Genomic DNA, 72089 nt, shown 5'->3' with positions numbered 1-72089 from the left:
TTCCTCCTTCTTCCTCCTTCTCCTTCTCTTTCTTATTTTCTTCTTCTTCTCCTCTTCATTCTCCTTCTCCACCTCCTCCTCCTCCTCCTCGTCCTTCTTTTACTTCTTCTTCTCTTTCTCTTCTTCTACATAGCTTAGACTCATCCAAGAAAGGCTAAATTGGCTAATTATCCTACAAAATGACAAAATTAGCTTAGTTAGCTCCAAACTGACCTATTTAATAAAAAATGACCTATAGTTAGCTAAGTTCTCTCCTAAATGACATAATAAGGCTTAGTAGCTGCGAGATGACCTATTCCCCCTAACTTAGGTATTAAATGGCCTATAATTAGCCTAGCTAGATCCAAAATGGCTTAATAAGCATAGTTTGCTCCGGAATGAACTATTTTACCCAAGTTAGCTCCGAAACGACCTATAGTTAGCTAGGGTTCCACCTAAATGACATAATTAGCTTAGTTAGCTCCAAAATGGTCTATTTAATAAAACATGACCTATACTTAGCTAATTATCCTCGAAATGACATAATTAGCTCCAAAAAGGCATTCTTAGCTAATTTAGCCTGAAGAAGGGGACAAGAGGAGAAGAAAGAGGAAAAATGAAAGGAAGGAAGAAGAAGAGGAAGAGAAGAAGAAGAAGAGAAGGAGGAGGATAAGAAGAAGGAGAAGAAGGAGGAGAAGAAGGAGGAGAAGAAGGAGAAGGAGCTCCTCCTTCTCCTTCTTCTTCCTCCTTCTTCCTCCTTCGCCTTCTCTTTCTTATTTTCTTCTTCTTCTCCTCTTCATTCTCCTTCTCCACCTCCTCATCCTCCTCGTCGTCCTTCTTTTACTTCTTCTTCTCTTTCCCTTCTTCTACGTAGCTTAGACTCATCCAAGAAAGGCTATATTGGCTAATTATCCTACAAAATGACATAATTAGCTTAGTTAGCTCCAAAATGACCTATTTAATAAAAAATGACCTATAGTTAGCTAAGTTCCCTCCTAAATGATATAATAAGGCTTATGTAGCTGCAACATGACCAATTCCCCATAACGTAGGTATTAAATGCCCTATAATTAGCCTACCTAGATCCAAAATGGCTTAATAAGCATAGTTTGCTCCGGAATGACCTATTTTACCCAAGTTAGCTCAGAAATGACCTATTGTTAGGTAGGGTTCCACCTAAATGACATAATTAGCTTAGTTAGCTCCAAAAAGGTCTATTTAATAAAACATGACCTATACTTAGCTAATTATCCTCGAAATGACATAATTAGCTCCAAAAAGGCATTCTTAGCTAATTTAGCCCGAAGAAGGGGGCAAGAGGAGAAGAAAGAGGAAAAATGAAAGGAAGGAAGAAGAAGAAGAAGAGAAGAAGAAGAAGAGAAGAAGAAGAAGAGAAGGACGAGGATAAGATGAAGGAGAAGAAGAAGAGAAGGAGGAGGATAAGAAGAGGAAGAGAAGAAGATGAAGAGAAGGAGCTCCTCCTTCTCCTTCTTCTTCGTCCTTCTTCCTCCTTCTCCTTCTCTTTCTTATTTTCTTCTTCTTCTCCTCTTCATTCTCCTTCTCCACCTCCTCCTCCTCCTCCTCGTCCTTCTTTTACTTCTTCTTCTCTTTCTCTTCTTCTACCTAGCTTAGACTCATGCAAGAAAGGCTAAATTGGCTAATTATCCTACAAAATGACAAAATTAGCTTAGTTAGCTCCAAACTGACCTATTTAATAAAAAAATGACCTATAGTTAGCTAAGTTCTCTCCTAAATGACATAATAAGGCTTACGTAGCTGCGAGATGACCTATTCCCCCTAACTTAGGTATTAAATGGCCTATAATTAGCCTAGCTAGATCAAAAATGGCTTAATAAGCATAGTTTGCTCCGGAATGAACTATTTTACCCAAGTTAGCTCCGAAACGACCTATAGTTAGCTAGGGTTCCACCTAAATGACATAATTAGCTTAGTTAGCTCCAAAATGGTCTATTTAATAAAACATGACCTATACTTAGCTAATTATCCTCGAAATGACATAATTAGCTCCAAAAAGGCATTCTTAGCTAATTTAGCCTAAAGAAGGGGACAAGAGGAGAAGAAAGAGGAAAAATGAAAGGAAGGAAGAAGAAGAGGAAGAGAAGAAGAAGAAGAGAAGGAGGAGGATAAGAAGAACGAGAAGAATGAGGAGAAGAAGGAGAAGGAGCTCCTCCTTCTCCTTCTTCTTCCTCCTTCTTCCTCCTTCTCCTTCTCTGTCTTATTTTCTTCTTCTTCTCCTCTTCATTCTCCTTCTCCACCTCCTCATCCTCCTCGTCGTCCTTCTTTTACTTCTTCTTCTCTTTCCCTTCTTCTACGTAGCTTAGACTCATCCAAGAAAGGCTAAATTGGCTAATTATCCTACAAAATGACATAATTAGCTTAGTTAGCTTCAAAATGACCTATTTAATAAAAAATGACCTATAGGTAGCTAAGTTCTCTCCTAAATGACATAATAAGGCTTATGTAGCTGCAGCATGACCAATTCCCCATAACTTAGGTATTAAATGGCCTATAATTAGCCTAGCTAGATCCAAAATGGCTTAATAAGCATAGTTTGCTCCGGAATGACCTATTTTACCCAAGTTAGCTCAGAAATGACCTATAGTTAGCTAGGGTTCCACCTAAATGACATAATTAGCTTAGTTAGCTCCAAAAATGTCTATTTAATAAAACATGACCTATACTTAGGTAATTATCCTCGAAATGACATAATTAGCTCCAAAAAGGCATTCTTAGCTAATTTAGCCCGAAGAAGGGGGCAAGAGGAGAAGAAAGAGGAAAAATGAAAGGAAGGAAGAAGAAGAAGAAGAGAAGAAGAAGAAGAGAAGGAGGAGGATAAGAAGAAGGAGCAGAAGAAGAAGAAGGAGCTCCTCCTTCTCCTTCTTCTTCCTCCTTCTTCCTCCTTCTCCTTCTCCTTCTTCTTTTCTTCTTCTTCTCATCTTCCTTCTCCTCCTCCTCCTCCTCCTCCTCCTTCTTTTACTAATTCTTCTCTTTCTCTTCTTCTACGTAGCTTAGAATCATCCAAGAAAGGCTAAATTGGCTAATTATCCTACAAAATGACATAATTAGCTTAGTTAGCTCCAAAATGACCTATTTAATAAAAAATGACCTATAGTTAGCTAAGTTCTCTCCTAAATGACATAATAAGGCTTACGTAGCTGCTAGATGACCTATTCCCCCTAACTTAGGTATTAAATGGCCTATATTTAGCCTACCTAGATCCAAAATGGCTTAATAAGCATAGTTTGCTCCGGAATGACCTAATTTACCCAAGTTAGCTCCGAAACGACCTATAGTTAGCTAGGGTTCCACCTAAATGACATAATTAGCTTAGTTAGCTCCAAAATGGTCTATTTAATAAAACATGACCTATACTTAGCTAATTATCCTCGAAATGACATAATTAGCTCCGAAAAGGCATTCTTAGCTAATTTAGCCTGAAGAAGGGGACAAGAGGAGAAGAAAGAGGAAAAATGAAAGGAAGGAAGAAGAAGAGGAAGAGAAGAAGAAGAAGAGAAGGAGGAGGATAAGAAGAAGGAGAAGAAGGAGGAGAAGAAGGAGGAGAAGAAGGAGAAGGAGCTCCTCCTTCTCCTTCTTCTTCCTCCTTCTTCCTCCTTCTCCTTCTCTTTCTTATTTTCTTCTTCTTCTCCTCTTCATTCTCCTTCTCCACCTCCTCATCCTCCTCGTCGTCCTTCTTTTACTTCTTCTTCTCTTTCCCTTCTTCTACGTAGCTTAGACTCATCCAAGAAAGGCTAAATTGGCTAATTATCCTACAAAATGACATAATTAGCTTAGTTAGCTCCAAAATGACCTATTTAATAAAAAATGACCTATAGTTAGCTAAGTTCTCTCCTAAATGACATAATAAGGCTTATGTAGCTGCAACATGACCAATTCCCCATAACTTAGGTATTAAATGGCCTATAATTAGTCTAGCTAGATCCAAAATGGCTTAATAAGCATAGTTTGCTCCGGAATGACCTATTTTACCCAAGTTAGCTCAGAAATGACCTATACTTAGTTAGGGTTCCACCTAAATGACATAATTAGCTTAGTTAGCTCCAAAAAGGTCTATTTAATAAAACATGACCTATACTTAGCTAATTATCCTCAAAATGACTTAATTAGCTCCAAAAAGGCATTCCTAGCTAATTAAGCCCGAAGAAGAGGGCAAGAGGAGAAGAAAGAGGAAAAATGAAAGGAAGGAAGAAGAAGAAGAAGAGAAGAAGAAGAAGAGAAGAAGAAGAAGAGAAGGAGGAGGATAAGAAGAAGGAGCAGAAGAAGGAGAAGGAGCTCCTCCTTCTCCTTCTTCTTCCTCCTTCTTCCTCCTTCTCCTTCTCCTTCTTCTTTTCTTCTTCTTCTCATCTTCCTTCTCCTCCTCCTCCTCCTCCTCCTCCTTCTTTAACTAATTCTTCTCTTTCTCTTCTTCTACGTAGCTTAGAATCATCCAAGAAATGCTAAATTGGCTAATTATCCTACAAAATGACATAATTAGCTTAGTTAGCTCCAAAATGACCTATTTAATAAAAAATGACCTATAGTTAGCTAAGTTCTCTCCTAAATGACATAATAAGGCTTACGTAGCTGCTAGATGACCTATTCCCCCAAACTTAGGTATTAAATGGCCTATATTTAGCCTACCTAGATCCAAAATGGCTTAATAAGCATAGTTTGCTCTGGAATGACCTAATTTACCCAAGTTAGCTCCGAAACGACCTATAGTTAGCTAGGGTTCCACCTAAATGACATAATTAGCTTAGTTAGCTCCAAAATGGTCTATTTAATAAAACATGACCTATACTTAGCTAATTATCCTCGAAATGACATAATTAGCTCCAAAAAGGCATTCTTAGCTAATTTAGCCCGAAGAAGGGGACAAGAGGAGAAGAAAGAGGAAAAATGAAAGGAAGGAAGAAGAAGAGGAAGAGAAGAAGAAGGAGATAAGGCGGAGGATAGGAAGAAGAAGAGAAGAAGAAGAAGAGAAGGAGGAGGATAAGAAGAGGAAGAGAAGAAGATGAGGAGAAGGAGCTCCTCCTTCTCCTTCTTCTTCCTCCTTCTTCCTCCTTCTCCTTCTCTTTCTTGTTTTCTTCTTCCCTTCCTCTTCATTCTCCTTCTCCACCTCCTCCTCCTCCTCCTCGTCCTTCTTTTACTTCTTCTTCTCTTTCTCTTCTTCTACCTAGCTTAGACTCATCCAAGAAAGGCTAAATTGGCTAATTATCCTACAAAATGACAAAATTAGCTTAGTTAGCTCCAAACTGACCTATTTAATAAAAAATGACCTATAGTTAGCTAAGTTCTCTCCTAAATGACATAATGAGGCTTACGTAGCTGCGAGATGACCTATTCCCCCTAACTTAGGTATTGAATGTCCTATAAATAGACTAGCTAGATCCAAAATGGCTTAATAAGCATAGTTTGCTCCGGAATGAACTATTTTACCCAAGTTAGCTCCGAAACGACCTATAGTTAGCTAGGGTTCCACCTAAATGAAATAATTAGCTTAGTTAGCTCCAAAATGGTCTATTTAATAAAACATGACCTATACTTAGCTAATTATCCTCGAAATGACATAATTAGCTCCAAAAAGGCATTCTTAGCTAATTTAGCCTGAAGAAGGGGACAAGAGGCGAAGAAAGAGGAAAAATGAAAGGAAGGAAGAAGAAGAGGAAGAGAAGAAGAAGAAGAGAAGGAGGAGGATAAGAAGAAGGAGAAGAAGGAGGAGAAGAAGGAGAAGGAGCTCCTCCTTCTCCTTCTTCTTCCTCCTTCTTCCTCCTTGTCCTTCTCTTTCTTATTTTCTTCTTCTTCTCCTCTTCATTCTCCTTCTCCACCTCCTGATCCTCCTCGTCGTCCTTCTTTTACTTCTTCTTCTCTTTCCCTTCTTCTACGTAGCTTAGACTCATGCAAGAAAGGCTAAATTGGCTAATTATCCTACAAAATGACATAATTAGCTTAGTTAGCTCCAAAATGACCTATTTAATAAAAAATGACCTATAGTTAGCTAAGTTCTCTCCTAAATGACATAATAAGGCTTATGTAGCTGCAACATGACCAATTCCCCATAACTTAGGTATTAAATGGCCTATAATTAGCCTAGCTAGATCCAAAATGGCTTAATAAGCATAGTTTGCTTCGGAATGACCTATTTTACCCAAGTTAGCTCAGAAATGACCTATAGTTAGCTAGGGTTCCACCTAAATGACATAATTAGCTTAGTTAGCTCCAAAAAGGTCTATTTAATAAAACATGACCTATACTTAGCTAATTATCCTCGAAATGACATAATTAGCTCCAAAAAGGCATTCTTAGCTAATTTAGCCCGAAGAAGGGGGCAAGAGGAGAAGTAAGAGGAAAAATAAAAGGAAGGAAGAAGAAGAAGAAGAGAAGAAGAAGAAGAGAAGAAGAAGAAGAGAAGGAGGAGGATAAGAAGAAGGAGCAGAAGAAGGAGAAGGAGCTCCTCCTTCTCCTTCTTCTTCCTCCTTCTTCCTCCTTCTCCTTCTCCTTCTTCTTTTCTTCTTCTTCTCATCTTCCTTCTCCTCCTCCTCCTCCTCCTCCTTCTTTTACTAATTCTTCTCTTTCTCTTCTTCTACGTAGCTTAGAATCATCCAAGAAAGGCTAAATTGGCTAATTATCCTACAAAATGACATAGTTAGCTTAGTTAGCTCCAAAATGACCTATTTAATAAAAAATGACCTATAGTTAGCTAAGTTCTCTCCTAAATGACATAATAAGGCTTACGTAGCTGCTAGATGACCTATTCCCCCTAACTTAGGTATTAAATGGCCTATATTTATCCTACCTAGATCCAAAATGGCTTAATAAGCATAGTTTGCTCCGGAATGACCTAATTTACCCAAGTTAGCTCCGAAACGACCTATAGTTAGCTAGGGTTCCACCTAAATGACATAATTAGCTTAGTTAGCTCCAAAATGGTCTATTTAATAAAACATGACCTATACTTAGCTAATTATCCTCGAAATGACATAATTAGCTCCAAAAAGGCATTCTTAGCTAATTTAGCCCGAAGAAGGGGACAAGAGGAGAAGAAAGAGGAAAAATGAAAGGAAGGAAGAAGAAGAGGAAGAGAAGAAGAAGGAGATAAGGAGGAGGATAAAAAGAAGAAGAGAAGAAGAAGAAGAGAAGGAGGAGGATAAGAAGAGGAAGAGAAGAAGATGAAGAGAAGGAGCTCCTCCTTCTCCTTCTTCTTCCTCCTTCTTCCTCCTTCTCCTTCTCTTTCTTGTTTTCTTCTTCTTCTCCTCTTCATTCTCCTTCTCCACCTCCTCCTCCTCCTCCTCGTCCTTCTTTTACTTCTTCTTCTCTTTCTCTTCTTCTACCTAGCTTAGACTCATCCAAGAAAGGCTAAATTGGCTAATTATCCTACAAAATGACAAAATTAGCTTAGTTAGCTCCAAACTGACCTATTTAATAAAAAATGACCTATAGTTAGCTAAGTTCTCTCCTAAATGACATAATAAGGCTTACGTAGTTGCGAAATGACCTATTCCCCCTAACTTAGGTATTAAATGGCCTATAATTAGCCTAGGTAGATCCAAAATGGCTTAATAAGCATAGTTTGCTCCGGAATGAACTATTTTACCCAAGTTAGCTCCGAAACGACCTATAGTTAGCTAGGGTTCCACCTAAATGACATAATTAGCTTAGTTAGCTCCAAAATGGTCTATTTAATAAAACATGACCTATACTTAGCTAATTATCCTCGAAATGACATAATTAGCTCCAAAAAGGCATTCTTAGCTAATTTAGCCTGAAGAAGGGGACAAGAGGTGAAGAAAGAGGAAAAATGAAAGGAAGGAAGAAGAAGAGGAAGAGAAGAAGAAGAAGAGAAGGAGGAGGATAAGAAGAAGGAGAAGGAGGAGAAGAAGGAGAAGGAGCTCCTTCTCCACCTCCTCCTCCTCCTTCTCGTCCTTCTTTTACTTCTTCTTCTCTTTCTCTTCTTCTACCTAGCTTAGACTTATCCACAAAAGGCTAAATTGGCTAATTATCCTACAAAATGACATAATTAGCTTAGTTAGCTCCAAAATGACTTATTTAATAAAAAATGACCTATAGTTAGCTAAGTTCTCTCCTAAATGACATAATAAGGCTTATGTAGCTGGAACATGACCTATTCGCCCTAACTTAGGTATTAAATGGCCTATAATTAGCCTACCTAGATCCAAAATGGCTTAATAAGCATAGTTTGCTCTGGAATGACCTATTTTACCCAAGTTAGCTGAGAAACGACCTATAGTTAGCTAGGGTTCTACCTAAATGACATAATCAGCTTAGTTAGCTCCAAAAAGGTCTATTTAATAAAACATGACCAATACTTAGCTAATTATCCTCGAAATGACATAATTAGCTCCAAAAAGGCATTCTTAGCTAATTTAGCCCGAAGAAGGGGACAAGAGGAGAAGAAAGAGGAAAAATGAAAGGAAGGAAGAAGAAGAAGAAGAGAAGCAGAAGAAGATAAGAAGAAGAAGAGAAGGAGGAGGATAAGAAGAAGGAGCAGAAGAAGGAGAAGGAGATCCTCCTTCTCCTTCTTCTTTTCTTCTTCTTCTCCTCTTCCTTCTCGTTATCCTCCTCCTCCTCCTCCTCCTCCTCCTTCTTTTACTAATTCTTGTCTTTCTCTTCTTCTACGTAGCTTAGAATCATCCAAGAAAGGGTAAATTGGCTAATTATCCTACAAAATGACATAATAAGCTTAGTTAGCTCCAAAATGACCTATTTAATAAAAAATGACCTATAGTTAGCTAAGTTCTCTCCTAAATGACATAATAAGGCTTACGTAGCTGCTAGATGACCTATTCCCCCTAGCTTAGGTATTAAATGGCCTATATTTAGCCTAGCTAGATCCAAAATGGCTTAATAAGCATAGTTTGCTCCGGAATGACCTAATTTACCCAAGTTAGCTCCGAAACGACCTATAGTTAGCTAGGGTTCCACCTAAATGACATAATTAGCTTAGTTAGCTCCACAATGGCCTATACTTAGCTAATTTCTCTCTGAAATAACCTATATATACTTCTTCATCTAGTATTATTCTTCTAACTTTCTTATTTTTCATTTTGCAGATTACATTCACTTCACGGGAAGCTTGGATTATATTGATGGAATGCTTGAAGATGATTTCTTGTACCATGGCTTCCCGGAAGCTAGTATTGAAACTATTGTAGTATACGGATATATATGAAACTTTGTATGCATGTGGATGAAACTAGTGTAATATGTGGTTTGGTACAGATGCAACTTGCATAATATGTATGCACTATGGATGAAAGTTATTTTAATATGGTTATGAGTACAAAAAGAAATTTATTTATGTCAAATATATATATATATATATATATATCCTGATTATTGTTAAAAATGTTGGATATAATAAGAAATAAATTAAAAAGGGGCTTGTTCCCCCCTTTGCCATCTGCCCCCACATGGCAAAGGGGGGATGGCAGACGGCAAAGAGGGGAGAGAGAGGGGGCTGGTTCCCCCCTTTGCCATCTGCCCCCACATGGCAAAGGGGGGAATCAGCCTCCTCTCTCTCCCCTCTTTGCCATCTGCCCCCGCATGGCAAAGGGGGGATGGAAGACGGCAAAGAGGGGAGAGAGAGGGGGCTGGTTCCCTCCTTTGCCGTCTGCCGCCACATGGCAAAGGGGGGATGGCAGACGGCAAAGAGAGGAGGCATGCCGTTAACACTTAACGGGGCCATTGGAGTATGTGCTGTCACATTTAATTTGCCGTCTGGACCCTCATGGCAAAGATTCTTTGCCGTCTTGTTTGAAAAAGCAAACGGCAAAGAACGTCTTAACCGGATATTTTTTTCCCTTCCGCTAACCGACGGCAAAGCCTTTGCCGTCAGTGGTTGCCCCCTTTGCCGTCTACCATGGCAGACGGCAAATTTCTAAATTTCAGTACTGCCACACCTAGTAGGAACACTAAACTTGTCTATGATCTGACATAGCAGGGATCTAATCAATGTATCCAATGGTATTATTGTTCAGATTTCTCTGAAACTTGACAAACTAGGACAATATGTTTGATGCCTTTGGAGATATGGATAGATATTCTTGAGTCACAACCAATTGGGTTTTGTGGATCCAATGGCATTATGGAACGTTGAGTCCCAATATCGCATTTCCATCGTCTCTTGGCCTAAATAGATCTTTCTCTACATCTAGAGAATTAACTACCATGAAAGCTATGGATGGATAATATTTGTCCACAATGAATTTGTCCAATATATTTTGGATATAGAAAACGTAGTATAACATAATGTATGAATGAAGGTGCTCAAGTTGTAATAACCAGCGGTATTTAGATTTACCCAAATCCTTCATTTTGAACTCTGACATTTAGATGATTAAATGTGTCATCATTGTAGAGACACAAACATGGATAATCGTCATTGTAGGAGTAATCATTATGCATAAGGAACTCACTACGTCGGTTGTACCATATGTACCGACAACAATAAGTCGTATGGTGACTTACTGATTTTTACATAATGTATGTTGCATTTTTCATTTCGATTGAGAAGTGAGATTCCATCGGGAATCAATCATATATGTTTGAATCTAGTGATCCACATTTATATGTGATCACTACATCTATCAACTGAAGAGATAGATGATTTTGTACTGCCAATGATATAAGTTATCAGAAAGAGATTCCACATCTAGAGAATAGTTGGGTATCTGCGTGAACCCTTGTGCTACAATACTTGCTCTCTGTTTCACCACCAGATTATTCTCAACTCGACTTCCAGAAGAAAACAGGTGTAGGTATTGCTTATGAATACCTTTCCATTACTGAGCAAGATCATTTCTACCTAGATTATACACTTTGCTTGAGTTCAGTCCGAGTGTTGTTCACACTTTGCCATGGCCATGGTCTTTGGACCTCTATCATATGAAATGTTTTGAAATCTAGTTGAGAAATGTATATCGACAATTGTAGACTTCCGATTACATAATTCTTTAGAATCTATATATCAATATATAGTTGATGGAAATTGTTGGGAATATTCCCTAGAGGTGATCACAAATTAGTTATTATTATATTTCCTTATTCATGATAATCGTTTATTATCCATGCTAGAATTGTATTGATTGGAAACTCAAATACATGTGTGGATACATAGACAATACTCTGTCCCTAGTGATCCTCTAGTTGACTAGCTCGTTGATCAAAGATAGTCAAGGTTTCCCGGCCATAGACAAGTGTTGTCACTTGATAATGAGATCACATCATTAGGATAATGATGTGATGGACAAGACCCTGACCATAAACGTAGCATATGATCATTTCAGTTTATTGCTACTGTTTTCTGCATGTCAGTGTATCTGTTCCTATGACCATGAGATGATGCAACTCCCAGAGACCGGAGGAATACCTTGTGTGTTTCAAATGTCGCAACGTAACTGGGTGACTATAAAGGTGCTCTACAGGTATCTTCAAAGGTGTCTGTTGGGTTGGCATGGATCCAGACTAGGATTTGTCACTCCATGTGACGGAGAGGTGTCTCGGGGCCCACTCGGTAATACAACATCACAATAAGCCTTGCAAGCAATGTGAATAAAGAGTTAGTCACGTGATCTTGTATTACAAAACGGGTAAAGAGACTTGCCGGTAACAAAATTGAAATAGGTATAGAGATACCGATGATCAAATCTCGGGTAAGTAACATACCGAAGGACAAAGGGAATGGTATACGAGATTATATGAATCCTTGGCATAGAGGTTCAAAAGATAAGATCTTCATAGTCCAATATGGACATCCATGTCCCACTATTGGTTATTGACCGGGGAGTTTCTCTGGTCAAGTCTGCATAGTTCTCTAACCCGCATGGTCTGCACACTTAAGGTTCGGTGATATTTCTGTATGGTTGAGTTATAGGTGCTGGTGACCAAAGTTTTGTTCGGATTCCCAAATGACATCCCAGACGTCACGAGGATTTCTGGAATGGTCCAGAAACAAAGATTGATATATAATGTGGGCTGGTATAACGAAGTTGGTATTTGGATTCCGGAAGGATTTCGGGCATTGGCGGTAGTGTACCAGGAGTGACGAATGGGTACCGGGGGTCCACCATGTGGGCCCACCACTCCCCAAGAGGGCCACGTGGACTTGATGGTGGCGCAATAGCTCTTACTGGGCTGTCTAGTCAACCAAAGTAAGCCCATGTGGAAAAAGGTGGAAAATCAAAAAGAGGTGGACAATTTGCGAAGGAGTCCTAATCCAAGTAGGATTGAAGGAGGACTCCTCCCTCCTTTGGTTCGGCCGACGCCAAGGGGTTTCCCTTGGTGGGCAAGACCGCCTCCTCCCTCCTCCTATATATACTAGTGGTTTGAGGGTTTTTGACACATAATTTCTGCCACGTGCTAGCCTCTCCTCTAGTTTGTAGTTCTTCCTCTAGATCGGATTTCTGCGGTGCTTAGGCGAAGCCTTGCAAGAATAGATCACCACCATCACCGGTGCACCGTTCCGCTACTGGAGAACTCATCTACTTCCTCTTCTCTCTTGCTGCATTGAGAAGGCGGGGTCATCATTGAGCTGTACGTGTGCTGAACGCGGAGGTGTCGTCCGATCGGCAATATATCAAGATGGATCGTGATGGGATCGTGGGATGGATCGTGATAAGATCGCGGGACAGGCTGCGATTTCAATCGCGAAGGTGTTCGACTACATCAACCGAATTATATACGCTTTCGCTTAGCGATCTATAAGGGTATGTAGATTCACTCTCCCCTCTCATAGATGATCATCACCAAGGATAGGTATTGAATGTGTGTAGGAAATTTTTTGTTTCCTATGTGACGTTCCCGAACATTGGTATCAGAGCTGCCCTCCTTAGTCTTTTCCCCGTTCAATGGTATTGTTGGACTGAAGCGGCCCAGACGAACCTTACTCTTACGCTTACAAGAGACTAGTTTCATCGAATGACATGCAACTTGTTGCATAAAGATGACTGGCGGGTGTTTGTTTCTTCAACTTTAGTTGAATCAGATTTGACCGAGGCGTTCCTTGTAGAAGGTTAAATAGCAATACACATATCACCACTGTGGCTTTGTGTAAGTAAGATGGGATCATACTAGATACCCATAGCAACCACGTAAAACATGCAACAAAAAATTAGAGGACCAAAGACATGATATGATATATTGGATGTATGAGATGAACATGTTGTAATAGGTAAATATCGACTTGCACGTCGATGCTACGGCAACCGGCAAGATCCATTGGGTTGTCTTTAAACTAACGTTTGTGCTTGTAGATGCTTTTACTATATCGCTAGGTTGTAGCTTTAGTAGTAATAGCCTAGATAGCGCAACAACCTCGATGGCGGCATGATGATGGAGATCATGGTGCCGCACTGGTGAAAATGGAGATCATGCCGGTGCTTTGCTGAAGGAGAACAAGAAGCACAAGTTCAATGCACTACAAGAAAAATGCTCAATTATGACCGCCAAATGATGGTGGTATTATTGGTCATTGATCCATGACTAAAATTCCGAAATTAGTCATGACAAGTCTAAGAGGGTCCAAATCCCATAATGTTATGACCTTCTGCGTCCATTAGGTCATCATACTATTGCACAAATTGGTCATTAAGTGCTAACGATTGCAAAAAAGAAGAAGAGAAAAAGTGATAGAGGTGTATTGGATGAGGGGAGGGTTTTGAGCATTGGATGTAGGAGGACTGGATGGCCAGGATCTGTTTCTGGGGAGGGATCCGTGGCCTCGCATGTGATAGGTTGACTGCCCAAAGTGAAAAAGAAAAGAGAAAAAAAAGTAAAAGACAGAAATCCCACGACCCCATCTCTCTTGGCGATCCCCATCTCTCTCTCCCCAACAACCTACCCAGGACATATGGCGGCCGATCCTCCCCTCGGCCCGAATACCAAAATCGATGGAACCTCCGCTATCTCTGCCTCCCCATTCCCCACCTCCTGCGCCCGGTCCCCAGACGCGGCGTGGCGGGCATGGAGGTCGACGACGCGGCGCCGCGCGGCGGGGGTGGAGGCGGGGAGTCACCCCACATTCGGCGACTGGAGGAGTCGGTGGTGACCGCATCTCCACACGGGAGGTGATCCAGCGGACCTTGTTGGCGGTGTAGAATCTCGTCGAGAACAACATCGACGCCGACTCCTCCACCATCTCCGTCACCGTCAAGGACGGCAGACTCAAGCTCATCCAGGTCTCCGACGACGGCCACGGCATCCGGGTACGCTTCCCGTCCGCTTCTTAAATAAACCCTAAACCCCGGAACCAATCCTCCATCCCCTCAACTCTTGGTGCTGCCGCGGACGCCTGCCAGCGCAAAAATCCTTCAGATGCAAGCTGTTAGTCGTGATTTCTGTTGATTGCGAGCTGCTAATCCTTAGTTCGTAAAGGGCCATGTGGGCGAACGATTGGGGATTTTGGTCTTGGTGATTTTCTACACTGGATCTGATGTCTGTTTGTTCTGACTCACTCAGCTGTAACAAATGCATTGGAGCTTCCATTCCATGGTCAAATGAGCACACAACCGCAAAAATAAATAAATATTGTTAATGCTAATTTCCTTTAGACAACATGTAGTATCTATCACAGTACGATCTTTTGGAGATTTTTAATGATTATAGTATTATTGTTGGGTATTTGAAGAATTTGGCAAGTTCAGAATATTTGGGTATTATTGTTGGGTATGTGAAGAATTGACTCCTCCGGTCGAGTCTTCCTCGGCTCCGGTCTCGGCGCTCGCAGCTCTGGTCCTACAAGTGCCTAATCTAACCTCCCTTGTCTCTCTTCGCTGATCATCTCCAAGAAGAACCGCCCGAGATATGCAAGTACCTCTTCGAGGGTGAGCTCCTCCCCCGCTCCCTCGCCCATTTTTTTACCCCGGCTGTTGTTATGATTTAGATCTGGTGCATGTACAGAGGTTTGCTATGATTTGTCATTGCTAGACTCGGTAGTAAGCCAGATTTTCTGCCATGTAGTTTTCAACCATACAAGATTCATGTTCCTGCCATTTTCTTAACTTTGTCACCCGTTTTCAGCTAGTGTACAGACAAACAAATTCTAGGCAAGCATGAGTAGTGCAGTTACTCATGCAAGAGTGCATCTTACCAGAGATGGACTAACTCTTGCTTTGCGTTAGTGGATATTGTTCTAGTTAAATATAGAAGCATTGACTAGACACACTATGTTTTACAAGGTGGCACGGTTTCACCATTCCTCATTATTTTCATGTTGCTTCCAGTAGTTCTGGCCCCATTCATATACTCTGTTCATTGGCATCTCCTGTAGATAGCAGGCAGCTACAAGTGTCATGACCATAAGATAACTTGATATTAGTTGTCTTATAACTGCTTATACCTTGCAGGTGCAAGGAGATGATTGCATGGCGCATCTCATGGGATAATATAAGAGGCAACAGTGGAGAAGAAGATGTGAAACAAAAGGTTTTCACCTCTCAACCATTTTCTGTTATTTGTCAAGTATATGTTCATTGTTTTGGCCCACATTACAAATTTGGATGTGTTAATAAGATGCCTTAGCTTATAGGTTTCTACAGGTGGATATATTTTATCTGTTCGAATTCTAGGAGACATGCCTTTTTAAGATGATCTTTTTATGTTTAAGCATTCCAGCTCCTTGATCGATGAGAGTACTTTCTGCAATATAAAGTAGGGTAATAGACATGCGAGGTGTGCCACTTGCAGGCAGCGATGGCGGGAGTTCCGTATTGGGCAGAGGAAGAGGACGAGAAGAAAGAAGGCTTGGGCATGAGTGGGTATTGGGTGGAGGCGGCCTTCAAGTACCTGCCCCATGGCACCTCACTCTATAGTAGTGGCAAGTATGTTTGACTTCCACAACTCCAGCCTCCTCTATGTTCATGTATATACGCCACCGACCACAAACAATATATTTATCTGATAAATAATGCTACCATCTTTGAGAATAATAATCGAAGATACCATAAATGTGGGAACTATTATAAGTTACCATCAGGACGGTATGAAATATATGATGGTCACGAACTTCATCTATTTATATATGTAGACACATTAGTTCATATACAACGATGAGGATAAATTAAGTGTGAGTGAGTGTCAGCCATATCAATGGACACGGTGTCAGTGCCACACTAAATTGTCAAACTTCTGCTTTTGATAAGAGAAGCAGTACTATACTAGTCAAAACCGTCGCTCACCAATGGGGCATGTTGGCGTGATCGGTCGAGAAACAATGTGGCTCGCTTGATCGACCAGGGTGAAGAATAACTTATTCTTCACCCTGATCGATCGACTGAGACAGATTTGATAGTTTGTGCCTTCTCCCTATACCAGTAAAGATAGTAAAGTATTTGAAGCTACGACACTAGTCATTTGTATGACAGAATATTGGCTTAGTATTTCTGCTTTCGCTTAAAATGAAATTTGTAGCGCATGTAAGGTAGCTGTAATCAAGGGTAGAGCTGAGCTACGACCTCTCCCTTCTTTAAAAACAGTAAATTTGGCAGAAAGATGGCTACATTTTCCTTACTACGAACAAGCTGAAAGAGAAACTGCCAAATTCCTAGGAGACAGTCTAGGCCTTTTAATAGGTTAAGGATGCATTCTTTAATTGTATAGTAGGTGTTTTTTATATATCTATTACTCCCTCCGTTCATTTTTATAAACCGGTTTAGACAGCTGGTTTTGAACTGTTTAGAGTACTGTATGAATACGCTAAAACATCTTATATAAGTGAACAGAGGGAGTAGTAATTAGTATAATGGACTAGGTATAGTAGATCTCTAGCTACGCTGACACGATCCATTCTAGCGTTTTTGTATTCGATGCCATTCTCGGTGAAATCAAGGAGATTAATGCTGACTTGCTCCATTTCTTTCTCATCCATAAACACAAGGGACCATACAGCCATATCCAAAAGGTCATGCAGTAATTTTACGGGAAGAATCTCCTTTTCCTTACCGTGCCTATTCGGGGCATAAGAAGAATTCTCGAGGACATAATTTTACTTGACAAGCAACAAATCTTACCTCACCTACTACGCATTGTGGTGTTACAAACGCAAGACTAATTCTGAAACTGTAAGATTACCTCAAAACCATATGTTTTTCTTACGATGGATGCAAGCTGCATGCTTTGGTTTAGGGTGTGGGTTGGCTCGGGTGAAGAATAAGAATTCTTCACCCTGGATGACAAATAATCAATCCCTATATATATTCACATGATATTTTTTATGACCTCATAAGTCATAACTAGATGAATGAGATAACAATTTTCTACTATTTTATCATTGGTTATCGTGCGTGCAATTTTACTAGTTCCCTTGGTCTGCTTTCTAAGCCTTACAATCATTTTCTTCTTGCAGGTGGCAACGGAAAGAGTTGAATATTGTGTAGAGGAAGAGGATGAGAAGAAACTTGTGGTTCTCACCCAATCTTTGTGGAACTCTCTTTATGTGCGATTATGCATTTGTTGGGTCTTTTTTGTGCACTTGCACTTGCAGAAGTATTCTGTTGTGCACATGTAAAATTATTGTGATGTGCACTTGTTAGGCGTTGAACCTTAATGCATGGAGTCGGTGGATGATGTATTTTATTTGATGTGATATGTTACTGAAATGAAATATACATTTTATTTGGAATCTTTTATTCTATTGTACTTGTTTTTACTTGGCAAACAATCTATAAGGGATTGACAACCCCTTCATAGCGTTGGGTGCAAGTTTTTGTGTTTGTGCAGGATCTTGAGCTACTCCTCCACCGGATTGATAACTTGGTTCTCAAACTGAGGGAAATACTTACCTCCGCTGTGCTACATCATCCTCTCCGCTTGGAGGGAACACCAACACACAGGGATTCCTGGTGCCGTCGACAAACCAAATATTCTGGCGCCGTTGCCGGGGAGGAGAAATCAAGATCTATCCAAGTAGGTCTCACAAACTCTTCTCTTGCATTTACTTTTGTTGCCAATTGCCTCTCGTTTTCCTCTCCGCCACTTCACATTTGCCGTTTTCATTTTCCTTCCTCCTTCGCCGTGTTCTTTTGCCGTTTTTCGTTCGCCCTTTTCTCTCGCTTGTTTTCTGTTTTCTTGTGTGCCATGTTCCCTCAATATGCTTACATCTTCGCTTGCTGAAAATCTAGTGATATGGATCCTCATCCACTTGCTAGTCTCTTTAAGAGACCCACTCGTGTGGAACAAATTGCTAGTGAGTTGAGGGCAATTGAACATTTCCTTGGAGTTTTGCGCAAGATGCGTGAATCTGAAAATTGTGAGGAAGAAATTCATGAAGTGATTCACGAGGGCTCCTTGAATGAAAAGCATGATTGCAATGGTTTCACTATAAATCCTATTAGTGACAATCATGCTAAAAATATGCAAAACCCTAAGCTTGGGGATGCTAGTTTTGCTTTGTCCACTACTTGTTGCAATAATCATGATTGGGGTGATGATCTTTCCTATGATCTTGAAAATTTGTTCAAACCTCATGATGAATATGATATTTGCAACAATACTGAAAGTGGAATTGGAGAAGTCATGACTTTATTTGATGATAATCCCACTATTTTTGAAGAGCGTCAACTTTGCATGCATGTGGATCATGAAAAGAATATCCTATGGGATAGCTATATTGTTGAATTTGAATATGATCCCACATGTAATTGCTACGAGAGAGGAAAATATTTTGGTAGAAACTTTCATGTTACCAAATCACCTCTCGTGATGTTGAGATTGCTCTTATCTCTTCCTTCTTCCTTGCATATGGTAACTATTGGTTGTCTTGACAATCTATTTTCCTATAAAATGCCTATGCATAGGAAGTATGTTAGACTTAGATGTGATTTTCACATGCTTTATGATGCTCTCATTGTGCTTCAACTCTTATCTTTTGTGTGAGCATCATTGATGCCTAGCTAAGGGCGTTAAACAAAAGTGCTTGTTGGGAGGCAACCCAACGAATCTATCCTTTTCTTTCTATTTTGTGTTTTCCACACTTTCATAATTCTGTTATGATTGTGTTTTTGTGTTTCTTTTTTGCGTTTGTGCCAAGCAAAACCGTTATGATTAGTCTTGGGGATGATTGTTTGGTCATGCTGGAAAAGACAGAAACTTTCTGCTCAAGAAAAGAATTTTTTTTTCTTTTTCTGTAAGAGCTTTTGAGTTGATTCTTTTTTTCTTCTGATTGCTACACAAATTCTTTAGACTGTCGTAATGTTTCAGAATTTGTGAAGTACCAGAGGTATACGAAATATACAGATTGCTACAGAATGGTCTGCTGTTAACAGATTCTGTTTTTGTTGTGTTGGTTGCTTATTTTGATGAAACTATGGAATATTGAAAGTACAGTAATCCAACATCAACACAAGTAGAATTTAAGTTTAATACAGTACCTAAGGAAGTGGGGGCTTTCTTTCTTTTACTATGTTATCACGAGTTTCTGTTTAAGCTTCGTGTTGTGAAGTTTTCAAGTTTTGGGTGAAGTTCTTATTGAAAAAGAATAAAGAGTGGCAAGAGCTCAAGCTTGGGGATTGCCAAGGCACCCCAAGATATTCAAGGATGCCGTAAAAGCCTAAGCTTGGGGATGCCCCGGGAAGGCATCCCCTCTCTCGTCTTCAATCCATCGGTAACGTTACTTGGGGCTATATTTTTATTCACCACATGTTATGTGTTTTTGCTTGGAGCGTCTTGTATCGTAGGAGTCTTTTATTTTTGTTGTGTCACAATCATCCTTGCTGCACACCTAGAGAGAGAGACATGCACACACCGTGATTTTGTCGAGCTTCACTTATATCTTTTGGTAGACAATTCAGCTCACATGTTCTTCACTTATATCTTTTGAGCTAGATACTTTTGCTCTATGTGCTTCACTTATATCTTTTAGAGCACAGCGGTGCGTGGCTTGGTAGTTGATCCATGCTTTGAAAGTAGTCCCAAAAGGGGTAGTTATCCAAAGCGATACAAAAACTTCCACCTTCATGTGCATTGAATAGTTGGAGAAGTTTGATTCATCTAAATTAGTTTTGAGTTGTGGGTATGGTAATATTGAAGTCATGCTAGTAAGGTGTTGTGGATCTAGAAATACTTGTGTTGAAGTTAGTGATTCCCGTAGCATGCACGTATGGTGAACTGCTATGTGATGAAATCAGAGCATGATTAGTATATTGATTGTCATCCTTTGCGTGGCGGTCGGGATAGCGCGATGGTTTATACCTACCAACCCTTCCCCTAGGAGTATGCGTTGAATGCTTTGTTTCGATTACTAATAAAACTTTTGCAACAAGTATATGAGTTCTTCATGACTAATGTTGAGTCCATGGTTTAGATGCACTTTCACCTTCCAGCATCACTATGTTCTTAGTGTGGTGCAACTTTCGCCGGTGCACAAAACCCACCATTAGCCTCCCTCAAAACAGACACCATACCTACCTACTATGTCTTTTCAAAGTCATTCCGAGATATGTTGCCATGCAACTACCACCATGACATGTGCCACCATGTCTACTTTGCCTTTGCACGATTGTAAGATAGCTAGCATGATGTTTCCATTAATTTCTATGCCATGCTAGATCATTGCCACGGTACACTACCGAAGGCATTCCATATAGATTCATAGTTGCTCTAATTTTGAGTTGAAAGTGTGATGATCATCATTAGTGGAGCATTGTCCCATGTGAGGACATAAAAGAGGACAAAGAAGCCCACCAAAAAAAGAGAGGCCAAAGAGCCCACCAAATAAAAAAAATGAGAGAAAAAGAGAGAAGGGACAATGCTACCACTTTTTCCAAACTTGTGCATATTAAGCACCATGGTCTTCATGATTGAGAGTCTCTCGTTTTGTCACCACCATATAGTTAGTGGGAAATTTTCATTATATAACTTGGATTGTATATTCCAATGATAGGCTTCCTCAAAATTGCCTTAGGTCTTCGTGAACAAGCAAGTTGGATGCACACCCACTAGTTTTCTTTCAGAGCTTTCACATACTCGTAGCTCTAGTGCATCATTTGTATGGCAATCCCTACTCATTCACATTGATATCTATTGATGAGCATCTCCACAGCTCATTCATATGCCTAGTTAATGTGACTATCTTCTCCTTTTTTGTGTCGCAACCTCCACTACATTCCACACCATCTATAGTGCTATAACCATGGCTCACGCTCATGTATTGCATGAGAGTTGAAAAGGTTCGAGAAAGTAAAGGTGTGAAACAATTACTTGGCCAATACTATATGCTTTTGTAGGGTTGTGCATGATTTAAATTCGTTGTTCAATGATGATAGAGCATAGCCAGACTATATGCTTTTGTAGGGATAACTTTCTTTTGGCCTTGTTATTTTGGAAGTTCATGATTACCTTGCTAGTTTGCTTGAATTATTATTGTTTCCACGTCAATAGCAAACTATTGTTTGAATCTAATGGATCTTAACATTCACGTTACATAAGAGGAATTACAAAGGACACCTATGCTAGGTAGCATCAAAGCAACAAAAATTCATTCTTATCACTTCCCTACTCGAGGACGAGCAGGAGTTAAGCTTGGGGATGCTTGATACGTCTCAAACGTATCTATAATTTTTGATGGTTTCACGCTGTTATCTTGTCTTCTTTGGTTGTTTTATGTACCTTTTATATCTTTTTTGGAACTAACTTATTAATTCAGTGCCAAGTGCCAGTTCCTGTTTTTTTCGTGTTTTTGACTCTTTCAGATCTGATTTTGGAACGGAGTCCAAACGGAAGAAAAACCCCGAAATGATTTTTTCCCGAACGGAAGAAGATCAGGAGGCCTTTGGGCCAGGCCAGGTGGGCTCCAGGAAGCCCACAAGACCGCACTCCGCCACCAGGGGGAGGCGGCGGTGGGCAGGCTTGTGGCCTCCCTGGCCGCCCCTTGACCTAGGTCTTTGGCCTATAATTCCAAAATATTCCGCAAAAAATAAGCGGAGCCTCGAAAATAGTTTTCCTCCGCCGCAAGCTTCCGTTTCCGCGAGATCTCATCTGGAGACTCTTCCTGGTGCCCTTCCGGAAGGGGCTTTCGAGTTGGAAGGCTTCTTCATCATCATCATCGCCCCTCCAATGACTCATGAGTAGTTCACTTCAGACCTACGGGTCCGTAGTTAGTAGCTAGATGGCTTCTTACCTCCCTTGGATCTTCAATACAAAGTTCTCCATGATCTTCTTGGAGATCTATCCGATGTAATCTTCTTTGGCGGTGTGTTTGTCGAGATCCGATGAATTGTGGATTTGTGATTAGATTATCTATGATATATATCTGAGTCTTTGCTGATTTCTTATATGCATGACTTGATATCCTTCTAAGTCTATCCAAGTCTTGGGTTTTGTTTGGCCAACTAGATCTATGATTCTTGCAATGGGAGAACTGCTTGGTTTTGGGTTCTACCATGTGGTGACCTTTCCCAGTGACAGAAGGGGCAGCTAGGCACACATCAAGTAGTTGCCATCAAGGGTAAAAATATGGGGTTTTTTATCATTGGTTTGAGATTATCCCTCTACATCATGTCATCTTGCTTAAGGCGTTACTCTGTTCTTATGGACTTAATACACTAGATGCTTGCTGGATAGCGGTCGACGTGTGGAGTAATAGTGCTAGATGCAGAAAGTATCGGTTTACTTATTTTGGATGTGATACCTATAGATATAATCATTGCATAGATATCGTCACGAATTTGCGCGATTCTATCAATTGCTGGACAGTAATTTGTTCTCCCATCGTCTACTTGCTTTCATGAGAGAAGCCACTAGTAAACACTACGGCCCCCGGGTCTATTCACATCCAACGTTTACACCTCCGCTTTTACATTGCTTTGTTACTTTGTTGCTTTCAGTTCTCACTTGGCAAACAATCTGTAAGGGATTGACAACCCCTTCATAGCGTTGGGTGCAAGTTTTTGTGTTTGTGCAGGATCTTGAGATACTCCTCCACCGGATTGATACATTGGTTCTCTAAGTGAGGGAAATACTTACCTCCGCTGTGCTACATCATCCTCTTTGCTTAGAGGGAATACCAACGCAGAAGGATTCCTGGTGTCGTCGACACACCAAATATTGTCCCGTCAACGTGTCATTTCTGGCGCCATTGGAAGGTCTTTTGTGCAGTAGCATAAGGGACATCAGAGAGACAGGGCTGCGCCGAGAGAGATGGAAAACCGTGTTCTCAAAGGCCACCCCCCCCCGCTATATATAGGGTAAAGGGAGGGTGGCGCCCCCTTTAGGGTTTCCGACCCTAAATGGGGGCGGCAACCCTAGATGGGAGAGGGGGTGGCGGCCAGGAGGGTGAGAGGGGGGTGGCGCACCCCTGGTGGGCCTTAGCCGACCTGACTTAGGGTTTCCCCCCTTTCCCTCTCTAGGACCCTTGGGCTGGGTGTGGGGGATGCACCATCCCACCTAGGGGCTGGTTCCCTCTCACACTTGGCCCATGTATCCTCCTGGGGCTGGTTGCCCTTCCCGGTGGACCTCCGGAACCCTTCCGGTGGTCACGAAACATTGCCGGTGGCGCCCAAAACATTTCCGGCGTCCAAACCCATCCATCCTATATATCAATCTTTACCTTCCGACCATTCTGGAGCTATTCGTGATGTCCGGGATCTCATCCGGGACTCCGAACAACATTCTGTAACCTCGTATACCAATTCCCTATAACCCTAGCATCATCGAACCTTAAGTGTGTAGACCCTACGGGTTCGGGAGGCATGCAGACATGACCGAGACACACTCCGGCCAATAACCGTCAGCAGGATCTGGATACGCATGGTGGCTCCCACATGTTCCACGATGATCTCATCGGATGAACCACGATGTTAAGGATTCAATCAATCCCGTATACAATTCCCTTTGTCTGTCGGTATAGAACTTTCCCGACATTCGATCGTCGGTATACCCATACCTTGTTCAATCTCTTTACCTATAAGTCTCTTTACTCGTTCTGTAGAACGTCATCCTGTGACTAACTCCTTAGTCACATTGAGCTCATGATGATGTTCTACCGAGTGGGCCCAGAGATACCTCTCTGTCACACGGAGCGACAAATCCCGATCACGATTCGTACCAACCCAACAGACACTTTCGGAGATACCCGTAGTGCACCTTTATAGTCACCCAGTTACGTTGTGATGTTTGATAAACCCAAAGCACTCCTACTGTATCCGGGAGTTGCACAATCTCATGGTCGAAGGAAAAGGCACTTGACATTAGAAAGGCTTTACCATACGAACAACACGATCTAGTGCTATGCTTAGGATTGGGTCTTGTCCATCACATCATTCTTCCAATGATGTGATCCCGTTATCAATGTGATCTAATGTCCATGATCAGGAAACCATGATCATCTATTGATCAACGAGCTAGCCAACTAGAGGCTTGCCAGGGACACATTGTGATCTATTTATTCACACATGTATTACTGTTTCCTGTTAATACAATTATATTATGAACAATAGACGATTATCATGAACAAGGAAATATGATAATAACCATTTTATTATTGCCTCTAGGGCATATTTCCAACAGTCTCCCACTTGCACTAGAGTCAATAATCTAGTTCACATCACTATGTGATTGTAATGAATTCAACACCCATATAGTTTTGGGGTTTCATCATGTCTTGCTTGTGAGAGAGGTTTATAGTCAACGGCTCTGAACCTTTCAGATCCATGTGTGCTTTACAAATCTCTATGTCATCCTATCGATGCGACTATGCCCCATCTGAAACCATTCCAAATAATTGCTCCATTGTATGAATCCGGTTTACTACTCATAGACCTCCGGATCAGTGACAAAGCTTGTATTGACGTAACTCCTTTACGACGAACTCTTCAATCACTTCCATAATTGAGAAATATTCCTTAGTTCATTAGTTACTAAGGATAACATTGACCGCTGTCCAGTGATCCATTTCTGGATCACTCTTGTACCCCATGACTGACTGATGGCAAGGCACGCTTTAGGTGCGGTACAAAGCATAACATACTGGTAGAGTCTACCACTGATGCATAGGGGACAACATTCGTCCTTTCTCTTTCTTCTGCGGTGGTCGGGCTTTGAGTCGTACTCAAATTTACACCTTGAAACAGAATCAAGAACTCCTTCTTTGCTGATCTATTTTGAACTCCTTCAAAAACATGTCAAGGCATGCAATTCGCTGAAAGTTCCATTAAGCAATTTGATCTATCTTTACAGATCTTGATGCTCAACTCTCAAGTAGCTACATCTAGGTTTTCTTTGAGAAACTCTTTTCAAACGACCCTTTATGCTTTACAGAAATTCTACATTATTTCTGATCAACAGTATGTCAACCACACATACCATCATAAATTCTATAGTTCTCCCACTCACCTTTTGGAAATACAAGTTTCTCATAAACTTTGTATAGAACCAAAAACTTTTAATCATCTCATCAAACTGTATATTCCAACACCGAGATGCTTGCTCCAGTCCATAGAAGGATCGTTGGAGCTTTGCATACTTGTTAGCACATTTTAGGATCGACAAAATCTTCTAGTTGTATCACGTACAACCTTTCCTCAAGGAAACCGTCGAGGAAACAATATTTTGACATCCTATCTACAATATTTCATAAATGATGCAACAACTGCTAACATAATTTCAATAGACTTTCAGCATCGCTATGAGTGAGAAAGTCTCATCGTATTCAACTCTTTGAACTTTGTCGAAAACACTTTTGCGACAAGTCGAGCTTTCTTAATGTTGACTTTTCACCATCATCGTTTGTCTTCTTTTAAAGATCCATTCACACTTAATAGTCTTATGACCATCAAGTGGTTCTTCCAAAGTCTATATTTTGTTTTTCATACATGGATCCTATCTCAAATTTCATGACCTACAACCATTTGTCGGAATCTGGGCCCACCATCGCTTCTCCATAGCTCGTAGGTTCATTGTTGTCCAATAACATGACCTTCAAGACAGGGTTACTGTACCATTCTGTAGCAGCAGTACGTGACCTTGTCGACCTACGAGGTTTCTAGTAACTTGATCTGAAGTCTCACGATCATTATCATTAGCTTCCACTTCAATTGGTGTAGGTTCCATAGTAACAAATTCTTGCGCCTGCTACACACACACTGGTTGAAGTGATGGTTCACATAACCTCATCAATTTTCCACCAAAACTCCCACTCAATTCTTTCGAGAGAAACTTTTCCTCGAGAAAGGACCCGTCTAAAGAAAGAAACACATTTGCTTCCGGACCTGAGATAGGAGGTATACCCAACTGTTTGGGTGTCCTATGAAGATGCATTTATCCGCTTTGGGTTCGAGCTTATCACGCTGAAAACTTTTTCACATAAGCATCGCAAGACCAAACTTTTAAGAAATGATAGCTTAGGTTTCTCTAAACCATAGTTCATACGGTGTCATCTCCAACGGAATTACGTGGTGCCCTATTTAAAGTGAATGCGGTTGTCTCTAATGCCTAACCCATAAACAATATTGGTAATTTGATAATAAATATCATAGTATGCACTATATCTAATAGGGCACGACTAAGATATACGGACACACCATCAGACTATGGTGTTCCAGGTGGCATGAGTTGTGAAACATTTTTCACGTGAAACTATTTTCACATTGTCTTAAATGTTTACCAAACTCATAACTTAGATATATATATGTTTACCTCCACGATCACATTGTAGACATATTATCCTTTTGTCACGATGATCTTCAACTTCACTCTAAAATTACTTGAACATTTCAATAATTCAGATTTCTGTTTTATCAAGTAAATACACTAGTATCTACTCAAATCATTTGTGAAGTATGAACACAATAATATCCACTGCGTACCTCAGTACTCATCGGAATGCACACATCAAAATGTATTACTTACGAAAAGTTACATTCTTGTTCCATCTCACTGGAAAAAGAGGTCTTCGGTCATCTAGCCCATGTGGTTTGATTTCCATGTCTCAAGTGATTCAAAATCAAGTGAGTCAAATGATCCATCCGCATGGAGTTTCTTCATGCGTTTACACCAACAGACATGGTTTGCATGTTCCAAATGTTTCAAAAATGAGTGAGTACAAAGATCTATCAGCATGGAGGTTCTTCGTGCATTTTATATCAATATGACTCAAGTAGCAGTGCCACAAGTAAGTGGTACTATCATTTCTACTTTGTATCTTTTAGTAACAATATTATGAACATGTAGTATCCCTTCAAGCCCTTTCCCTTCTTTAAACTAGTGGTTTTACAAACCATCAACAATTCATGTTCCCTTTTGACTTCTACTTTCGTGGTGTCAAACATCACGAATGGCTCAAGGATCATCATATCCATCCTTCATACGTTATAGTTCATCACCAAGCTCTAGTAGCTTGGTGTTAGTGACCTTGGAGAACTATCACTGTCTCATGTGGAAGTTCAACTCCCACTCGATTCAAGCGGTTGTAATACTCAGATAATCTGAGCACATGCTCTATGATTGAGCTCTTCTTCTTTATTTTGCAAACAAATAATCTCGTCGGAGGTCTCATACCTCTCAACAAGGGCATGAGCAGGAATTCCCAATTTCATCTCTTGGATCATCACGTATGTCCCACGACGTTCGAAACTTCTTTAATGCCTTAATTCTAAGTTGTTCAAGCAACACACACTGAACTATCATGTAGTTATCAAAAAAACATGTATGTCGGATGTTCGCAACATCTACAGACAATGCATGGGGTTCAGCACACTCAGCGGTGCATTAAAGACATAAGTCTTCTATGTAGCAATGAGGACAATCCTCAGTTAACGGACCCAGTCCGCACTATCGCTACTTCTATCTTTCAACTAAGATTTCTCTATGAACATATCAAATACCACAGAGCTATAGCAAAAGTTACATAATTTGCAAAGACCTATTTGACTATGTTCATGATAATTAAGTTAATATGATGAACTCCCACTTAAATCGACATCCCTCTAGTCATTTAAGTGATACATGATACATGTCGACTAACTTTTGTCCGATCATCACGTTAGACGGACTAGTCGTCATGGTGAGCAACTTCATGCTGATCGTATTCAACCATACGACTCATGTTTGACCTTTCGGTCTCTTGTATTCGAGGTCCTGTCTGTACTTGTTAAGCTCGTCGAGTCAACCTAAGTGTTTCGCGTGTGTAAATCTAGCTTACACCCGTAGTTTGCAATGTTATTATCTATCACACTCGATCATCACGTGGTGCTTCGAGACAACGATCCTTCGCAACGGTGCACACTTAGGGGAATACGTTCTCGAAATTTTTATGAGGACTCATCTTATTATGCTACCGTCGTTCTCGAAAAACAAGATAACATCACATGCAATCATATAGTGACATGATATGGCCATTATTATCTTTGCTCTTTCGATCTCCATCTTCGGGCATCGCACGATCATCATTGTCACCGGCGTAATACCATGATCTCCATCATCATGATCTCCATCATCGTGTCTCTGTGAAGTCATCACGCCAACTACAACTACTACTACTGGCGTTGCATCTCATAAAATAGATTAAGACAACTCCTATGGCTCCTGCCGGTTGTCATACTCCACGACATGCAAGTCGTGATTCCTATTACAATAACTTGATCATATCATACATCACACATGTAACATCACTACTTTGGCCATATCACATCACATGTCAAACCCTGCAAAAACAAGTTAGACGTCCTCTAATTGTTTTTTGCAAGTTTTACATGGCTGATTTGGGTTTCTAGCAAGAATGCCTTCTTACCTACGTGACAGCCAGAACGATGATAATCCAAAGCTATTTACCCTTCATAAGGACCCTTTTCATCAAATCCAATCTGACTAGAGTGGGAGAGACAGACACCCTCTAGCCACCTTTATGCATGTTGTGCATGTCAGCCGGTGGAACCTATCTCACGTAAGCGTATGTGTAAGGTCGGTCCGGGCCGCTTCATCCCACAATACCGCCAGAAAAGAATAAGACTAGTAGCGGCAAGCAATTGAAAAATCAGCGCCCACAACCTTTTGTGTTCTACTCGTCCATGGAATCTACACATACAAAACCTGGCTCTGATGCCACTGTTGGGTAACGTAGCATAAATTCAAAATTTTCCTACGTCATATTCAGATCTTCCTATGGAGAGACCGCCAACGAGAGAGTGGTGAGTGTATCTTTATACCTTTTAAGATCGCTAAGCGGAAGCGTTGCTAGAACGCGGTTGATGGAGTCGTACTCGCGGCGATTCACAGCGCGGTGTGATTCCGATCTAGTGCCGAATCACGGCACCTCCGCATTCAGCACACGTGCAACCCGGTGACGTATCCCGAACCTTGATCCAGCAAGGAGGAGGGAGAGGTTGGGGAAGATCTCCGGCAGCACGACGGCATGGTGTCAATGGAGAGACGAGGTCTCCGGAAGGGCTTCACCAAGCACCATGGGAGAGGAGGAAGAAGAGAGAGAGGGCTGCACCGAGAGAGATGGAAAACCGTGTTCTCAAAGGCCAAAAACGCCCGCTATATATAGGGGGAAGGGAGGGTGGCGCCCCCTTTAGGATTTCCCACCCTAAAGGGGGGCGGTGATAGGTCCATTTTGCATCATGCTTTCATGTTGATATTTATTGCTTTTTGGGCTATTATATTACTTGTGGTACCATATTTATGCCTTTTCTCTCTTATTTTGCAAGGTTTATTTGAAGAGGGAGAATTCAGGCAGTTGGAATTCTGGACTAGAAAAGGTGAAAATCTTAGTCCACTATTCTGCACATCTCCAAATTCCCTGAAAAGTTACTTGGATTTTTTTGGGATTATATAAGAAATACTGGGCGAAAGAACTATCGGAGGGGTGCTGCCAGGGCGCCACAAGCCCAGACACCGCCACCCCCCTGGTGGCGGAGTGGGGGCTTGTGGGCTCCCTGACGGCCCACTAGCCCCCCTCTTTTGCTATATGAAGGTTTTTGGTCTGGAAAAAATCAGACGGGAGCTTTTTCGTGGTTTCGCCGCCGCCACGAGGTGGAACTTGAGCAGATCCAATCTAGAGCTCCGGCAGGACGATCCTGTCGGGGAAACTTCCCTCCCGGAGGGGGAAATCGTCGCCATCGTCATCACGAACACTCCTCTCGTCGGAGGGGAGGCATCTTCATCAACATCTTCATCAACACCATCTCCTCTCCAATCCCTAGTTCATCTCTTGTAACCAATCTTCGTCTCGCAACTCCGATTGGTACTTGTAAGGTTGCTAGTAGTGTTGATTACTCTTTGTAGTTGATGCTAGTTGGATTACTTGGTGGTAGAGTTTATGTTCAGATCCTGGATGCTATTCATTACACCTCTGATCAGGATTATGATTATGTTTTGTGAGTAGTTACTTTTGTTCCTGAGGTCATGGGATAAGTAATGCTGATAATAGTCATGTGAATTTGATATTCGTTCGGTATTTGATATGCTGTATGTTGTTTTTCCTCTAGTGGTGTTATGTGAACGTCGACTACATAACACTTCACCATATTTGGGACTAGAGGAAGGCATTGGGAAGTAGTAAGTAAATGATGGGTTGCTGGAGTGACAGAAGCTTAAACCCCGGTCTATGCGTTGCTTCGTGAGGGGCTGATTTGGATCCACTAGTTTAATGCTAAGGTTAGACTTTGTGTTAATTCTTCTTTTGTAGTTGCGGATGCTTGCGAGAGAGGTTAATCATAAGTGGGATGCTTGTCCAAGTAAGGGCAGTACCCAAGCGCCGGTCCACCCACATATCAAACTATCAAAGTAACGAACGCGAATCATATGAACATGATGAATCTAGCATGTCAGAAATTCCCGTGTGTCCTCGGGAGCGATTTTCCTCCTATAAGACTTTGTTCAGGCTTGTCCCTTGCTGCAAAAGGGATTGGGCCACTTGCTGCACCGTTGCTACTACTTGTTACTTGTTACTTTTTGCTTGCTACGTTTCACCTCGCTACACAATCACTTGTTACCGCTACTTTCAGTGCTTGAAGTTATTACCTTGCTGAAATCCATTTATCACAGCCTTCTGCTCCTCATTGGGTTCGACACTCTTACTTATCGAAAGGATTACGATTGATCCCCTATACTTGTGGGTCATCAAGAATCTTTTCTAGCGCCGTTGCCGGGGAGTGAAGCGCCTTTGGTAAGTGGAAATTGGTAAGGAAACATCTATATACTGTGCTAAAATTTATTGTCACTTGTCACTATGGAAACTGTTCCTTTGAGGAGCTTGTTCGGGGTATCTTCACCATGATAGGAAGCACGAGGAGTTGTTTCTCGACCTGAGGTACCTACTGAAAATATCTTTTATGAAATTCCTTCGGGTATGCTTGAGAAACTGCTGGCTAATCCTTTCACAGGAGATGGATCTTCACATCCACACTTGCATCTGATCTATGTAGATGAAGTTTGTGGTTTATTTAGGCTTGTCGGTTTGCCCGAGGATGAGGTAAAGAAGAAAGTATTTCCTTTATCTTTGAAGGATAAGGTGTTAACATGGTATAGGCTCTATGATGATACTGGATCATGGGGCTACAATCGGTTGAAATTGGAATTTCATCAAAAGTTCTATCCTATGCATTTAGTACTTCGTGATCGGAACTTTATTTATAAATTTTGGCCTCGTGATAGGGAAAGCATAGCTCAAGATTGGGGGAGGCTTAAATCAATGCTATATTCATGCTCCAATCATGAGCTCTCGAGAGAAATCATCACTCAAAACTTTTATGCTCAGCTTTCTCATGAAGATCGTACCATGCTTGACACTTCTTGTACCGATTCTTTTGTGAAGAAGGATATTGATCACAAGTGGAATTTATTTGAGAGGATCAAACGCAACTCGGAAGATTGGGAGCTGGAGGAAGGTAAGGAGTCAGGTATGAATTTCAAGTTTGATTGCGTTAAATCTTTTGTTGAGACAAACACTTTTAGAAATTTTAGCGCTAAGTATGGACTTGACTCTGAGATAGTAGCTTCTCTATGTGAATCTTTTGCTGCTCATGTTGATCTTCCCAAAGAGAAGTGGTTTAAATATCATCCTCCTGTAGAAAGCAACATAGCCAAAACCAATCTAGTTGAGGAGAAAGTAATTGCTTTTAGTGATCCTGTTGTTCCTTGTGCTTACACTCAGAAACCACCATACCCTGCTAGGATATAGGATTATTCTAAAGCTCCAACTATGATACGTAGGGGTTACATTAGACCACTTGCACCCCCTGAGGAGATTAGAGTTGAACCTAGTGTTGCTATTATCAAAGATCTCTTAGCCGAAGACATAGACGGGCTTGTTATTAAATTCTGTGAGGACTCCGCTATAATTGCTAAACCTCACAAGAAAGACAAATACAGACCTGTAGTTGGCCTGCCCGTTGTTTCTCTTAAGATAGGAGATCCCTGTTACCATGGTTTATGTGATATGGGAGCTAGTGTTAGTGCAATACCCCGTTCTCTATATGATGAAATCAAAGATGAGATTGCACCTGCTGAGTTAGAACCCATTGATGTCACTATTACGCTAGCTAATAAAGACACTATCTGCCCTCTGGGAAGTGTGAGAGACGTAGAAGTCATGTGTGGTAAGACGAAGTATCCTACTGATTTCCTCGTCCTTGGTACTCCACAAGATAGCTTTTGTCCCATCATATTTGGTAGACCCTTTCTCAACACTGTCAATGCTCACATTGATTGCATTAAGCAGACCGTCACAGTTAGTTTCGAGGGTGTGTCTCATGAATTTAAATTCTCCAAGTTTGGAAGACAACCCCATGAAAGAGAGTCGTCTGTTAGAGATGAAATCATTGCTCTTGCCTCTATTGCCGTACCTCCTATGGATCCTTTAGAACAATATCTGCTTGAGCATAAAAATGATATGCATATGGAGGAGAGAGATGAGATAGATAAAATTGTCTTAGAACAATATCCTATTCTCAAGAATAATCTGCTTGTTGAACTGCTTGAGGATCCTCCCCTACCAAAGGGTGATCCTGTGTTCGAGCTGAAACAGTTGCCTGATACTCTTAAGTATGCCTATCTTAATGACACGGAGATATATCCTGTCATTATTAGTGCTCTCCTCTCAGAGCACGAAGAGAAGAAGTTACTAAGAACACTGAGGAAGCACCGTGCTGCTATTGCATATACTCTTGATGATCTTAAGCGTATTAGTCCTACTCTATGTCAGCACAAGATTAAAACCGATCCTGACTTTAAACCAGTTGCTGATCATCAAAGAAGATTAAATCCTAAGATGAAAGAGGTCGTTAGAAAAGAAATATTAAAGCTTCTGGAAGCAGGAATCATTTATCCTGTTGCTCATAGTGATTGGGTAAGTCCAGTACATTGCGTACCTAAGAAGGGAGGTATCACCGTCATTCCTAATGATAAGGATGAACTAATCCCACAAAGGATTATTACCGGCTATAGGATGGTGACAGACTTCCGGAAACTAAACAAGGCAACGAGGAAAGATCATTATCCTTTGTCGTTTATCGACCAAATGCTAGAAAGGCTATCAAAACACACACACTTCTGCTTTCTAGATGGTTATTCAGGTTTCTCGCAAATACCTGTTGCACAATCTGATAAGGAGAAAACCACTTTCACCTGTCCCTTCGGTACCTTTGCTTATAGACGTATGCCTTTTAGCTTATGCAATGCACCTGCCACTTTTCAAAGATGTATGATGACTATATTCTATGACTTTTGTGAAAAGATTGTCAAGGTTTTCGTGGATGACTTCTCCGTTTACGGGTCTTTCTTTGATGATTGCCTCAGCAACCTTGATCGAGTCTTACAGAGATGCGAAGAAACCAACCTCGTCTTGAATTGGGAGAAGTGCCACTTTATGGTCAATGAAGGTATCGTCTTAGGACACAAAATCTCTGAAAGAGGCATTGAAGTTGATAAGGCTAAGGTTGATGCAATTGAGAAAATGCCTTGCACCACAGATATCATAGGTATACAAAGTTTCCTAGGTCATGCTGGTTTCTATAGAAGGTTGATTAAAGACTTCTCTAAGATTTCTAGGCCTCTTACCAACCTCTTGCAGAAGGTTGTTCCTTTTGTTTTTTATGAGGATTGTGAGGAAGCCTTTGAAATACTTAAGAAGGCTTTGATAACCGCACCTATTGTTCAACCACCTAACTGGAACTTGCCCGTTGAAATCATGTGTTACGCTAGTGATTACGTTGTTGGTGATGTTCTAGGATAGAGAGTTGACAAGAATTTGAATGTCATTCACTATGCTAGTAGAACTCTAGACTGTGCCCAAAGAAACTATGCCACTACGGAGAAGGAATTTTTAGCAGTCGTGCTGGCATGTGAGAAGTTCAGATCTTACATCGTTGACTCCAAAGTCACTATTCACTCTGATCATGCTGCTATTAAGTACCTTATGGAGAAGAAGGATGCTAAGCGTAGGCTGATCAGATTGGTTCTCCTGCTACAGGAATTTGATTTGCACGTCATTGACCGAAAGGGTGCTGATAACCCTGTAGCAGATAACTTGTCTAGGCTAGAGAATGTCCTTGATGACCCACTACCTATTGATGACAACTTTTTTGATGAGCAACTAAATGTCATCCGCACTTCACATAGTGCACCGTGGTATGCTGATTATGCAAACTATATCGTAGCCAAATACATACCACCCCGTTTCACCTATCAGCAAAAGAAGAAATTCTTCTAGGATTTGAGACACTACTTTTGGGATGATCCTCACCTTTATAAGGAAGGAGTAGATGGTGTTATTAGACGTTGTGTGCCTGAACATGAACAGGGACAGATCTTGTAGAAGTGTCATTCCGAAGCCTATGGAGGACACCATGCTGGAGAAAGACCTGTCCATAAGGTATTGCAATTAGTTTTCTATTGGCCCACTCTCTTCAAGGATGCTCGTAAGTTTGTCTTGTCTTGTGACGAATGCCAAAGAATAGGGAACATCAGTAAGCGTCAGGAAATGCCTATGAACTATTCACTTGTCATTGAACCGTTTGATGTCTGGGGCTTTGATTATATGGGACCCTTCCCGAGTACCAATGGGTACACTCACATCTTAGTTGCTATGGATTACGTTACTAAGTGGGTAGAAGCTATCCCCACTAAAAATGTTGATCACCACACCTCTATTAAGATGCTTAAAGAAGTCATATTCCCAAGATTTGAAGTCCCTAGATACTTGATGACTGATGGCGTTTCACACTTTATTCATGGTGTTTTCTGCAAGATGATAGCTAAGTATGATGTCAACCATAGAGTTGCATCTCCTTATCATCCTCAGTCTAGTGGTCAACTGGAGTTGAGTAATAGGGAGATCAAATTGATCCTACGAAAGACCGTGAGTAGATCTCGAAAGAATTGGTCTAGCAAACTTGACGATGCACTATGGGCTTATATGACTGCCTATAAGAATCCCATGGGAATGTCATCGTATAAAATGGTTTATGGTAAAGCATGTGATCTACCTCTTGAGATGGAACACAAAGCTTATTGGGCAATCAAAGAGCTCAACTTTGATTTCAAACTTGACGGTGAGAAGCGGTTGTTTGATATCAGCTCATTAGATGAATGAATAGCCCATGCATATGAGAATGCCAGGTTGTTCAAGGAAAAGGTTAAGAGATGGAACGACAAACGAATACAGAAACGAGAGTTAAATGTAGGTGATTATGTCCTGCTATACAATTCTCGTTTGAGATTCTTTTCAGCCAAGCTTCTCTCTAAATGAGAAGGTCCCTATGTTGTCGAGGAAGTATATCGTTCCGGTGCCATCAAAATCAATAACACGGTAGGAAATTTTCCTAGAGTGGTAAATGGGCAAAGAATCAAGCATTACATCTCTGGTACTCCCATAAATGTTGAGACCAATATCATCAATGTCATAACTCCAGAGGAGTACATAAGAGATATTTATCATCCAGTTTCAGACCCTGAAAACGAAGATGTATCTGTTTCGGTAAGAAATTGGACTCCGATGCTTTTCCAATTGGAAATTTCCTCAGTTTTGGAATTTTGGAAAATTAGAAAAATAACAAGCAGTCCAGAGAGCCAACGAGGCGGCCACAAGCCCTGCCACCGCCCCTACCCCCCTGGTGGCGGAGGGCAAGCTTGTGGGCACCTCGTGTGCCTCCCGAACTCCGTTTTCTTGCGGAGGACTCCTTCTGGCCCAGAAAAAATCAGTATATACTCGCCCGAAGGTTTTGATCTCCGTATCACATAGTTTTCCTCTGTTTTCGTTTCGAGCCTATTTCTGTGATAGATCTAGATCACCATGACTTCCCCAAACGCTCCTAAAGACAAGATCTTCGAGAAGGCCATCAATCCGTACCTCACGGAAGTGCTAAAACACCCTCAATCTATCAAGATGAGTGAGGGGATGTTGCACATCCGTGATGTTGAGGGGCCTAAGAAGACTGGAAGCATGGAGACGAGGCTCGAAGCAATGGAGCAATATGTCTTCAGGTGCCAAGGGATGGTGGAGCGTGGACTCAACTGCAATCACATGATGATCACGGAGTTCACTAGCAATCAAAAGATGCATGCCATTGACATTGGAAACACCTCTCCAGGCTCTATGACGAGGTTGATCAACTTCAGGGCCAGATCTATGACCTGCAGAACCAAAACTGTTAGTATGAGTACAGATTTAAATCAAAAAGGTTGGTTGCAGATTTGAGGATTCCGCGACTCGTTCATCCTGCCATGATGGAGCACCTATGCCTTGGAAGACGGAGGATCGGACTACTTCAACAACTCCACCACCATCACCACCGAAGGAAGTCAACTAAGCATTGGTATGTGCAATCCCCTTGGCTTCTGCCAAGCTTGGGGGAGTTGCCCTGGTATTGTATCACCTTAATATATTTTGCTTTCACCTTTATTTTAGTTCTTTCTTTTTCAGTGTTTATTTCTTCTCTTAGAGGAATAAGTCTTTAGTTTTTAGTTTGAGTCTTTTGCTTTTGTCTCTCCCCCGATGTATTAGAGCTTACGAGTTATATAATAAAGAGTGTCTTAGTCAAGGGCTTTGCTTTGTGCCATGATCAAAAGTATGAAAAGAAAGATAGCATGAAAGATCATGAGACGATCTTATGGAAAGTGATAACTTCACTTATGACACGTATGATGATTGAAACTTCTTGAGAATAAAACAACATAGACCTCAGCCATTGTTGCAATTAATAAGTAATAAGGAAAGAGAGGTTCACATATAAATATATCATCTTAGACACTTTTTACAATTGTTAGCACTCACCAAACTATAACATGCTTAGGAGTAGAAGTTCGACAAGGAAAACAACATAACGAACTGTGTCTGCTTGGTTACTAACAATGTTATATGATTAGAGATCCCTTAGGATGTGACGATTGCTTCCACCTCACGTTAGCCAAAACTCCCACACCAAGTAGAGATACTACTTGTGCATCCATAAACCTTCAACCCAGTTTTACCATGAGAGTCCACCATACCTACCTATGGATTGAATAAGATCCTTGAAGTAAGTTGTCATCGGTGCAAGCAATTAAAATTGCTCTCTAATATGTATGATCTCTTAGTGTGTGAAAAATAAACTTTGTACGAACCTGTGATGAGGAAGACATAAAAGCGACAAACTGCATAATAAAGTTCTTTATCACAGGAGGAAACATAAAGTGACGTTCCTCCGCACTAAGAGGACACGCATTCAAACCTCAAAAGTGCATGACAACCTCTGCTTCCCTCTGTGAAGGGCCTATCTTGTACCTTTACTTTTTACCCTTGTAAGAGTCATGGAGATCTTCACCAATTCCCTTTTTACCCTTGTAAGAAACATGTTTGGGAAATATCTATATTCATATATCAACTTGGAGTTGAGGCCTAATGCTTTATTGTTGTTGACTTTACCCTTGAGGTAAACCGTTGGGAGGCAAAACTATAAGCCCCTATCTTCCTCTGTGTCCAGCTGAAACTTTGACACCATGAGTACCACGTGAGTTGTAACAATTGTGGAAAACAAAAGAGATGATTGAGTATGTGGATTTTCCTTACAAGCTTTTATTTGACTCTTTCTCATGTTGTGATAAATTGCATTTGCTTCAATGACTATGGACTATTGTTGGTTACTTCTCGATAAGGTTTTTGCTTCATGCTTTGCTTTGTGAAGGAACTGTTACTTTCCCATAAGAATCTTTGTGATGTATTGTTGTCCTATGTGTGATCATCATGCCCTCATGTCCGTATTATGTTTTATCGACACCTTCGTCCCTCAACATGTGGACATGTTTATGGAACTTGGTTTTTGCTTGAGCACAAGCGAGGTCTAAGCTTGGGGGAGTTGATACGTCCATTTTGCATCATGCTTTCATGTTGATATTTATTGCTTTTGGGGATGTTATATTACTTGTGGTACCATATTTATGCCTTTTCTCTCTTATTTGAAGCGGGAGAATTCACGCTATTGGAATTCTGGACTGGAAAAGGAGCAAATCTTAGTCCACTATTCTGCACATCTCCAAATGCCCTGAAAAGTTACGTGGATTTTTTTGGGATTATATAAAAAATACTGGGCGAAAGAACTACCGGAGGGGGGCTGCCAGGGCGCCACAAGCCGTGACACCGCCACCCCCCTAGTGGCGGAGTGGGGGCTTCTAGGCTCCCTGACGGCCCACTAGCCCCCCTCTTTTGCTGTATTAAGGGTTTTGGTCTGCAAAAAATCAGACGGGAGCTTTTTCGTGGTTTCTCCGCCGCCACTAGGCGGAACTTAAGCAGATCCAATCTAGAGCTCCGGCAGGACGATCCTGCCACGGAAACATCCCTCCCGGAGGTGGAAATCGTCTCCATCGTCATCACCAACACTCCTCTCGTCGGAGGGGAGGCATCTTCATCAACATCTTCATCAGCACCATCTCCTCTCCAATCCCTAGTTCATCTCTTGTAACCAATCTTCGTCTCGCAACTCCGATTGGTACTTGTAAGGTTGCTAGTAGTGTTGATTACTCTTTGTAGTTGATGCTAGTTGGATTACTTGGTGGAAGAGTTTATGTTCAGATCCTTGATGCTATTCATTACACCTCTGATCATGATTAGGATTATGTTTTGTGAGTAGTTACTTTTGTTCCTAAGGACATGGGATAAGTCATGCTGATAATAGTCATGTGAATTTGATATTCGTTCGGTATTTTGATATGTTGTATGTTGTTTTTCCTCTAGTGGTGTTATGTGAATGTCGACTACATAACACTTCACCATATTTGGGCCTAGAGAAAGGCATTGGGAAGTAGTAAGTAGATGATGGGTTGCTGGAGTGACAGAAGCTTAAACCCCAGTCTATGCGTTGCTTCTTGAGGGGCTGATTTGGATCCACTAGTTTAATGCTATGGTTAGACTTTGTCTTAATTATTCTTTTGTAGTTGCGGATGCTTGCGAGGGAGGTTAATCATAAGTGGGATGCTTGTCCAAGTAAGGGCAGTACCCAAGCGCCGGTCCACCCACATATCAAACTATCAAAATAACGAACGCGAATCATATGAACATGATGAAACTAGCATGACAGGAATTCCCGTGTGTCCTCGGGAGCATTTTTTGTCCTATAAAACTTTGTTCAGGCTTTTCCCTTGCTATAAAAGGGATTGAGCCACTTGCTGCACCGTTGCTACTACTTGTTACTTGTTACGTTTTGCTTGCTATGTTTCACCTCGGTACACAATCACTTGTTACCGCTACTTTCAGTGATTGAAGTTATTACCTTGCTGAAATCCGTTTATCAGAGCCTTCTGCTCCTCGGTGGGTTCGACACTCTTACTTATCGAAAGGACTACGATTGATCCCCTATACTTGTGGGTCATCAGGCGACAGCCCTAGATGGGAGAGGGGGTGGCGGCCAGGAGGGGGAGAGGGGGGTGGCCCACCCCTGGTGGTCCTTAGGCCCACCTGACTTAGGGTTTCCCACCTTTCCCTCTCTAGGCGCCTTGGGCTGGGTGTGGGGGGCGCACCAACCCACCCAGGGCTGGTTCCCTCTCACACTTGGCCCATGTAGCCTCCTGGGGCTGGTTTCCCCTCCCGGTGGACCTCCGGATCCTTTCTGGTTGTCCCGGCACTTTGCCGGTGGCACCCGAATCATTTCCGACATCCAAACCCATCCATGCTATATATCAATCTTTACCACCAGACCATTCTGGAGCTCCTCGTGACGTCCGGGATCTCATACGGGACTCTGAACAACCTTCGGTAACCTCGTATAGCAATTTCCTATAACCCTAGCGTCATCGAACCTTAAGTGTGTAGACCCTACGGGTTCGGGAGGAATGCAGACATGACCGAGACACTCTCTGGCCAATAACCATCAGCGGGATCTGGATACCCATGGTGTCTCCCACATGTTCCACGATGATCTCATCGGATGAACCACGATGTCAAGGATTCAATCAATCCCGTATACAATTCCCTTTGTCTGTCGGTATAGAACTTGCCCGAGATTCGATCGTCGGCATACCCATACCTTGTTCACACTCGTTACCGGTAAGTCTCTTTACTCGCTCTGTAGCACATCATCCTGTGACTAAATCCTTTGTCACATTGAGCTCACGATGATTTTCTACTGAGTGGGCCCAGAGATACCTCTCCATCACACGGAGCGACAAATCCCGATCTCGATTAATACCAACCCAACATACACTTTCGGAGATACCCGTAGTGCACCTTTATAGTCACCCAGTTACTTTGCAACATTTGATATGCCCAAAGCACTCCTACAGTATCCGGGAGTTGCACAATCTCACGATCGATGGAAAATACACTTGACATTAGAAAAGCTTTAGCATACGAACGACAAGATCTAGTGCTATGTTTAGGATTGGGTCTTGTCCATCACATCATTCTCCCAATGATGTGATCCCGTTATTAATGACATCTAATGTCCATGATCAGGAAACCATGATCATCTATTGATCAACGAGCTAGCCAACTAGAGGCTTGCTAGGGACACATTGTGATCTATTTATTCACACATGTATTACTGTTTCCTGTTAATACAATTATAGCATGAACAATACACGATTATCATGAACAAGGAACTATGATAATAACCATTTTATTATTGCCTCTCGGGTATATTTCCAACAGCGGCTGCAAGACCTGGGTCGGCCCAGCCGACGAGGAAGTCAGCCACCACCTTGGACTTGATGGCGGTGCGCGGCTCGTAGCGGATGTCTTGGTCAGCCATGGCAATGAACCGACCCATTTGGCGACCCGGCATGCGGCGTCATGGTTGCCCATGATTTATAAAAGCGGAGCCTCGCTCACCACCATGATGGTGTGCTCCTAGAAGGATTGCTTCAGCTTCTCGGCAGCAAAGTACACGCTGTAACACATCTTTTGATAGTGGGGTAGTTCTGCTTGGAGGTGGAGAGCACTTTTCTAAGATAGTAGACAGGGCGCTGAACCGGCAGCGCCCTGCCCTCCTCCCATCACTCCACCACCAAGACGACGCTAACTACGCACGTGGTTGTCGCGACGTAGATGAGTATGGGATTCTTCTCAGCTGACGCGGCCAAAACGGGCATGATGGAGATCACAAGCTTGAGGTCACGGAATGCTTTGTCCACCTTATTGCTCCACTCAAATTTCGTGGTCTTCTTCATCACTTGGTAAAGCAGCGACGCATTCTCACCCAGCCGGATGACGAACCGGCTGAGAGAGGCTAGGCAGCCGACGAACTTCTGAGAGAGGCTAGGCGCTCGATGGCTTCGATCTTCTTAGGGTTGGCCTCGATGTCGTGCATGGACACAAAGAATCCTAGAAGCTGGCCTGCTGGGACTCCGAAGACACATTTTTTCACATTGAGACGAATCTTGTACCCACGCAGGTTGGAGAAGGTTTTCCGCATATTGTCAAGGAGACTAAAGTGCTTCTTTCTCTTGACGACGATGTCGTCGACGTAGACGTGTATGTTCCTGCCGATTTGTGGCTGGAGGCATTGCTGCATGCAGCGCTGGAAGGTGGTGCGTGCGTTCTTCAGGTTGAACGTCATTGTCGTGTAACAATAGGCCCTAAAAGGGGTGATGAAGGAGGTCATGAGCCAGTCGGTTGGGTCCAACTTGATCTGGTGGTAGCCGGAATAGGCATCCAAAAAGGACAACAAGTCGCAGCCGGGCGTGGAACGAATCACTTGATCTATCCGTGGCAGGGCGATAGGGTCCTTGGGACATGCCTTATTAGGCTCGTGTAGTCGATACACATGCTCCATGTTTTGTTTTTCTTCAACACGAGGACTGGGTTGGCTAGCCAATCCGTGTGGAAAACTTCAATGATGAAGCTGGCAGCAAGAAGCCGTGCTATCTCTTCTCCGATGGTGCCCCGCTTCCCCTCGGCGAAGCGGTGCAAAGGTTGTTTGACCGGCTTTGCATCAGGTCGCACATGAAGCTTGTGCTTGGCGTACTTCCTCGGGAATCCCGACATGTCCTTGGGGACCATGCAAAGTGTAATGACTAAGATGCGGTCCTTTCCGATTTGAGGAACGAGGCCCCGAATTGGAAAGAAGCGCATCTAAGCGTTTCGCAAGCACGGTAACATAGCACATACATAATAATAGAAGAATGAAAATAAGGGATTCAACTGACATCTCACAAATATATCAGAGTTACATCACGCACCCAAACAAGGTAGTTCCGCTACGGACTACAAAACACGAGAAATGACTATGCTCCCATGCAAGCTTGCCCACGATCACGACCATGCATGAGTCTTCTGGATAGTTCACGTACACGCGGTCGTTCTCCTCATCGTACTGCCACGCCAGCTGTGTGCCGTCGGGGTCACCTGTCTCGGGGGTACCTGAACCTGTTGGTGTTTTGAAGGAATCTGTGAGCCACGGGGACTCAGCAATCTATGACCTCGGTGCGAGAACTAGTCAAGTAATTAGCTAAGGAAGGTGGAGTATTTAGGTAGAACATGTTGGAGTTGCAGCATCCTAAGCTTTATATGGTGACTCACTTATGTAGAACATGTATTGAGGTTGTATATACTAGCGATTGATGATTAGCTGATCACTAAGTGATCTTGAACACCTACTTACGTCAATCATAACCCCACCGAGTTCCCAATCGAAGAGAGATCTTCGAAGGGGACAGTCACGGTTACGCACACAGTTCGCAATTTTATTAGAGTTATGTTTAAGTTATCTCTAACTGGATGTTAACAAATATTCCAAGTTGCCACTTAACCGCGGGCACGGCTTTCCAAAAGATTAAACCCTACAGGGGTGCTCCAACTAGTCCATCACAAACGGTCCTGCAGGGCCGCAAAGTAATCCTCTATCATGAATCTCGTGATCTCGTCGGATTCCTTAGAGGAAAACCTCAACTCTGGGGAGAACTAAAGCTTCACCGGGATTCCTATACGCAAGATATATCGCTAAGGTAAGACAAGACTAGCAGGACCTCCCGTCGTGTCGACGACCCTGATAACAGCCACGTATCTCAGTCTCAGGAAACGACGGATGAGCTAGACGTCACGATGGCTAAACCTCTGGGTGACCAGTGGGGCCCCGGACATCGCTCAGGTGGGACCAACACTCATGAGGAGAACTGCCCCGGGTTGATGATTAAGTTCCTTGGGGTAGCTCTTCCCTATGCAGATTATTACTGAGTGATTAGCAGATTAAAACCAATGTTGGGTCCTGCCGGACAAGTCTTAACACTACACGATTTATCAAGGGGGTCACAATTACAACCCTGAATGTGTTAGGAGCGATCAGTTATGGAATTAAACACCGGCCGATAACTATGGCGACAATAATGGAACAAAACACCCGGCAAAAGGCTAGGCCTTCCGTTATTTACCAAGCATATAGGTGCAATAATTAAATAACAGATTTAACATAATGATATCAAACTCATGTTATCACATGAGACAAATCACCTGCATCTAGCAATGCTAACATTAGAAGCTTAGCAAAGCCTACTTAGCCATTCAAGATTTTCTAGGAAGGGATAAGTGTTTGGGTTTCATGGCAATATCAGGAGGCAAATATTTCAGTGGGTGGCAGCAAGCATCTTACGGAAGAAACGTAATCTGGCATAACAAGTCTAGAGATGGAATCAAGGTCATATCATCTTCCGTGTTATGTCCTCAGCTTGGAACTGCTCTTGTTCGTCCTGCCCGTACTCTTCCGGATCCACGTACTCATTCTCCAATCCTAGTGCTACCCAACATAAAAATAGCATCCAGTGAACAACATCACCTCAAGTTGCAACAAGCACATGATGCATGAGATGAATATGAACATGCATCCCTATTCTACTCACTAGCACAAGCATTAGAAGAAAATACAAGTTCCTAGACAGAACTTCAATCTAAGCAATCTTGACATGCATGAGTATGACATGAAAAGATGCGTCACGGGAAAACGATGCAAAACCATATAAAGAACGTTACAAATGGAGCTACGGATCAACGGGAAACAACGGAACAAGAAATGACGTCCTACGTATCAAAATCACCACAACACACACCAATGGCATACTTTTGGTATTTCTAGGTTGCCAAGACATAAAAGAAACCAACATGGATGGGGTGGTGCAAGGAATATCACCACACCATCATCTATGCACTCACAAGCATCAAAACATCAAAACTATACAATCTGCCATAAGCAGCATCATAGCCTTTTGAGAGCTACATGCAAAGAACCTAATTCCACCCAAACATGCCAAATAGAATATGTGGCAGAAGCTATTCAAAAGTACTAAAAGCACAAGCAAAAATATAATTCAAAGGCGTTTCACACAGAAAGTTACACAACTGCTAACTTGGCAAAAAATATTAGTTTTCACGGACTTGGTGATAATTCCAGATTCTCACTAGCTGCTTATGTTCTGAAGCATTTTGACAGCACCCAAAACAATATCTACAGGACTGCAAATGGAATAAATATTTACAGAGAGCTATACAAACACAAAAGCTACAACTTCCCAGTTGAAAGCAAAGGCTGATTCACAACACATGGACCTCTACAAGCACAACAACACGAGAAGAAAACATAAGCAGATTCTCAGACTTAGTGAAAATTACAGATTTTCACTAAACTGGAATTTCAGCCACATGCCTACTTGGACTAAGCACCACTTGCACATATGAACTACTAAGCATGAAACAAAACCAACATGCCATAGAGGGGGTCACACTCTAATGCCACAACAAGGAGTCAACCTCTTGCGCTCACCACATCTCATGGAACCAAGCTCCAAACATAGACCAAATCTGAAATATGTCATCTCCAGAAAATGTTCCAAAGGCAAAACTGACTTCACCAATGGATTCCTGGGATGATTCTACCCCAAAAACATATATAAGACCTATGTGCTTGCATAGAACATATGGGCACAAATTAGAAAAGAAGAACTACATGGAATCACATGTAGTGAATAGTGCATCATCACATGTGCTACTCACTAGATTATCACCTACACATCCACTTGCACTCTAACAACACTACATTGGTGCACATGAGGGGTAGACCTCATGGTCTTGTGCCTTAGCACATCACCATACCCACACAAATACCACAAGCACAAGCATCACAACACCTACACATGCTAAATAGAATTCACTACTACCTTGCACTCACATAAGCACTTCTACACCTACACATATAATCTGCTCATGTGCTCTCCAAGGCAGTCCTTGGGCATGTGTGAAACACACGCACACAAACACAACATCATACACACACATAAGCACATACTTGCACAAGATAGGACACACACACATATCCATCACACTTGCACAACATGGGTACACCACCTTAGTGCCATACACCCACAACGTACACACACACATACTTAATTCTACACATACATACCCTCTTGCAAAACAACCTACACATACTCTTCTACCAAGGACATACCTACAAACATGCTCATAAGCCTACACCCTCAACTATTCACAACTAGCAAAAATACTATGATCAACATGCTGTTTTGAGGGGAGACAAAATACCCTCATGGTGTAAAGCACACCACCACAACAACTACAACCAACCAAAGGAAAAACAGCACAAAAAAGTAAATACACAACAAAATAAAATAAAAGGAGGGGGAGTGGGATCGAACCCTGTACCTCCTGGTCACAACACTTCAACAATACCACTGGGCTGAGGTGCTCTGGCTCGACAGCTACAGACAAGACAGTAGGGAATGCTCTCTGCTAAGATACTGTGTCGAACAAATAAAATTCAAAAGGGGTGCCGAGGGGGAATCAAACCCACCACCTACAACTAGCACCAAAACCACCACTACCACTCTGCTACTAGATGGGAGCTTAACAGGAGAGGGGAGTTTACCCTTTTGAGTAACCCCTCTCAGCAACTCCTCTGCCCGATGGTGGCCGGAACAGGGGACGGTGCTCGCCGACGATATAATACAAATCCAACTATGATTCCTAGATGGACGGGAAAAGGAGTTCCCATGGTTCCATTTCAACTCCTAGCTCTGCTCGAGAAGACCTACAACGACGGCTCGACGTGACACGAGGACTCCGGCGACAGGGAAGGAACGGCGTCAAGCTTATGGCCTACTGCTCGCGATCTTAGACAAGGAGGAAGGGAAGATGGATCTTCCTCACCTACTGGACGAGGTGGATGCTTCGACCAGAGAGGAAGTAGAGGAAGAAGGAGGAAGTAGCCGCTCGGGGAAGTTCGTCGTGGAAGGAAGTCGTCGTCGTGGAGGAGAGGTAGCAGAGCAGATCTTGATATCCTAGCCGCGGGAATGGATTCCTGGAGAATACCGCGTGCTCGCCGAGGCGTCAGAGGGGAAGTAGAGGTATGGGCGCGACGGCGAGGAGCTCCTCATCCCGCGGCCATGGCGGAGGAGCTGATCCCCTTACCTGGTGTCGTCGACAGAGAGGGAGAAGGCGATGGGATGAAGGTGGCGGCGCGAGAGGGAAACCCTAAGCTGCACGCATGCCAAGGGGGACCTTTTATGGAGGAGGGGTAAGGGACGCGCCTCAACGTCCGTGAAAGCGTCTGTTTCCGTTGCTCTGCCTCTGTCTCTGAAGAAAGACTGACGGAGAAAGGAGAACAGGACGGCGTCTATAGGAGAGGAGGGACGCTTTCCTGGGCTGCGAAGGAAAAGAGAGGAGGGGGAGATGGGCCTTCTCGTGGGAGGAAGTCCACTAGTGGCGCCAGATAGAAGGGAATTAATTCCCTTGGGTTTTCCAAATACAAAAATACCAAAGAAAGGAAATAATGCATAGACAAATCTGTTGGGTTGAAAAACAAAACAAAAATGCCCCTCGTCATAAGAAATTATGACCTATTTGACTAAATTTGGAGCAACTAAATATTTACAAAACAGTACTATTGGATTTGTTTTGTAATTATTTGCACCTTTAAAACACCTTTTCAAAACAGCAAAACCACATCTCAAATCCACCACAAAATATCCTAAACCATGGGCATTTATTAAACAAAGAAGGAGCAAAAGAATATTTGGGCTTGAGATAAGTAAGAGGAAGAGGGTTTTGAAACTCTAGTGCAAAGGAACTTAGATAATCCCTACTACAAGAAACACCCACTTCAAACATAGCATCAACATATCACACCACATGTCATCACACCATCACATAAGATCACGAGGCATCAAATACAATACATGGAATGATATGGAATGCATGCATGCAAAGGAAGAATAAACAAGGTGAAATCACATGAAATCATATGCATTGATTTCTGATAACAATGACAAGGTGGACCCACATAGGGAAGGTTCCAAAAAGGGAAAGCTACACTCTTGGGCAATACAAACTCTCCCACACTACAAAAAGATCTCGCCCCGAGATCTACGCCTCAAAGAACTCTGGAAATTCAGAACGGAGGCGATCCTCGCGTTCCCAAGTAGACTCTTTATCGGAATGGTGTGACCACTGCACTTTGAGAAATTTGAAAGTCTTGTTGCGGGTCTTGCGCTCAGTCGCCTCGAGAACCGCAACTGGATGCTCACGATAAGATAGGTCAGACTGAAGGTCGATGTCTTGATGATGAACAGTGCGCTCGGGGGTCTTGAAGCACCTCCGGAGCTGAGAGACATGGAACACATCATGCACATTTGCAAAGTTTGATGGGAGCTCAAGCTGGTACGCAAGGTCGCCACTCTTGCCAACCAATCTAAACGGGCCAACGAAACGAGGCATAAGCTTGCCTTTGATGCCAAAGCGTTGCGTACCCTTCATAGGCGACCCCTTGAGACAGACGAAGTCATCAAGGTCATAAGATATGTCACGATGCTTGCTATCATAATATCTCTTTTGACGGGACTGAGCTGCTCTGAGGTTGTCACGAATGACCCGACACATCTCCTCACCTTCTTCTATCAAGTCATTCCCAAGAATCTGATGCTCGCCGGTCTCGGACCAGTTGAGCGGGGTACGACAGATCCTGCCATAGAGAATTTCAAACAAAGCTTTGCCAGAACTAGCTTGATAACTGTTGTTATACGAGAACTCAGCGAAAGGCAGACAATCCTCCCACTTCATTCCAAAAGAGATAACATAGGCTCTCAGTATATCCTCAAGAACTTTATTGACTCGCTCCACTTGACCAGTAGTCTGAGGATGAAAAGTTGTGCTAAAGCGTATCTTCGTGCCCATCGCAGACTAAAAAGTGTCCCAGAACTTGGAAGTGAAGATACTTCTGCGATCCAAAGAAATAATCATAGGCACGCAGTGCAAAGACACAATCCTAGAAGTGTACAAATCTGCAAGTTGAGCTGCCGAAATGGATTCCTTGACTGGAAGAAAATGAGCCAATTTACTCAACTTGTCGATGATGACGAAGATGGCATCATTACCCTTCTTGGACTTCGGAAACCCGGTGACGAAATCCATCTCAATGTGATCGAACTTCCACTCGAGAATGGGAAAAGGATGCAATAGACGTGGTGGACGTTGATGCTCTGCTTTCACCTTCGACATACATCACATTCATTTACGAACTGAGTAATCTCACGCTTCATGCGAGTCCACCAGAAGGTCTGTTTCAAGTCCTGATACATCTTGGAGCTACCAGGGTGAATAGAGAGCAGAGAGTTATGAGCTTTTTCCATGATTACCTTTCTGAGATCACCTTTCGGAACGACAAGACGATTCTCAAAGAACAACATGTCTCTGGCATCAACACTGAAGCACTTATACTTAGGAAGACCCTTTGCCACGCCAATCTTGACTTTCTTCACCATTGCATCAAGAAGTTGTGCTACTCGGACCTGATCTTCCAATGTAGGAGAGATCTGAAGGTTTGCAAGAAATACCTGAGGTACTAACTGAAGGTTGAGCTTCCTGAAAGACTCACAAAGCTCAGGCTGGAGAGGTTGCAGAATGAGACTGTTGCAGTACGCCTTCCTGCTCAAGGCATCTCCCACGACATTAGCTTTGCCTACCGTGTACTCAACACTCGGATTAAAATCCTGGATCATTTCCACCCAACGAGTTTGGCGAAGATTCAGGTTAGGCTGAGTGAAGATGTACTTGAGACTCTTGTGATCGGTGAACACTTCAACCTTTCGTTCCACCAAGAGGTGTCTCCAAGTCATCAAAGCGTGTACCATAGCTGCTAGCTCAAGATCATGCACAGGATAATTCTTCTCCACTGGCTTCAACTGCCTGGAGGTATAAGCAACCACTTTCTTGTGTTGCATCAGAACTGCACCAAGACCCTGGAGAGAAGCGTCGCAGAACACCTGGTAAGGCTAGGAATCATCCAGAGGAAACAAGCCTAGAGTGGAGGTGAGCTTCTCTTTGAGTGTGTCGAAGGCCAACTGACACTGTGGAGACCAAGCATACTTCATACATTTCTGAAGAAGACTTGAAAGCGGCTTAGCAATCTTGGAGAAGTTCTCAACGAACCTTCTACAATAGCTTGCAAGCCTGAGAAAGCTTCGAAGCTGCTTCACGTTCTACGGAGGTTCCCATTCAACAATGGCATGCACCTTTGACAGATCAACTTTGATGCCCTCAGCAGAGATAATGTGCCCAAGACAGACGACTTCTTTCAGCAAGAGTTCACACTTGGAAAACTTGGCATACAATTTGTACTCCCTCGGCTTATCAAGCACCAATCTGAGATATTTTTCATGTTCTTCCTTAGTTTCAGAAAAGACCAGAATGTCGTCGAGATAGAGCAGGATGAAGTCATTCTGGAATGGAGAGAATATGTAGTACATCAATCGACAAAATGTCGGAGGAGCATTTGCCAGACCAAAAGACATGACCATATACTCATACGAGCCAAAACTAGTCCTGAAAGCAGTCTTCGGAATATCTTCTTCGCGAATGCGAATTTGATGATAGCCCATTCTGAGATCGAGCTTGGAGAAGATATTAGCCCCTTTGAACTGTTCGAACAACTCAGTTATGTTCGGAAGTGGATACTTGTTCCTGATTGTCTTCTTGTTCAATGGACGGTAATCGACACACAATCGGTCCGGGCCATCCTTCTTCTTGACAAATAGAACTCCACAACCCACGGAGATGAGCTCAGTATGATCAAACCCAAACGCTCCTGCTCATCGAGTTGCCTCTTAAGTTCCTTCAACTCTTCTGTTCCCAATTGGTACGGCCGTTTGCACACAGGCTCAGTACCTGGCTCAAGCTCAATGACAAATTCAACTTCTCGGTGTGGAGGCATCCTTGGAAGCTCTTCTGGAAACATGTCTTCATATTCGCAGACCGCTGAGACTTGCGAAATAGGATTGATCTCACCCTTTTCATTCAAAGAGAATAGACAGATTGTATCATCGCGTGCCGCGAATATAATCACGTCCTCCGAAGAGTGGGTAAGCTTCACTTCTTTAGCTTCACAATCAACCGATGCCTTGTTCATGGCCAACCAGTCCATACCAAGGATCAAATCGATATCAGACTTGCCCAAGACATACGGAGAAGCCAGAAAAGAATAACTACCCATCTTGACAGAAACATCTGGAGCACGAGTACTAGCATGCATGAACTTGCCCGGAGAAACTACTCACAACGGTCTAGGAAGCTCTTCAACATGAACATTATGCTTGGATGCAAACGGAATGCAGATGAACGAATGCGAAGCACCAGAATCAAACAACACTTTTGTAGGAATATCATTAACGAGGAGGTTACCCATGATCACATCTGACGAGTTTTCCGCCTTAGCCGCATTCACCATGTTGACTCGAGTTGACCTGGGGTTTAACTTCACAAGAGCATTGCTAGGAAGTTTGCCTGGAGGAGGAGGCGGCAGAAGTGCACTTGTTGGCATAGTGACCTTTTTGCCCACACTTGTGACAAGTAACCTCTGCTGGCTGATGGTACTGTGTATGAGGAGGCCCTTGCTTCTGATGCTGGAATCTCTGCTGAAAGACTGGGTTGGTAGGGTGGGAAGAACCACGGCCACCAGAATGCTTGAGCTGCCGTGAGTGCTGAGGAGGAGGAGGAGACACACAAAAATTATGTTGCTTCTAAACCACCTAAGTAGAGGAAGAGCTGGAATCTCTGAAGCTCTTCTTAGAATTCTCCACCCTCAGCAAGGCTGCCTCTACCCTGAGAGCTAAGTTGTAGAACTTGTCGAACTCCTTAGGATCGTGCAAAGCAAGAGCTAACAGCAAATCTTCTTTCAAGCCACCTCTCAACTGATAAATCTTGCTCTTCTGACCAGGGATATCCTCCAAGGCGTATCGGGTTAGCTCGTGGAACTCGACGTTGTACTTGTACACGGAGTTACCACCCTGCTTCAAGCGCCTGAACTTCTCATGCATCTCCTCCACGAAGCTGGAAGGAATGTAGTGGGATCTGAAGTAACGGCAGAACTCATCCCAAGTGATCATTCTAGCGCCCCTGGAATCCTTCAACTGTTGCCACGAGATAGATGCTTGCCCCTTCAGCTGGAATGTAGGAAATATGACGAAATCCTCAGGACGAACATTGCTGCACTCAAAATGCTTGTTCATGTCGCGGATCCAATCTCGGCATCAAACGGCTGGTCACAGGAAGTGAAAGTCTTTGGCTGATTCGACAGGAACTGACTCAGATTAGCAAACTGATTGCCACCATGCTGGAAATTGCCTTGCTGCTGATTACCCCTCTCTTGCAACAACTGTAGCAGCATCTGAGTGTTTCTATTTGTAGCAGCCATCACCGCTTGCCAAGCCTCTGTAGGAGGAGGCGGCGGCGGAGGAGGATTCTCCGGAGGAGGAGGTGGTGGCGGCACATCCTCACGCCCTGGGTTCTGACGAGTTGGTGGAGCCATCCTGAAGACGGAGGACACATTAGCCCACATAATAAATTGAAGATATAGCTGAATCAAAATGATAGGAATATCTGAACAGGAATATAGCAATTGCACTCGAACAAAATAGTAAGAATGCTTCCTCAAAGTGACGGTCGACAAAATTCTAATTAAGACCACTTGCAAACAAGTATGAGCTAGAACTGCTCGGTACAAACATATGATCGAGATTTCATCCGATATATTCGTGGATAAGATCGCACGGGCTTGAATTTACAGTAGACATCCTGTGCAAGGCAGTGCACACGACTTATGAAGTATCCCCGAGTCGTAGCGAGCTACAAGGACTCTTTAAGACACAAGGAGAACCAGTCTAAGACGACCGTGAACAAACACTACCACTGAATATCGAATCCCAACCTCACATCATGCATCTGTATGAAGATTGTCCTATAAGATACTACTTGATACCCCACCTATGAATTCCTGAAATATCTGGTCATGCAATCTCGTACACGGATACAGGGAGTAATATCACACAACTCCTATACTAACCCGTCACCTCTGTCACATCCATCAACACACAACCAGAATCTCGAACCTTCATCTACAACAGACCCTCGTGATCACAACGATACAAATTATGGCAGTACTCCCGAACAATCTGCACTAGTACTGGGGACATTGGGGTTATCTCGCCACTACTAGTATTGAAGCAATTACGAACATCCTTCGTTCTTAGATACTCAGAAATCTGAATGATGGCGATGTGCGCAAGAATCCCCTGGAGCTCAACTCCCTGGAAGATATCAAGGCAGACAGGAGGCACCAAGACAGAACTCCTTCACATCGAAATCATATAGATTTCACAAATACCCGCGTGATCTTAAAAAAATTGAGCGACAAGAGGAGTAGAATTAAGATTTCCTAAGTCGGGAACCTACCAGAGCATGGAAGAGGAGAAAAAAGAATCCTACTCTCCGATATAACTAAGACTCAAAACATTTTACTAGACTCGACTCGGCCAAGTACGATCACACAAAGGCTCCTATGGTCGTAAGGCTCTGATTACAAACTTGTAACGACTAAGATGTGGTCCTTTCTGATTTGGGGAGCGAGGCCCCGGATTGGAAAGAAGCGCATCTAAGCGTTTCGCAAGCACGGTAACATAGCACATACATAATAATAGAAGAATGACAATAGGGGATTCAACTACCATCTCATAAATATATCAGAGTTACATCACGCATCCAAACAAGGTAGTTCCGCTACGGACTACAAAACATGAGAAATGACTATGCTACCCTACAAGCTTGCCCACGATCACGACCACGCCCCAGTCTTCTAGATAGTTCACGTACATGCGGTCGTTCTCCTCATCGTACTGCCACGCTAGCTGCGTGCCGTCGGGGTCACCTGTCTCGAGGGTACCTGAACCTGTTCGTGTTTTGAAGGAATCTGTTAGCCACGGGGACTCACCAATCTATGACCTTAGTGTCAGAACTAGTCAAGTTATTAGGTAAGGAAGGTGGAGTATTTAGGTTGCAGCATCCTGAGCTTTATATGGTGGCTAACTTACGTAGAACATGTATTGAGGTGGTCTATACTAGCGATCGATGATTAAGCTATCTGTAACCGGATGTTAATAAATATTCCATGTTGCCACTTAACCGTGGCCACGGCTTTCAGAAAGATTAAACCCTGCAGGGGTGCTCCAACTAGTCCATCACAAACGGTCACGGGTCGTAAAGTAATCCTCTATCAAGAATCTCGTGATCTCGTTGGATTCCTTAGAGGAAAACCTCAACTCCGAGGAGAACCAAAGCTTCACCGGGATTCCTATACGCAAGATATATCGCTAAGGTAAGACAAGACTAGAAGGACCTCCCGTCGTGTCGACGACCCTGATAAGAGTCGCGTATCTCAGTCTCCGGACCCGACGGTTGAGCTAGACATCGGGATGGCTAAACCTCTGGGTGACCAGTGGGGCCCCGGACATCGCTAAGGTGGGACCAACACTCATGAAGAGCACTGGACCGGGTTGTTGATTAATTTCCTCAGGGTAGCTATTCCCTATGAAAATTATTATTAATTGATTAGCAGATTAAACCAATGTTCGGTCCTGTCGGACAAGTCTTAACACTACACGATTTATCAAGGGGGTCCCCATAACAACCCCAAACGTGTTAGGAGCGATCAGTTATGGAACCAAAGATCGGTAGCCGGTAACTATGGCGGCAATAACGGAACAAAACACCCGGGAAAAGGCTAGGCCTTCCGTTATTTACCAAGTATATAGGTCCATTAATCAAATAACATATTTAACATAATGATATCAAACTCATGTTATCACATGAGACAAATCAGCTGCATCTAGCAACGCTAACATTAGAAGCTTAGCAAAGCCTACTTAGCCATTCAAGATTTGCTAGGAAGGGATAAGTGCTTGGGTTTCATGGCAATATCAGGATGCAATTATTTCAGTGGTAGGCAGCGAGCATATTACGGATGAAACGTAATCTAGCATAACAAGTCTAGAGATGGAATCAAGGTCATATCATCTTCCCTGTGATGTCCTCAGCTTGGAACTGCTCTTGTTCGTCCTGCCCGTACTCTCCTGGATCCACGTACTCATTCTCCGATCCCTGTGCTACCCAACATAAAAATAGCATCCAATGAACAACAACACCTCAAGATGTAACAAGCACATGATGCATGAGATGAATATGAACATGCATCCCTATTCTACTCACTAGCACAAGCATAACAAGAAAATGCAAGTTCCTGGACAGAAATTCACTCTAAGCTATCTTTACATGCATGAGCATGACATGAACAGATGCGTCACATGAAAATGATGCAAAACCCTATAAAGAACGTTACAAACAGAGCTACGGATCAACGGGAAACAACAGAACAAGAAATGACGCCCTACGTATCAAAATCACCACAACACACACCAATGGCATACTTCTGGTATTTCCAGGTTGCCAATACATAAAACAAACCAACATGGATGGGATGGTGCAACGAACATCACCACACTATCATCTATGAACTCACAAGCATCAAAACATCAAAACTATACAATCTGCCATAAACAGCATCATAGCTTTTGAGAGCTACATGCAAAGCACCTACAGCCACCCAAACATGCCAAATAGGATATGTGGCCGAAGTTATTCAAAAGTACTACAAGCACAAGCAAAATGATACTGCAAAGGAGTTTCACACAGAAAGTTACACAGCTGCTAACTTGGCCAAAAATATCAGTTTTCAGGGACTTAGTGAAAATTCCAGATTCTCACTAGCTGTTTATGCTCTGAAGCATTTTGACAGCACCCAAAACAATATCTATAGGACTCCAAATGGAATGAAAATTTAAAGAGATCTAGACAAGCACAAAATCTACAACTTCCTAGTTGAAAGCAAAGGCTGAATCATAACACATGGACCTCTACAAGCACAACAAGAGGAGAAGAAAACATAAGTAGATTCTCAGACTTTGTGAAAATCACAGATTTTCACTAAACTGGAATTTCAGCCACATGCCTACTTTGACTAAGCACCACCTGCACATATGAAACAAAACCAACATGCCATAGAGGGGGTCACCCTCTAATGCCACAACAAGGAGTCAACCTCTTGGGCTCACCACATCTCATGGAACCAAGCTCCAAACATAGACCAAATCTGAAATATGTCATCTCCTGAAAATGTTACAAAGGTAAAACTGACTTCACCAATGGATTCCTAGGATGATTCTACCCCAAAAACATATATAAAACCTATGTTCTTGCATAGAACAAATGGGCACAAAATAGAAAAGAAAAACTACATGGAATCACATGTAGTGAATAGTGCATCATCACATGTGCTACTCACTAGATTATCACCTACACATCGACTTGCACTCTAACAACACTATATTGGTACACATGAGGGGTAGACCTCATGGTCTTGTGCCTTAGCACATCACCATACCCACACAAATACCACAAGCACAAGCATCACAACACCTACACATGCTAAATAGAATTCACTACTACCTTGCACTCACATAAGCACTTCTACACCTACAGATATAATCTGCTCATGTGCCCTCCAAGGCACATCATGCCTTGGGCATGTGTGAAACACACACACACAAACACACACACACATATCCATCACACTTGCACAACATGGGTACACCACATTAGTGCCATACACTCACAAGGTGTACACACACATACTTAATTCTACACATACATACCCTCTTGCAAAACAACCTACACATACTCTTCTCCCAAGGACATACCTACACACATGCTCACAAGCCTACACCCTCAACTATTCACAACTAGCAAAAATACTATGATCAACATGTTGTTTTGAGGGGAGACAAAATACCCTCATGGTTTAAAGCACACCACAGCAACAACTACAACAAGACAAAGGAAAAACAGCACAAGAAAATAAATACACAGAAAAAAAGGAGGGGGAGAGGGATCGAACCCTGTACCTCCTGGTCACAACACTGCAACAATACCACTGGGTTGAGGTTCTCTGGCTCGACAGCTACAGACAAGAGAGCAGGGAATGCTCTCTGCTAAGCTACCGTGTCGAACAAATAAAATGCAAAGGGGTGCCGAGGGGGGATAGCACCCACGACCTGCAACTAGCACCAAAACCACCAATACCACTCTGCTACTAGATGGGAGCTTAACAAGAGAGGGGAGTTTACCCTTTTGAGTAACCCCTCGCAACAACTCCTTTGCCCGACGGTGGCCAGAACAGGGGACGGTGCTCGCCGGCGATATACTAAAAATCCAGCTACGGCTCCTAGATGGAAGGGATAAGGAGTTCCAACGGTTCCATTTCAACTCCTAGCTCTGCTCGAGAGGACCTACAACGACGGCTCGACGTGATGCGGTGGCTCCGGCGACAGGGAAGGAACGCCGTCGAGCCTATGGCCTACTGCTCGCAATCTGAGACAGGGATGAAGGGGGATGGATCTACCTCACCTACTGGACGAGGTGGATACTTCGTGCGGAGAGGAAGTAGAGGAAGAAGGAGGAAGTAGCCGCTCGGGAAGTTCGTCGAGGAAGAAAGCCGCCATTGTGAAGGAGAGGTAGCACAACAGATCTTGACGTCCTAGCCGGGGGAATGGATTCCTGGAGAATCACGCATGCTCGCCGAGGCGTCGGAGGGGAAGTATAGGTACGGGCGCGACATCGAGGAGCTCCAAATCTCACGGCCTTGGTGGAGGACTGATCCCCTTACCTGGTGTCGTCGACAGAGAGGGAGAAGACGATGGGATGGAGGTGGCGACGCGAGAGGGAAACCCTAAGCTACATGGACGCCAATGGGGACCTTTTATGGAGGTGGAGGGGAGAGGGACACGCCTTGATGTCCGTGATGGCGTCTGCTGCCGTTGCTCTGCCTCTGTCTCTGAAGAAAGACTGATGGAGGAAGGAGAATAGGACGGCGTCTACATGAGAGGAGGGACAAGCGCCTGGGCTGCGAAGGAAAAGAGAGGAGGGGGAGATGGTCCTGCTAGTGGGAGGAAGCCCACTAGTGGCGCCAGATAGAAGGGAATTAATTCCCTGGGGTTTTCCAAATACAAAAATACGAGAGAAAGGAAATAAATTATAGACAAATCTGTTGGGTTTAAAAACGAAACAAAAATGCCCCTGGTCATAAGAAATTATGACCTATTTGAATAAATTGGAAAAGAATTAGTTGGAGCAACTAAATATTTACAAAACAGTATTATTAGATCTGTTTTGTAGTTATTTGCGCCTTCAAAACACCTTTTCAAAACAGCAAAATCACATCTGAAATCGACCACAAAATATCCTAAACCATGGGCATTTACAAAATAGAGAAGGAGCAAAAGAATATTTGGGCTTGAGATAAGTAAGAGGAAGAGGGTTTTGAAAATCTAGTGCAAAGCAACTTAGATACTCCCTACTACAAGCAACACCCACTTCAAACATAGCATCAACACATCACACCACATGTCATCACACCATCACATAAGATCACAAGGCATCAAACACAATGCATGGAATGATATGGAATACATGCATGCAAAGGAATAATAAAGAAGGTGACATCACATGAAATCACATAGAGAAGGTTCCAAAAAGGGAAGCTACACTCTTGGGGGAATTACACAAAGATATCTCGATTCTAATGGAGGAGGTCGACGAGATTGCCTTCCTATTTGGGCTAAGACTGGCCCCGATGGTGACGCACTACTTGGGGTTGGCTGGGTCGAGTGGCACCTGCTTGGTGTCCTTGGACGGCTCGAACGTGGCCTCGCTGGCCGACTGGGACGGGGGAGTTGGCACGGCCAGCTGCTCGATGGCATGAGCCACGAGCAGGTGGAGCTGACTCTTCTCCTTCGTAATCACGAGCGCCTCGGCCAGCCGACTGCTGTTGCGTGCATACTCGATTGACTTCTTGTGGTCGCCAGCAATGGTGACAATGCCCGGATCCCCGGACCGAGGCTGGAAGGAAATGGCTCCACGCGGATTCGAGGACCGAAGCATGCCACACAGATGGGACCCTCCTCCTCGAGGAGGGCCTACTGCGCCAGCCGGTCAAGGCGGGTTCGAGCGTCATTCTCGCTGTGGAGGATACGCGGATCGAGCCGAGCTAAGAGTTCGGGCCAGACGGGAGGCGCAAGTGTGCGGGCCTTCTCTTGTCGTGCTCACGGGGGATGACGCGGACCGACTGGTCATCACTCTCAACCGGCTCATGGAGGCGGCTGGAAACCGCCGGATGCTCTCTCCAACGATAGGAGCGCCGACCACGGCTCCCCTCGGCCTTCTGGCCAGAGTCGTGAGGGGACGAAGAATGCTGAGCCTCCTGACGAGAGTTGGGTATCTGGTGACCTTCGTAGTCGAAACTAGGAGATCCGAAGAAGGTGTGGTTCGGGTCAAGGTGAGCCTGTTGCTCGTTGGCGGCAGCGAGGAGGCCTTGAACATGTTTCTCCTGACGCACATGTTCCTCACCCTCCATGGTGGCCATCTCCTCATGGTCCACTTCTACCTCTTGAGCTTGAGTTAGTTTTTCCCTTGAAGAGGAAAGGGTGATGCAACACAGTAGCAGTAAGTATTTCCCTCAGTTTGAGAACCAAGGTATCAATCCAGTAGGAGTATCAAGATGAGGCAACAATGTACCTGCGCAAAAACAAACAAACTTGCACCCAACTCTATAAAGGGGTTGTCAATCCCTTCACGATTATTTGCAAGGTGAGATCTGAAGGTGGAAAGTGCAGCAAAGTAAAAGTGTATATCTGAAAATATGGTGTGAAGTAGACCCGGGAGACATAGTGTTCACTAGAGGCTTCTCTCATGATAGCAAGTATTACGGAGGGTGAATGAATTACTGTTGAGCAATTGGTAGAATCGCGCAAAGCCATGATGATATCTAAGGCAATGATCATACATAAAGGCATCACGTCCAAGACAAGTAGACCGATACTTTCTGCGTCTACTACTATTACTCCACACATCGACCGCTATCCAACTTGCATCTACTGTATTGAGTTCATAACAAACAGAGTAACGCCTTAATCAAGATGACATGATGTAGAGGGATAAATTCATGCAATAGATACAAACCCCATCTTTTTACCCTTGATGGCAACAAAATGATGTGTGCCTCGCTACCCCTTCTGTCACTAGGTGAGGACACCGCACGGTATGAACTCAAAACCAAGCACTTCTCCCATTGCAAGAATTATAGAGCAAGTTGGTCAAACGAAACCCACAACTTGAAGATAATTACAACGATACAAATCATGCATATAAGAGATCATAGGAGACTCAAATAATATTCATAGCTAATCTGATCAGAAATTCACAATTCATCGGATCTTGACAAACACACCGCAAAAGAAGGTTACATCGAATAGATCTCCATGAAGATCATGGAGAACTTTGTATTGAAAATCCAAGAGAGAGAAGAAGCCATCTAGCTACTAGCTATGGACCCGAAGGTGTGTGGAGAACTACTCACGCATCATCGGAGAGGCAATGGTGTTGATGAAGAAGCCCTCCGTGTCCGAATCCCCCCCTCTAGCAGGGCACCAGAACGGTCTCCAGATGGGATCTTGCGGAGACAGAAGGTTGCGGCGGCAGAAAAGTATTTTCGTGGCTCTCTCTAGTTGTTTTCGATTTTTAGAGAATTTATAGGCGGAAGAAGTAGGGCAAAGGAGCCACGGGGGCCCACAAGCCTGCTAGGCGCCCCCCAGGCTACGGCTAGGGGCCTTGTGACCTCCTCCGGGGTCCTTTGCCTTGGTTCTCAAGTCCCCTGCGTATCTTCCATTATGGAAAAATCATTTCGCATGTATTATTCCATTTGGACTCCGTTTAATATTCTTCTCTGAAAAAGGTCAAAAACACGGAAAAAACATAAACTGGCACTTGACACTGAGTTAATAGGTTAGTCCCAAAAAGATATAAAATAGGATGTTCATGCATACAAAACATCCAAAATTGACAAGATAATAGCATGGAACCATCAAAAATTATAGATACGTTAGAGACGTATCAAGCATCCCCAAGCTTAACTCCTGCTCCTCCACGAGTAGGGAAGTGATAAAGACTGAATTTTTGATGTGGAATGCTACCTAACATATTTGTCCTTTGTAACTTCTTTCTTGTGGCATGAATGTTCAGATCCGTAAGATTCAAAACAATAGTTTACTATTGACATGAAAACAATAATACTTCAAGCATACTAACAAAGTGATCATGAACTTTTGAAATAACAAGGCCAAAGAAAGTTAGCCCTACAAAATAATATAGTCTGGCTATGCTCCATCATCCCCAGACAACGAATTTAAATCATGCACAACCTCGATATTGGCCAAGTAATTGTTTTCGTACTCTTACTTTCTCAAACTTTTTCAACTCTCATGCAATACATGAGCGTAACCAATGGATATAGCACACTAGGTGAAATAGAGTGTGGTGGAGCTTGTGAGGCAAAAAGGAGGAGATGGTCACATCGACTTGGCATACCAAAGGGCTATGGAAATGCCCGTCAATAGATATCAATGTGAATGAGTAGGTATTACCATGCAACGGATGCTCTTAGAGCTATAAGTGTGTGCAAGCTCAAAAGGAGAACTAGTAGGTGTGCACCCATCTTGCTTGCTCATGAAGACCTAGGGCAATTTTGAGGAAGCCCATCATTGGAATATACAAGCCAAGTTATATAATGAAAATTCCGACTAGTATATGCAAGTGTCAAAACAAGAGACTCTCTATCATGACGAACATAGTCCTATTTTGAAGCACAAGTGTGGAAAAAGATAGTAGCATTGTCCCTTCTCTCTTTTTCTCTGTTTTTTTGTTTGGGCTCTTTGGACTATTTTCATTTTTTTTGTGGGTATCTTTGGCCTCTTTTTTTATATCCTCACAGGGGACAATGCTCTAATAATGATGATCATCACACTTTTACTTACTCACAACTCAATACTTAGAACAATGATGACTATATAGGAAATGCCTCCGGCAGTGTACCGGGATATGCAACGATCTAGCTTAGCATATGACGGTGAAACATCTTGCTGGCTATCTTACGATCATGCAATGGAAATATGAATGTGACGAAACAAGTCATGAGACGGAACGGTGGGAGTTGCATGGCAATTTATCTCGGAATGGCTATGAAAATGCCATAATATGTAGGTATGGTGGCTGTTTTGAGGAAGGTATATTGTTGGTTTGTGCACCGACGAAAGTTGCGCGGCACTACAGAGGCTAGCAATGGTGGAAGGTGAAAGCGCATCTATACCATGGACTCACATTAGTCATGAAGAACTCATATACTTATTGCGAAAGTTTTATTAGTAATCGAAACAAAGTGCTAAACGCATACTCCTAGGGGAAGGGTTGGTAGGTGTTAACCATCGCACGATCCCGACCGCCACACAAAGGACGACAATCAATAAATCAATTATGCTCTGACTTCCTAACATAGAGGTTCACCATACGTGCATGCTACGGGAATCACTAACTTCAACACAAGTATTTCTAGATTCACAACACCCTACTAACATAACTCTAATATTACCAAATCCAAATCTCAAAACTAATTGTTAGGAATCAAACTTCTCTTACTAATCAATGCACTTGAATATGGAAGTTTTTCTTAGATCCTCTTCGGATGCCTATCATCTTTAGGACTACATTCATAGCACACGCCAATTGGAAAGTTACTTAGAGAGAGAACTCTCAAAAAGATATAAGTGAAGATTGAGAGTTTTTATTTCTTCAAAATATGACACCGCCGCGCTATAAAAAGATCTAAGTGAAGCACTAGAGAAAAGTTATCTAGCTCAAAAAGATATAAGTCAAGCTCAATTAGTATTCTAGCAAATTCACGATGAGTGCATGTCTCTCTCAAAAAGGTGTGCAGCAAGGATGATTGCGACAAAACAAAAATAAAAGACTCCTATAATATAGGACGCTCCAAGCAAAACACATATCATGTGGTGGATAAAAATATAGCTTGAAGTAACGTTACCGATGGATTGAAGACGAAAGAGGGGATGCCTTCCTGGGGCATCCCCAAGCTTAGGCTTTTTGGTGTCATTGAATTTGGCTTTGGATGCCTTGGGCATCCCCAAGCTTGAGCTCTTTACACTTTTTATCCCATTGTCCATGAGAACATCACCCATAACTTGAAAACTTCACAACACAAAACTTAAGCAGAAACTCGTGATATCATTAGCATAAGAAAACAAACTACCAACTTTTAGGTACTGTAGTAAACTTGATTTATATTTAGACTGATGTTAGATTACTGTATTCTCACTATTCCATGGCTAGTATCCCCCGATACTATCCATAGTTTCATCAAAATAAGCAATCAACACAACAAAAACAGAATCTGTCAAAAACAAACCAATCTGTAGCAATCTATATACTTCGTATAATTATTTTTTCTCCAAAATTCTGAAAACTTTTGAAAATTAGGGAAATTTGCGTATCAACCAGAAGCAAAAAGAACCAACTCAAAAGCTCTTTCTGGATAGCAATTAAAAATAATTTCGTCAGCACAAAGTTTCTGTCTTTTTCAGCATGATCAAAGAACCATCACCAAAACAAGTCATAAAGGTTTTACTTGGCACAAACACAAAAATAAACACAAAAAACACAATCATAACAGAATTATGATGGTGTGGAAACAACAAAACAGAAAGAAAAAAAGAAAAGATAAATTCATTGGGTTGCCTCTCAACAAGCGATATTGTTTACCGTCCTTAGCTAGGCATAAGGCGATAGAATCAAGTATTGTCGTCTTTGGTGCTCAAACCATAAGTAGCCCTCATCATGGATTCATAAGGCAATCTTATTTTATTTCTAGGAAAGTGTTCCATGCCTTTCTTTAATGGAAATTGAAATCTAATATTCCCTTCCTTCATATCGATGATAGCACCAATAGTTCTAAAGAAAGGTCTACCAAGAATGAAGGGACATGTCTGATTGCAATCAATACCAAGCACAATGAAATCTATGGGTACATAATTCCTATTTGCAATAATAAGAACATCGTTGATCCTTCCCATAGGTTTCTTAATAGTAGAATCTGCAAGATGCAAATTAAGAGAGCACTCATCAATCTCATTGAAGCCTAGAACATCACACAAAGACTTTGGAATAGCGGAAACATTAGCACCCAAATAACACAAAGCATTGCATTCATAGTTTTTAATCTTGATTTTGATAGTAGGTTCCCACTCATCATGAAGTTTGTGTTGGAAATATGCCCTAGAGGCAATAATAAATTAGTCATTATTGCATTTCCTTGTTCATAATAATTGTTTATTATCCGTGCTAGAATTGTATTGATTAGAAACTCAAATACATGTGTGGATACATAGAAAAGACACTGTCCCTAGTAAGCCTCTAGTTGACTAGCACGTTGATCAAAGAATCTCAAGGTGTTCTAACCATAGACAAGTGTTATCACTTGATAACGGGATCACATCATTAGGAGAACCATGTGGTGGACAAGACCCCAACTATGAAGGTAGCATATTGATCGTGTCGTTTTATTGCCATACTTTTCTGCATGTCAAGTATTTGTTCCTATGACCATGAGATCATATAACTCACTGGCACCAGAGGAATACCTTGTGTGCATCAAACGTCACAACGTAACTGGGTGACTATAAAGGTGTTCTACACGTATCTTCGAAGGTGTCCGTTGAGTTAGTATGGATCAAGACTAGGATTTGTCACTCCATGTGACGGAGAGGTATCTCGGGGCCCACTCGGTAATACAACATCCCACACAAGCCTTGCAAGCAATGTGACTAAGTGTAAGTCACGGGATCTTGTATTACGGAACGAGTAAATAGACTTGCCGGTAATGAGATTGAAATTGGTATGCGGATACCAACGATCGAATCTCGGGCAAGTAACATACTGAAGGACAAAGGGAATAACATACGGGATTATCTGAATCCTTGACACTGAGGTTCAACCGCTAAGATGTTGGGAGAATATGTAGGATCCAATATGGGCATCTAGGTCCCGCTGTTGGATATTTACCGAGGAGTACGGTCTGCACCCTTAAGGTTCGGTGACGTTTCGGTATAGTCGAGTTATAGGTGTTGGTAACCGAAAGTTAATCGGAGTCCCAGATGAGATCCAAGACGTCACGAGGAGCTTCGGAATGGTCCGAAGGTAAAGATTGACATATAGGAAGTCCTATTGTGGTCATCGGAAAAGTTTCGGGCTCATCGGTAGTGTACCGCGAGTGCCCGGAGGGGTGCCGGGGACCATCGGGAGGGGTGTCACGCCCCAAAGGGTCTCATGGGCTATGGGAAGAGATAAACCAGCCCCTAGTGGGATGGAATAAGTTCCCACTAAGGCCCATAAGGTTTGAGAAGGAAAAAACACATGGTGGAAAGAGTTTCCGAGTGGGAAGGTGGAATCCTACTCCAAGTAGGATTGGGGTAGGACTCCTCCACCTCCTATTTCGGCCAAACCATGAGGGTTTGAGGCTGCCTCCTCCCCTCCCTCCCTCCTATATATACTAGAGGTATTGAGGGTTTTTGAGACACAACTTTGCCACGTGCTGCTTGACCCTATACCACGCAGTTTTTCCTCTAGATCGTATTTCTGCGGAGCTTAGGCGAAGCCCTGTCGGAGTAGACCATCACCACCACCGGCGCGCCGTCACGCTGTCGGAGAACTCTTCTACCTCTCCTCCCCCTCTTGCTGGATCAAGAAGGTGGAGATCGTCATCGAGCTGTACGTGTGCTGAACGCGGAGGTGTCGTCCGTTCGGCACTAGATCGGAACGGATCATGAGACGGATCGCAAGACGGTTCGTGCAACGGATCACGAGACGGTTCGTGGGACGGTTTGTGGGGCGGTTCAAGGGACGTGAAGACGTTCCACTACATCAATCGCGATTCCTAACGCTTCCTGCTGTGCGATCTACAAGGGTACGTAGATCCAAATTTCCTCTGGTAGATGGACATCACCATGATAGGTCTTTGTGCGCGTAGGAAATCTTTGATTCCCATGCAACGTTCCCCAACAGTGGGATCAAGAGCAAGGTTCATGCGTAGATGTTACCTCGAGTAGAACACAAAGGGTTTTGTCAACGGTGATGTTTGATTTGCTGCCCTCCTTAGTCTTTTCTCGATTTGGCGTTATTGTTGGATTGAAGCGGCCCAGACCGACATTATTCGTACGCTTACGAAAGACTGGTTTCATCGATTGACATGCAACCTTGTTGCATAAAGATGACTGGCGGGTGTCTGTTTCTTGAACTTTAGTTGACTGGCGGTCCTTGGAGAGGTTAAATAGCAATTTGCACATCTCCGTTGTGGTTTTTGCGTAAGTAAGATGTGGTATACTAGATACCCATAGCAACCACCACTACTAGGAAAAGGCTTGCTAATGGCGCACCTATTTTTGCTACTAATGGCGCACTATAGGTGCGCCACTAGCATCACGCCATTAGATTTTTTTACTAATGGCGCACCACAAGTGCGCCATTAGTATCTGGTATACTAATGGCGCACCAGGTAGTGCGCCATTAGTATTGCTCACGGTGCGCCATTAGTATTTGGTATACTAATGGCGCACCATTAGTATGTGGTATACTAATGGCGCACCAGGTAGTGCGCAATTAGTATATATCCTGGTGCACCATTAGTATAGATCCCGGTGCGCCATTAGTATAGATCCTGGTGCGCCATTAGTATGGATCCTGGTGCGCCATAAGTATAGCTTATGGTGTGCCATTAGTATGCCTCCCAGGGCCATATTTACCCATATACTCTGGCTTACTAATGGCGCACTAGTGTGCTGAGTGATGTGCCACTTGTGTGTTGAGTGATGCGCCACTAGTATGAATATTAGGTATTTTTTTCTGATATTTGCACAGATTACAAAATATATTATTGCACAAAATATATATAGCACAACCTATAAACAACATATTTATCGAATACAATAGAATATTCGTCTCCGAATACAATTCAACATATTAGTCTCCGAATTTAAAATACCGAACAAAGTTAGAACATTACAAGTCTCGAGGCCGCGATGTGACAGCCCGATGCCGACGTTCCAGAAGATTCCCTTTTCTTTCTGTTTCCATCGTGTGGCTATTTTTATTTTGTTGGTTGCATCATCATATAGTTTGCATCATCGCATCATGCATGACATCATGTCAACTGTGTTATTTGTCGGTGTTGCTTGTTGCTCTGTGTTGTTAGGCGTTAGAGCTTTGTGAGTGTGACGTTGTTCGTTGGCGTGTTGAGAATGCGTGTGTGAGAGCCACCGCAAAACCCTGTTGCACCGCGGACCTAAAACCCTCCTCTCCCCTCCTAATTTGTTTTTGTGGTTTTGCTAAAGATTCCAAACTTAACCCCTCTTTTAAAAACTCGTCTTCTTTTAAAATGTCATTTTTATTAAATGTGGCGGCAACCCTTTGGTTTTAATCTTATTTTTCCTTTTGTTTTAATTTTAAACCATCTCTTTTTCTTGTCTCCTTTAAAAGCTATTATTTTATTCTTTAAATTAAAATAGGTTTTATTTTATTCTCCAAAAGGGTTTTAATTTTTTATTTGTTAAAAAAAAACCAATCTACTTTTAGAGTTGGGGTTGATTTTAAAGGAGCAAAGGCATTTTATTTATTTTATTATTTATTATTATTGTTTTTCCTTTTCTTTGTTAAAAGCCTTTTCTTTAGTTAAAAACTTGTCTGATTTAAAAAAAAAGGTTGTTAAAAAAACATAGAGGGAGGGAGTTCCCCGGGCCCAAGGAAGCTAGCCGGCCAGGCCGAGGCCCAGCCAGCGCCCCTCCCGTGCCCTAGCACCGCAGGAGCCCTCGTCCCTCTTCTCTCTTTCTCCCCATGGTCGCCCCGAGCCGCGCCGCTCCTCTGGACCCCGCCGCCGGCCGCCTCGCCCCTCTGCGCCGCCTCCTCCTCGAGCCGCGTCACTCCTCTAGACCCCGTCGCCGGGCCGTCCTGCCCGAGCTACCGTCGCTGCTCCCTCTCCTCTCCCCGCGTGGTCGCCGCCAGCCTCGCCGTGCCGGCCTCCTCTCTGCTCCCGTCGCCAGTGCGCCGCCCCGCCAAGGCCTCTCCTCCGTCGGCCAGCCTCAGCAGCTCGTGCCGATGTCCTCCGCGGGCGCCGCACCCGACCTGCTTGCATCCACGTCCGCCCGCACCGCCCTGCCGTGCCCGCTCGCCGCCTCTTCCTCGACCGCTGGAGGCCCCGCCTCGTCCCGCACCTCCAGGCCTCCCCGTCAAGGTTGCCGCGCCGCCCGCGCCGGTCGCCGCGCCCTGCCGGCCCCACTCCCCGAGCGCCGTCATCGGCTGCTGGTTCCAGTGCCACCCTACGCCGCGTGGCCGCCTCGTTCGCCCCGCTGCCGTGCTGTGGCCTCCCTTCGCCGGAGCGGGAGCTCGTCTCCTCGTCGTCGGCCCTTCCTTTCGTTGCCGAGTTGCTGCGTTTGCTGCTGCTGCTACTTCTGCCGAGTTGCTGTGTTTGCTGCTGCATGCTGTCGCTGTTGCCTTTCCTCGTGGCTGCCTGCTGTGGTTGTCGCCGTAGCCACCGCCGGGTTGCTGCTATAGCCGCCGCCGTTATTGCCGTGCACGTGGTTGTTGTATGCCGGAGGATGCTGCCTGCCGAGTGCTGTCCCTGTTGCTGCCGATTGCTTGCTGCTGTGCCGGCCGCTTGCTGTTGTTACTTGTTGTAGTTGCTGCCGAGCTTATGTTGTTGCTCTTGCTGGCGTGGCTATTGGCTGCTAGTTGTTGTGCCTGCTAGTGTGCTGTTGTTGCCGCGTTGCCGATGACTAGTGCTGTGCCGGCTGATGCATGTAGCTAGTTGCTGCTTGCGTGCTTGCCGTTGCTAGCATTTCTAGTTGTAGTTGTTGCTTTCCTGGCTAGCTAGCTAGTAGCTGTAGATGCTAGAGCTTGCTAGCGTGTAGCTGTTGCTCTTAGTTGCTGCCACTTGTAGCCGTCGTCTCCGTCGCAAGCTTGTGCTGCTGGTTGTCGCCGCCGCGTGCGCCATTCCCTCCTTCGTGGTTCCGACGAGGCCCGAGAACCACAACGCCCTCGACGACCCCCGGAAACGAGTTCGACTTCCTCGACGTCGCCGACGACCCGTGATCGACTACCGACGCCGAAGACCTGAGAACCATGACGCCGAGCAAACGACTACCATCGACGAGACCGTGTACCACTACTTCAACTACCGGCGCGTGTACGACTACTTCCACGACGATCGTTGCTCTCCTTCTCCGAACCGAACCGCTCCGATTGCACGCTTCGAAGGTATACCGATGAGACGTGTCGTGTAACGAATGTGATGTATGAGTTATATGAATGTATGCACAGTTGTATGCACCGTTCTTTTCGTCGTGCCCTCAACACATGGGAACCTGAGATACGGGATCATCCCATCTTTATTTACCGTTCCCGCACGCGCTCCCTATTCGTTGGCACGTTACCTCATTGAGTGTCGGGATAGGAACGTTGCCGTGGCATCGTTTCCGATTTGCCGCCATGGTTCCCTCTCGCTCGCCGTGGCGACACCTGTCTCTCTCCCTTCTTGCCCGTGTTGAAACTCGCATGCATAATGCATTCATGGCATAACATATGGTGTTGCATGTCTTTAGTGTCGTAGATCCGATCTATGTTTCGCGTGTTACCCGACTAGGATGTCGTGAAGGATCATCGCTTCACCCTTGCCATGTTAACAACAATTTAATATGGCCGTGTAAATAATCGGGAGTGAATTAAATAATTAACCGTGGAGTTTCGTCGATATGCAACCCGTTGCATATCGAGCTTCATTTAATGTGTAGTGTTTGCGTGAAGTGTTTTGCCATGTCATCCCTTGCATCATTAAACTGATCATGCATCATAGTAGGTTATGCATCATGTTGTGCATCGTGTGGTGAATATTTGTGTTGATGTTTGTTTCAGGTTTGCTCCGTTCCGATAGAGTTCCGCAAGCGTGTCGGAATGTGAGGACCCGTTCGACTACGTTGGTTCGCCGACATCTCGGAGATGTTCTTCTTCCAAGCGGGATCTCAGGCAAGATGATCATTTCCCTAGATACCATTACAATCATTGCCCAGCTAGTTTTATCGCTTCTATCGCTTATGTCTCGTTGCCTACCACATGTTAAATTTTAGCCTCTCAACAATGCCATGATAAACATCAACCTGTTCGACCTAGCAAACCACTGATTGGCTATCTTACCGCTTGCTTAACCCTGTGATAGCGTTACTAGTTGCAGGTGCATTGCTTCCATGTGAAAGCATGGGTTCCTTGTTATATCACCATATTAAATGCTATTTAATTTAATGCACCTATATACTTGGTAAAAGGTGGAAGGCTCGGCCTTTCTAGCCTGGTGTTTTGTTCCACCTTTGCCCCCTTAGTTTCGGCTACCGGTGTTATGTTCCATAAACGAGCGCTCCTAACACGATCGGGGTTGTTATGGGGACCCCCTTGATAATTCGTTTTAGATTAAAGCTGGTCTGGCAAGGCCCAACATTGGCACTACATTTGCCCAACATAATAACTTGTTAATACTGAAAGCATAGGGCATCATGAACCCGAGGAGTAATTTCACATAATACAGGGGGCCAGTGCTGTTGGTGCTGGTCCAAAACTAGAGCCGTTTGCGGGGCCAACCGGGGGCAACTCGGGAGATTTCTATCAGGCCACCATACGCTGTGCTTATCCGTCGTGTCCTGAGAACGAGATACGCGGCTCCTATCGGGATTGTCGACACGCCGGGCGGCCTTGCTGGATTAGTTTTACCTTTGACGAGATATCTTGTGCATCGGGATTCCGGTGATGCTTTGGGTAATCTCAGAGTAGAGGTTTTCCACTAGGGAATCCGACGAGATCGCGAGCTTCGTGATTCAGGATTTCTATGCGGCTTGTGGTAATTTGTGATGGACTAGTTGGAGGACCCCTGCAGGGTTAAATCTTTCGGAAAGCCGTGCCCGCGGTTATGTAGCAACGTGGAAACTTTGTTTAACCCTGGTTCTACATAGCTTGAAGTTAACTTAATTAAAATATGCCAACTGTGTGCGTCACTGTGGCTGTCTCTTTCGTGAGTTCCTTCTCTGATCGAGGACACGGTGGGGTTATGTCTGACGTAGGTAGGTGTTGAGGATCATTCATTTGATCATCTGTAGTTCACGTCCGCTAAGCGTAGATCTTCCCCCTCTTTATTCTTGTACTCGTAAGTTAGCCACCAAATATATGCTTAGTCATTGTTGCAACCTCACCACTTAACCATGCCTCACCCATTAAGCTTTGCTAGTCTTGATACCTTTGGAAATGAGATTGTTGAGTCCCCTGTGGCTCACAGATTACTACAACACCAGTTGCAGGTACATGTAAAGGTTACCTGACGCGAGCCCGTTGATTGTTCATTTGGAGTTGCTTCTTCTTCTTCTTCTTCATCATCGATCTAGGATGGGTTCCAGGCCGGCAGCCTGGGATAGCAAGGATGGACGTCGTTCTTCTTTTGTCGTTTGTTTTCGTCCGTAGTCAGACCCTTCTCTTACTCTTGATGACTATGTAATGTACTGATGTGACTCTGATGTAGCTTGTGGCGAGTGTAAGCCAACTCTTTAAATATCTCTTCTTTTCAGTACATGTGCTTGTAATGATATCCATTCTTGCGACACGACGAGATGCGCTTCTATCCCTGACGAGGCCTTCGGGCCAAATTGAGGATAGGGTCGCATCTTGGGCGTGACACGCGAGTAGCGAGTTTGTCTTCACAGTACAAGTCGATATATCGACAATCTAAACTACCATCACATAGAAGAGAGCTGCGGTCATCACGATGAGCATAATCGCAATGAAACTGGTATTCATCCGGTTCCTCCAACGCTCCCTCCTCTCTCCCGCTAGATAGCGCGCGTATCTAACTTCCGGCTCCGCCCTTGTGGTGTACCCTTTGTAACTGTTACCGCTGAATCGGTGAACCTGTCTCCGACACTCCTCCCAGTCGTTGTAGACTCCGGGAACCTTACCCTTGTACATGACATACGACGGCATCTCTATGCACTAGCCAAACAAAACGTTAGTAGCAATTCACATAGACATACAAGTTCATTAAATTTTAATATTACGACTATAACAACACGATTCATGGTCCTACTAATAAATAGCATCAATTATATATAAGTTGAACGACTGTCCAAACCAAAGAGACATACCAGTTCATTAACGTTTAATGTTGCAACATGAATTAGTAGCGATTCACGGGAACATGGATGAAGTCGCCGTATTTCGTGATGGTCATGAAATGGCGGTCGTTGTTAGCCTGCATTTGTAGCATTGTATCTGTCTCACTATTGGACAACGGAGATCTGAGGTAGAACTGCCCCGAGGT

Source organism: Hordeum vulgare, chromosome 5H, assembly GCF_904849725.1.
Source record: "Hordeum vulgare subsp. vulgare chromosome 5H, MorexV3_pseudomolecules_assembly, whole genome shotgun sequence".
Classification (NCBI taxonomy): Eukaryota; Viridiplantae; Streptophyta; class Magnoliopsida; order Poales; family Poaceae; genus Hordeum; species Hordeum vulgare.
The sequence above is the reverse complement of the archived record's forward strand: the minus strand, read 5'-3'. Positions refer to the sequence as shown.